Raw genomic sequence first — 72,089 nt, forward strand, 5'->3', positions numbered from 1 at the left:
CATTAAGAAATAAGGTTTGCTAAAGATACAATTTATGTCTAGCTATAAGACTGTATTAGGCTTGTCATGGGCTTATCACTATCATGAAGAAACTGTTGTCATAGGTCCAGTAGACCACATTCATTTGTAAGAGATATGTCCCCAAGACTTTCCTAATCCCTAATTTGTGTGAATACCAGAAAAGTTCATCAATAGGATCCTGCTTTCCTATTTCTATATATTAATTTATACTATTAATAATAGTTAAAAGAAAGATGAGATAGTCTAACATATGGATTGGAACTGAGATTTTTAAGGGCAACAGAAGAGAGGAAAGCTGGAAGTATATATTCATGCATATTTAGCACAGAGAACCTGACAGAATTCCAAAGTAAATCACAGCTATAAGAATCATTCACATGGTCTCAGATGGAAAGTGAGAATGTTGTTGTCAACGATAGCACAAGCAAAGGAACAAACATTAGCTACTTCATTGCCCTTGTTTGTAGATCATCTACTAAATGGAAAATTCATTTTTTTTTTTACTTGAAGATTCAGTTTACTTTTCTATAAGAAATGTTTGCAAAAACATTTTAAAAAACAGACAGTACAAATGGTCTTATAGAAATCACATTTGGCTCCATTTTTTTCCACTCCCCAGATGGGCTCAGAGAGCCAACCCCTTTCAATTCTTTTATCTACTATTTCCATGTCTTAAAACTAATGCAATTCAGTTATTCAATACATTGTTAATGGTTCTAATTTTCCAGGCTCTGTTTTAGGCACTTGGGACAAATCAGCAAACAAAGAAGACATCTGCTCTCATGAAGCTTGTAATTTAAAGGGGAGGCGCATAAAGAATAGATCTGATAAATTAGTAGGTTATAGTCAGTAATGCATATAGTTCAATAGAAAATAATTGCTATGGGAAAAGAAAAAGAATAGGGCAAGATGGGTAGAGAGTACTGGAGGAAAAAGTAGTGTGCAATTTTGAATAAAGTGATTTGGGTAACCTTTCAAAGAATATGACATTTGATCAAAGACTTGATGGTGAGGGAGTTGCCACATGGATATTTCCTTAGAGTTTCTATACTCTATGCCACTTTTATTCTCTGTTTTTCCTGTTTTATATTTTCCTGAAATATCTGTTCATCCTTGAAGATTTATTCATATTTAATAGCAAGGGACTTAAAGCATTTTATATGTTCTGTGTCGCATGGGTAGAGCTTGCTGATTGGTAGAATTCATTTTAGGGTGATCAAATAGCAAATGATCATTTCTATTGAAAAGCCCCAAATATTAGTATCTTACTTATTTTCTGTAGGGTGGGTCAGATTCTCTAGAGAAAAAATATATCTAAATGCATAGTTTCTGGCCTTGGAGCATAAGTATGGCTGTTGGCCTTCAAATGGATGAGGGAATAGAGCTGAGGGTCTTACTAGTCAATTACAGAATCTTTATCCTTCAATATCCCTGGTGTTTTGCATTCAGGAACTTTCTCAATAATTTATCCATGAGAGAAGGAGACAACCTACCAGCTCTTGTAGATCTGGGCCAAGATAGTCACTGGCTACCTGGGAGGGGACTGTATATCCTAAGAGTCTAAGTGTACCTTCAATAGGTCTGTCTACTAGTTCTCTTATTTTCAAGCCCATTCTTTACTCTCACCTTCCAGGTTCCCTGGTCCTTAAATTCCTAAATCTTTCTGGGAATCTGCTGGAAAATCACCTTGTTTCTCATCTTTACCCTTTCTTTCTGCACATTTTGCCTTTTTCTGTTTCACCAATTCAGTTATATTTCAGACTAAGTTCCATCTTCCAAAACTGTGTTTATATCTTGTTCAGTTGCAATTTCATTTTCAATTCTGTCATTATAGATATTTACATTTTAATTATTTTTAAAAAATAATATAGGTAGAGTTCCCTGAGGGAACAGCAACTTACATGAAGTCGATAGACCATGTTTAACCAGAAGTCAGTACAATTTAATTAAATATTTATCTGGACTCTATTTAGGGAGATGTGCTGTGCAAGGTGTTACTGGGAATATACCAATTTTTAAAATAAGATTTCTAGGGCTACAAAGTTCCAAATGTTTCTGTAGGGGAAAGGTATAATTTCATGCAACTCTAACTCAAACCATATTAATGAATATCATGTGCTGAATTGAACAGTGTCTTCCAGAATGCATGTCCACCAAGATCTCCAGAACATAGCCTTATTTGGAAATAGGTCTTTGCAATTGTAATTAAGTTAAGATGAGGGTATTGTGGATTAGGATCCAATGACTGGTGTCTATAAAGAGAAAGGGGAGGGACGTTTGGATATAGAGACACAGAGGAGATATGGGGGGGTGGGTTGGAGAGGCTGTGTGTGATAAAGTCAGAGACTGAAGAGGGGCAGCTGCAAAATAAGGAACTCCAGGGGCCACCACTACAAGCTGGAAGAAGCAAGGAGTGAGTCTTCTCTAGAGGAGACAAGGCCCTACTGAGACCCTGATTTCATATTTTTAGCTTTCAGAATTTGAGAGAATACATTTCCATTGTTTTAAGCCACCCAGTTTGTGGTATTTCGTTATGGCAATTTTAGGAAACTGAAACACGTCATAACACCAGTACAAAGTGTAATAGGAGAATATAAACAGAGCCCAGGCTCACCACACGTAACACAGGGCAGACAAATACTGAATTTACCTTTGGTCAAGTAGAAATTCTAAAAGTGAAAATGAGTTTGACATTATTAAATTATATGGCAGCAGCTCTTGATTATTTAAGGACTGATTTTTCAGTGATAATTGCTAAAATGAAAAATCTACCACATGTACTCATTTGCATTTTAAAATCACATCTTTTCTCAAAAATAGTCACTAATATCTTCTGAATGTATTTGAGAAAATAAAAGCACACACATTTAACATCATGTAACCATTACTTCTGAAAGAAAGTTGAATGCAATTAAAAGGCATTCTTGGCTTATGAATTTCTTTTCTATCAATCACCATGCCCTCATTATATTTAGGATGGCTTTCTAACTTCATTAACATTGAAAGTAACTTTTAAATAAATATTCTATTTCATTATTAGAATTCAAATTGTTTCTGATATCATTTCCGCTGAAGCAAGAGTAATAGTTTTTGGCGTATATATTTGAATGTTTTGGAAGTGGAGATGAATGTTTAAAAATTGAAGTCTAGAAAGAGACAAATCTTGTTTGACAAATTCTAAAGACATGCGCAAAAAATGAGACGTGTTAGTGATGTAAATTTCAAGTTGCTCACATTTGTTCAGCGATTGCATATAATTAACCAACCCATTATTACAGAATTGATGCTTCTGAGACATTTCCAGTAAGCTGTGCAATCTAATTTTTAAAAGTTGACCAAAACCTTTAGAGAAGCTAAACTGGAGAAACCAGCTATGGTTGCAAGCACATGGCAATTATCTGAAAATTGTTTGGATAGAGAGGAAAAAGACTTCACTCATCATTTGTAAGATCAAACATTTCCACTTGAGTAACTGACAATATATAATAAAAGAGTTTGGTTCAATTTCTCTTTTGAAGGCCAAACACGCACTGGCGATGCTTTTTTTTTTTTCCCCCCAAGCTTAGAAAGTGAAGAGTCTTTATTTTCTTCTAAAATCCTACAGTCTCATCCAAAACTAAATTGTAGCTTGCCTCTAGGCCTATACCTCCTCCTGTATTCCCTTTATTGATAAACTGAAGCATGCAATTGCCAAGATAGAAAACTGAGTCTTCCTAAGCTATTATTCAGCCCTAACATCCAATCAGTTGCTGAATTTTTAAACCACTAATCTCATGCCTTTGACTTTTCTCTTTCTTTCCACTGCTGCTCTAGGTAGGATCCCATTACTTCTTGAGTAAATTACCCAGTGGTGTCCTGGGTGGTTTCTCCTAGACAATTCTCTACACCATTGCAAGAGTGGTCATTCTGAATTTACAGATCTGGTCAAGTTAAGCCTTGCTTAAAATCCGTCCATGCTCCCTGCAACTTTCAGAATAAAATTCACATTCCTTAGCTTAGCACAGAAAGCCCTTTATAATCTACCATGTTAATAGTTCAGCATCACTTCCCAAGACATCACCACACTGTGTGCTCTGGTTGCACTAAACCATCAGATCAAAACCTTGGGGCACATTCTGTTCATCTTCACCATGGCTTTGCCCCTATTCTTTTCTTAAAGTGTGACTACCCCTCTCCATTATTTACCATAAACTAATAACACATTATATTAGTAGCTCAGACAGTAAAGCATTGCCTGCAATGCAGGAGACCTGGGTTCAATCCCTGGGTGAGGAAGATCTCCTGGAGAAGGAAATGGTAACCCACTCCAATATTCTTGCCTGGAGAATCCCGCGGACAGAGGAGCCTGGCGGGTCACAGTTCATGGGGTTTCAAAGAGTCAGAAACAACTGAGTTACAAAACACACATGCACACACCCCTCTCCATTATTTACTGTAAACTAAGATAATCATGATGGTGTGATCACTCACCTAGAGCCAGATATCCTGGAATGTGAAGTCAAGTGGGCCTTAGGAAGCATCACTACAAACAAAGCTAGTAGAGGTGATGGAATTCCACTTAAGCTATTTCAAATCCTAAAAGATGACGCTGTGAAAGTGCTGCTCTCAATGTGTCAGCAAATATGGAAAACTCAGCAGTGGCCACAGGACTGGAAAAGCTCAGTTTTCATTCCTACCCCAAAGAAAGGCAATGCCAAAGAATGCTCAAACTACTACACAATTGCACTCATCTCACACGCTAGTGAAGTAATGCTCAAAATTCTCCAAGCCAGGCTTCAGCAATACGTGAACTATGAACTTCCAGATGTTCAAGCTGGTTTTAGAAAACGCAGAGGAACCAGAGATCAAATTGCCAACATCCGCTGGATCATCAAAAAAGCACGAGTTCCAGAAAAACATCTATTTCTGCTTTATTGAAAATGCCAAAGCCTTTGACTGTGTGGATCACAATAAACTATGGAAAATTCTGAAAGAGATGGGCATACCAGACCTGCCTCTTGAGAAACCTGTATGCAGGTCAGGAAGCAAAAGTTAGAACTAGACATGGAACAACAGACTAGTTCCAAATAGGAAAAGGAGTATGTCAAGGCTGTATATTGTCACCCTGATTATTTAACTTATATGCAGAGTACATCATGAGAAATGCTGGGCTGGAGGAAGCAGAAACTGGAATCAAGATTGCCGGGAGAAATATCAATAACCTCAGATATGCAGATGACACCACCCTTATGGCAGAAAGTGAAGAGGAACTAAAAAGCCTCTTGATGAAAGTGAAAGAGGAGAGTGAAAAATTTGGCTTAAAGCTCAACATTCAGAAAAATAAGATCATGGCATCTGGTCCCATCACTTCAAGGCAAATAGATGGAGAGACAGTGGAAACAGTGTAGACTTTATTTTTGGGGGCTCCAAAATCACTGCAGACGGTGATTGCAGCCACGAAATTAAAAGACACTTACTCCTGAAAGTTATGACCAACCTAGATAGCATATTAAAAAGCAGAGACATTACTTTGCCAGCAGAGGTCCATCTCGTCAAGGCTATGGTTTTTCCAGTGGTCATGTATGGATGTGAGACTTGGACTGTGAAGAAAGCTGAGCACAGAAGAATTGATGCTTTTGAACTGTGGTGTTGAAGAAGACTCTTGACTCTTGCAGACCCTTGGACTGCAAGGAGATCCAACCAGTCCATCCTAAAGGAGATCAGTCCTTGGTGTTCATTGCAGGGACTGATGCTGAAACTGAAACTCCAGTACGTTGGCCACCTCATGGGAAGAGTTGACTCATTGGAAAAGACCCTGATGCTGGGAGGGATTGGGTGCAGGAGGAGAAGGGGACGACAGAGGATGAGATAGCTGGATGGCATCACCGACTCGATGGATATGAGTTTGAGTAAACTCTGGGAGTTGGTGATGGACAGGGAGGCCTGGCATGCTGCGGTTCATGGGGTCAGAAAGAGCTGGACACGACTAAGCAACCAAACTGAACTGAAGTGAATGACACCTTATCTTACAAAACCCCTTTCAAATGCCATCTCCTTGGTGGGTTTATCAACTATCACATTTTTGTATAGACAGGTAACCAGCTTAATATTTTAACTTTCAGCCAGGAAACATATAAAGAAACTAGGGAATTTATAAGCATGTCATAGATGTATGCTTGGTTGATCAGTCGTATCTGAGTCCTCGTGACCTCATGGATTGTAGCTCGCCAGGCTCCTCTGTCCATGAGATTTCCCAGGCAAGAATACTGGAATGGGTAAACATTTCCTTCTCCAGGGGACCTTCCCAACCCAGGAATCAAACTTGGGTATCCTACATAACAGACAGATTCTTTACCAACTGAACCACCAGGGAAACCCCACAAGTAAATTTGAAGTAAATTTTACTGTATATGATCTAATTTGTGTTAGACTATATTTAACACAATTCCTAATGCATAGTATTAATAACTAAGAATAAAGTTTAAGCGCATGGTCTCTGAAACACAGTCATCCTTTGTTCAAACACTGGTACTACCATTTTCTAGCTATGTGATTTTGGGCAAATACTCCTCTAAGTATCAAATTGTGACAAAGTACTACACTGACTGAAGGTGCTGTGATCTTATTTATTTTTAGAGCATTCACAATTTCATCATGCAATACTAGAAAAATATTTTAAAAGGAATAGATTTATATATACTTAAAATCGGTCTAGATCCTTAATGAAGTGAATTGTTGTACTATGTTAATACCTCTTACAGTAATCTTTGGATGGCCAAATATTAATACTAATAGGACTCAGCACCACCTGATGTTATGTTGCTTATTGAAGCACTATTTCTTGAGAATAAATCCCTGGAAAGAGAAGCAAGAAGTGGACTTTGTGGTGAGATTTTCCTTTTGTAGTTCAGCTCAGTTGCTCAGTAATGTCCAGCTGTTTGTGACCCCATGGTTTGCAGCATGCCAGTCTTTCCTGTCCATCACCAACTCCTGGAGGTTGCTCAAACTCATGTCCATCCAGTCAGTGATGCTATCCAACCATCTTATCCTCTGCCATCCCCTCCTCCTCCTGCTTTCAATCTTTCCCAGTATCAGGGTCTTTTCTAACGAATCAGTTCTTTGAATCAGGTGGCCAAATATCTTTTAGTAAATCCTCACCTGTTCTTACTAGGAATAGAGCCAATCCACTTGGGACTGGTATTTGCTAACTAGGGCTGTTATTTACTGCCTTAGCTTTATCAGCAGAAAGAATCCAAATAATGAAATGAGAGTAGTTATATCTTCTATTTAACTGTGCATGATTAAAATATATAATTAGAAGTTTATTTTTGTAGATTAAAGAGTTATTAAAATAGATATTTTGATACAATTTAAAACATAATTTATTCTACAGAAGAAATAATATTTTTGTGTTGAATTTTCATCACATGAATTTATCTCAACTGCAAAATTCTCAAACTGTGAAACATGCTGGGTTAATTAATATTAGAGAACAAAAATATCATTACATGTTATTTAAAGTAGAATCTTCAACTATTTTGGTGAGATTCATGTTCTAGCACATTTTCCAGAAATATTTAAGAGTGCTGCATGGTATAAGAGACATGAGTTAAGCTGAATCATGAAATAAGTCACTTATTTTAATTCTCGGCCTTTCTGAAACTGCTGAGAAAGAAAAGTCAAGAGAAAGAATGAGTAATTTATTTGAAAGTCTTTGTTTTTTTTTAATGAAACATATTATTTTCACATGAAGTTCTTGCTTTGGAAATGTAGCTTTAGGACAACCTGGTGTACTTGTGTCTGACCTGTAATTCTGTATCCCTGCTGTTTTTTTTTTTTTTTTTCCTGTTTCCTTCAACCTCCAACCCAACAGAAACACTTTATTTTCCTAATTGGCATAAATGAACTCTTAAAAATGTGCTTTAAATGAATCAAAAAAACTTATAGCAGAACATCAGCTTTCAAGAGAATGTCACAAATCAATATTAGGTGGTAGAAATAAAGCAAAAGCTATCCACCTGCTAGAATTATCTATTTTACCTTACCTCATAGGTACATCCATATCCTTGCCTCTAAAGTCTTACTTTCAGGTCTGACAAAGACTCTTTCTTCCTTGACCTAACTTTAATCTGCCTCTCCTGAGCCCCTAATTGGACAAGGTCTGACTTGAGCTTCCCCCTTTGTACCTAAAGAATTCAGTTTGCACAAGAATACTTGAGTCAGCTTAGTGAACATTTCCTACCCTTAGCATTTGCCCATTTTAGGTATCTATTAATAATTTGAATTCCTTACCCCCTCACTCTCAAAGTCTATCACCCTAGCCTGCCTTCAGCAACAAATCTAATGAGCATACAGAGCAAGAATCTCCCTTACCTTGATATTTCCTCTTAGTAATTTTCCATCCTCTGACCTCCACCTGTTCCTTAATTATAAATCCCTACTTGTCTTTATTGGGATTGGAGTTTTGTCCCCTTTCTTCCCCCTAGTACAAACTCCATTGTAGTAGCTCCCTTGAATAAAGTCACTGTCTTTAACAAGAATCATGAAAACTTTTTCTCTTCAACAAGTCCTCAGACCAAGTATTTCCTCTTTCCTGGTCTCACAGAACCAGGACACATTGCTCTGAGGCTACAGAATTACAGAAAACTCTCTCTTAGCACATCAAAGAGGGCCTCTGAAAGAATACTGTTGCACCGCAGAGTAGAATCTTTGATACTTTATACAGTCTATGCTGTCTCATAAATTTTTTACATAGAATCTTTGAAGACAAAACATCGCACGGATTTATTCAGTTCAACTACTCTCTCCTCTGTACGGCTGTTATCTTACAGTCGATCAAAAATATTGATCGAATGGATTTCAGTAGTTTATTTGTAAAAAGTAGAAAATTCCAACTTATTCTTTTCCTCCATCTTGGAATAGAAGTTTCTATTCCGAATTCAGCTCAATTTGAATATAGAATAATTTAAATAGGTTACTGTCTTCTGAGGTGGATCATGGGTTTCCCCCTTAGAATGGTGTGAAGATTTTTTTTTTTTGTCCCCCACCTAGGATTTAGAATCATGTTATAGGAGTTGGATGCTTATCTGAAAACTTTCTCTACTACCCCAACATTCTGTAAATTGGTTGGGGAAATAAAATATTATCCTTAGAAGAAACACTCATTCAGGATTCCCTGTGAGTCTCATTTATTCCAAACTGGATATGCCAAGGCAGCAACCTCATATAGGTGGTTGCTGTTTTAGTTCTGCGGATGTTTGTGCAGTGGTGCTTAAAGAAAGAGGGGGAGGACAGAAAGCATTTGTGGATTTAATGACCAAGCAGGGTGGGGCATGCCATAGAGAGGGCAGCTTGCAGAATAGCCTGCCTGCACACAGACTCAAGGTGCGGTTCTGAGTTCTTATCTCGTTTCCACACCTGTCCTATCACTGAGTCCTACACTATCAGCATGAGGCCTTGTCTGCTGCTTCTCTCCTTGCTTTTTTTTTTTTTTTTAAATTTTTTTATTAGTTGGAGGCTAATTACTTCACAACATTTCAGTGGGTTTTGTCATACATTGATATGAATCAGCCATAGATTTACACGTATTCCCCATCCCGATCCGCCCTCCCACCTCCCTCCCCACCCGATTCCTCTGGGTCTTCCCAGTGTACCCGGCCCGAGCACTTGTCTCAATGCATCCCACCTGGGCTGGTGATCTGTTTCACCATAGATAGTATACATGCTGTTCTTTTGAAACATCCCACCCCTCCACCTTCTCCCACAGAGTTCAAAAGTCTGTTCTGTAATTTCTGTGTCTCTTTTTCTGTTTTGCATATAGGGTTATCGTTACCATCTTTCTAAATTCCATATATATGTGTTAGTATGCTGTAATGTTCTTTATCTTTCTGGCTTACTTCACTCTGTATAATGGGCTCCAGTTTCATCCATCTCATTAGGACTGATTCAAATGAATTCTTTTTAATGGCTGAGTAATATTCCATGGTGTATATGTACCACAGCTTCCTTATCCATTCATCTGCTGATGGGCATCTAGGTTGCTTCCATGTCCTGGCTATTATAAACAGTGCTGCGATGAACATTGGGGTGCAGTGTCTCTTTCAGATCTGGTTTCCTCAGTGTGTATGCCCAGAAGTGGTATTGCTGGGTCATATGGCACGGCAGCCACTTGTAAAAGAATGAAACTAGAACACTTTCTAACACCATACACAAAAATAAACTCAAAATGGATTAAAGATCTAAATGTCAGACCAGAAACTATAAAACTCCTAGAGGAGAACATAGGCAAACACTCTCCGACATAAATCACAGCAAGATCCTCTATGACCCACCTCCCAGAATATTGGAAATAAAAGCAAAAATAAACAAATGGGACCTAATGAAACTTAAAAGCTTTTGCACTACAAAGGAAACTATAAGTAAGGTGAAAAGACAGCCCTCAGATTGGGAGAAAATAATAGCAAATGAAGAAACAGACAAAGGATTAATCTCAAAAATATACAAGCAACTCCTGCAGCTCAATTCCAGAAAAATAAATGACCCAATCAAAAAATGGGCCAGAGAACTAAACAGACATTTCTCCAAAGAAGACATACAGATGGCTAACAAACACATGAAAAGATGCTCAACATCACTCATTATTAGAGAAATGCAAATCAAAACCACAATGAGGTACCATTACACGCCAGTCAGGATGGCTGCTATCCAAAAGTCTACAAGCAATAAATGCTGGAGAGGGTGTGGAGAAAAGGGAACCCTCTTACACTGTTGGTGGGAATGCAAACTAGTACAGCCGCTATGGAAAACAGTGTGGAGATTCCTTAAAAAACTGGAAATAGAACTTCTCCTTGCTTCTTAACCTTCCTCCTATCACTGGCCTATATTATCTGCAAGTGAAATGTGCTGAAGCTAACTGATACTCTGTGGGCCAACTTCCTCTAAAAGAAATCAGCATACCTGATTTGACAGCCATGTTTTTAGCAAAAAAGGCAGACAAAAAATGTTCTAATTTGTAGTCTATTTAATGAAAAGTTATTGCATGCCTACTATGTATTAAAACACTTTCACATACGGTATCATTTTTAACATTGAGTGGTAGATCCATGTTTGGTATGTAAATGTATATGCTTTTGATTATTATTTACTCCAAAGGAGGAAATAATTAGTAACCACGGTAAACAAACATTACTACCAGGATTCAAACTCTTGTCTATTTGAGTCAAAGTTTGCACAGGGTACAATAAGAAAAGACAGATGTCAGTATGTAACTACTAGTATTTATGGCATAGGTTAGTTGTTTTCATTAAAGTGTTCAAAAAAGTACTATGAAGTAGATACTTTCATTTCCAGTCCCAAAGAGAAACTAAAGGTTCACATAGACTAAATAACTTGTGTGAAGTCACAAAGCCAGAAGGTGGTTGAACAGGCACTTAATTCACATCAAATGCTTAATAGGCATGCTATGTTGCTATGTAACAGGAGATGTTTAGAACTTCAGGAGAGGTCTGAATATTATGTACAGCTATCATCAAACTAAAATAAACACTGCTAAGAGTTAAACTGGACAAGGTCACCAAAAAACTTCAGACATAAGGCAATTGCTCAGTGTCTTCCTATTTACTAGTTTGGGTAACTCTCTAATCCTGAATTACATTAACAAAATACTCCCCAAAACCTTTTTTACAGAGAAAATAAATAAAGGTTATTATCATTTTACCTAAGAAGAAAAAAGCTCCTTTCTTGCATGTTATTTTCTAAACTTAACCCCATAATTAGCTGTGAAAATGAGATTAGAAACTCCTATCTCTGACAACCAAATCATTTCTTAATCTAAGGTGAAATCAGTATAGAAATTTAAGGCTTGGAGATCCACCATTGTTTTAAATAGAATAAAGGAATCAAAAATCTCATTATCCATTTGAAAAATCACTGAAACCAATTGACCTGTACTTTGCAAGCAATTGTGTTCATTGCCCGTATCCTTGGTAGGTAAAAATAGAATATGTAAAGCAATTATTTAAACTATAATCTGTAAACAATAATCCTAACCTTGTACATTAACCTTGTATCCCAGTATCAATAAGCTTAAGAGGAATTATGAATTGCAGACAAATGTAGTCAAATATATTGCAATTTTAATTTGCTAGCCCTGTCTATTCTCAACAAAGGAAGTATACATGTGATACCCTGAAAATGTGTTTCCTAATTAAACATTTATTATGTTTAAATAGTACCTTATGTCACAAACATTACATTTGACTCCTTTTGAATTAAAAGATTCCATTTATCCTTAAAAAAGCTGAATAAAATATGAAGGACCAGCTTTACTACACCCATTTAAAAATTGTAGAAACTGAGGGTAAGAGAGTTTTTTTTCTGTATAAATAATCAAGCAAGAATGTTAGAGCATTTCAGGTCGCAACTCAAGTCTAATTCCCAAACCATGGTCTATCAATGTGAATTAGATCAACAAAATTCCAAATTAGAGAGCATTTTAGAAGTTGCTTAGTCAACACAGATGTTGGTTTCTACACTGTAAATGTGAAAATAAAAAAGAAAGAAGGTCCTTTCAATGTATGGAAGTGTATATAGAAATCTCAGTTTGAGTACTTGGGGGTGAGGGTGGAGCAAATTTAGAAGAAAATTCTTCCAGGAGGTTATACAATTGATTGAACCTGTAAAACAGGTCTTGTACTTGGAAAGAAAGCATTAGTATAAGGAGCAGGTGCAGAACAGGAAATCTGATCTCTGATTTTTCCCTATGAAAGGAGGAGAGACTCTGCAGGAAATGTCTGCAGTCTAGCCTTCTAGCTGCTTCTGCTGTAAGTTGTATTGGAGAGAATCTTACATCTAGCTACTTAATGTATAATGCAGTCTTCTCGTTTCTCTTAAGGGTAGTGATGGTAAGTACTTATGGGGTGTACCAATCACAAAATGAATGTTTTGCTAGGCCTAGGATGCATTTAGACTACTTATCTCTGAAAGGTCCTTCAATAAAAATCCACTCAAACAGGTGGGTCAATGCATGGGGAAGAATAACAATGGACCTTCAGTTGTTTGCTGCTCTGTGTTCTGCTAAGTCACTGCGGTCGTGTCTGACTCTGTGACCCCATGGACTGTAGCCCGCCAGGCTGCTCTGTTCATGGAATTCTCCAGGCAAGAATACTGGAGTGGTTCGCCATTTCCTCCTAGACTACTTATCTCTGAAAGGTCCTTCAATAAAAATCCACTCAAACTGGTGGGCCAATGCATGGAGAAGAGTAACAATGGACCTTCAGTTGTTTAGTAACTTCAAATGGTGTTTATGACAGCTTTTGAACGATTATCCCTTCAATCCAAAATTTGTTAAGATTTTATTTTATGTGTTGAATTTTTTTTATGTGTGCAGGTACCCCAAAACATGCATGTGTAAACAGGGCACCTCTCAGGGTCTCTCCATAGATGTTTTCTACATAGTATATTCAGATGTTCAAGCTCTAGACATCTTTTAAAGAAGTTATTTTACTCTATGAAATAAGAGGAAACCAGTTTATTTCTGAATAATATTTCCTAGCTATTGTCATTGCTAGCTTAATTTTCACCATTATATGTTTGTTTGAAGATAGGGAAGATATTGGCATGTGCATTATTAAGATAGTCTGAATATGGTAATTTTCATAATGAGATTTATTGTATACATCTTCTGGAATAAAAAGACTGCTCTATTTTAAAGCATTGAAATGACTATAGGATAGTTAGAATATTCCATTATTTTTAATGGGATAAAATTTGTATTCTGTTCATTTGAATGCTAAATGAGTTAAAGAAACAGGTTCTGTTCTTACATCACTCATGTAATGAGGTAGTATATAAAAAATTCAGTTTTGTGGTGTCAAACACATGACTGGAATTTAAATATAAATTAATAGCAAATATCCCATCAAAGAAGGCAGGTGGTTCTTTTTTTTTTCTTTCTGTTTTTGGTAGTTCATGATTTCATGGCACACATCCCAGCTCAACAAAATTTTATCAAGTGAATGTAAAACTGCAACTAACATTGGAGCAATTTAAAAGGCTTCTTATTTTTCCCTCACTTCTCTCATGCCCTGTGAGGTGCTTTGTTGGTGGGAGAAAAATAATGAACGCCTGTTCAATTAGCCCAAAATAATTTAAGATGCAATGGGATCGAGTTATCATGTGACTGAACAATTTGTCTATAAACTCTTAACCAGTGTCAAATGAATGGATTGCATTTTCATTCTCTAATTTACCAAACTGAATCTAAAATATCTCTAGGGCAATTTACTGTGTTTTATTTATTTATTTTTAAGTATGTTTGAAATAACTGATGACATACAGTAATCACAAAGGACCATGGCAATCTTCCATTTTGTTTCTTTAGTTCTCTAGACACCAATAGTATTTATTATGGTAATTTAGTTTGTCAGTTTCAGCTTCCTGATCTTTCCTTTTTGCTCATTCCAGCTCCATGTAAAATCTTACCACTAAATATTTGTAATACAATCCAGAGAGATCTATTTATCTTTACTTGTAAATTATAGAAAAACCAGATAAATTTGACTTTTAGAAAGCTGTTGATCTTAAACAAGTTACCCTACAGTAATTTTTTTTTTCCTTTGTATTGCTTTTTGGTAGTAAATGACATAGGAGCTGAACTTCACCAAGCTTGCCTAATTATTAAGATAAGGCTCCTAAAACTTCTTATACCTTTACCCACAGAATTTTCTACTTGAGATAAACACTTAAATTAGAATAGGAACTACAATTTATTGAATCTGTTGAATGTGACTATATCACAGTGGTTACACATATATTTCACAATATCTCTGTGAGGTAAAAATGACTATTCTATAAATTTAAACTATGTTAAATACTTATCTAGAATCACTAAATTATAAAGCAAAAAATAGAAATGGAATTTTAGGAGCTTTCTTACTCAGTTCAAAAGTCTGTATTCTTTCTACCACACATGCGTCCTAAGTTGCTTCAGTCATGTCCGACTCTGTGAGCCTGTGGACCCTAGCCCATCAGGCTCCTCTGACCTTGAGACTCTCCTCCAGACATGAATACAGGAGTGGGTTGCCATGCCCTCCTCTAGGGGATCCTCCCCACCCGGAGATCGAACCTGTATCTCTTACTTTTCCTGCATTGGCAGGTGGCTTACTAGTGCTACCTGGGAGGCCCTCTTTCTATAACACCAGATAATAACTTGAAATACACTTTTGAAGAAAGGTTGAATGGAAACCTAGTCTGGTGAAACCCATTCTTTTGTCAGTATACTTACAATTCTCCAAACATATTGATTTTAACTAATAAGTAATACTAGATGTATATTTCTCTTCCACTTTTTTGTAGTCATAAACATATTTATTACTGTAGAATGTTGCTTCCTAGTCCTTAACTGTCTAAAAGACAAGAGAAAGAAAAGAAACTCAAAGGGCAACCTGAACCTGGGGTGGAATCCTTATGTTATAAATAACATGAATGTTCTTTAAGATAATTTTCTCATTATATTAATAGTCACCCTTTGCTTGCCACATGTGAGGTACTCAAAGTCATAGAGTCAAAACACACAAACAGAACTTAAGATGCTGAGAGCCTTTTTTGTGTGAATTTCTTCAATAAAAATTCTAATTAATTAACATTTATGTATATGTGCCCATGTGAACCTTATGGATATTCTCATAAACAAAATAAGCTTATCAGCATACAGTTTATACAACAAAACTTGATATTTGATGCACACCCCTAAGTCCATAAGCATCCTGAAAAAACTTTACATGTTCATAGTTAGGATATGTTTACTTAGAAATAGACATCATATTATAATGAAGCACATTTTTGTATGAAATTTCAGTCTATGAGATTCTGACATGAATAAATTTGGCTCTTACACTTTCTCTCTCCCTCTCTCTTCCTCTCTCTCTCTATGCCTCCTTCTCTTTCTCTCTCTCTGTCTCTGACACTCACGGTTTTCACCCTAGTATAACATCTGACAAGCAAACAGTTCCCCAAATTGACTGGATTCCAGGTTAGGAATCTTTGAAACTCCACTATTAGAAAAATCTTTTTAAACATATGTATAACTCCTGAAATAAAATTATCTTCAAGTTAAAATCAAGACTTTGATTAACATGATTAATAGATAAGTTAAACAAGATACTTCTTGACTCAAGTGAAAAACTGAGTTCATTATTAGCCAATTATTAATAACTCTTTGTAACAGGTACATGCAAGATTAGTTTTTACCCTTTCATGAATCACCCAATGTGGTTTTGTAGGGGAAGAATGTGTTAACAGTAAAATAATAATCAACTATCCCAGATATTACCAAAGAGAAAAACAGAATGGAACTAAGTGAGCAAAGCTGGATGCCTTGTTTCTACATAAAATTACATTAAACAAAATCAATTATAGATACATTTACCAATTACAGTCACTTTTTGTTCAGTGATTTCCCCAGAACTCTCAGGGAACATGCAACAATCCTTTTATGAGTCTCCAGTGAGTGACCTCTATGATTCTACAGATATTCCTATTTTTACTGAGCATATTGAAGTCATCAAAAATAAACTCTCTGCCTCTTAAATTATCAACCCATTGACATCTGAATTTGCCTTAATCTCTTCCTTTAAAATGTTGACAAAATATCACCCTTCTCTCTTTTAACACCAATCTCTGTACTGCTCTTGGTTCCTTATCATTCAAATATACCTATCAATATTTCTGTGTCTCTTTTTCTGTTTTGCATATAGGGTTATCGTTACCTTCTTTCTAAATTCCATATATATGTGTTAATATGCTGTAATGTTCTTTATCTTTCTGGCTTACTACTCTGTGGGAGAATGTGAGGGTGGGATATTTCAAAAGAACAGCATGTATACTATTTATGGTGAAACAGATCACCAGCCCAGGTGGGATGCATGAGACAAATGCTTGGGCCTGGTGCACTGGGAAGACCCAGAGGAATCGGGTGGAGAGGGAGGTGGGAGGGGGGATCGGGATGGGGAATACGTGTAAATCTATGGCTGATTCATATCAATGTATGACAAAAAAATAAATAAATAAAAATTAAAACAAAATAAAACAAAACAAATATACCTATCTAGAACCTGGGTCCAAAGTTTATTTCCTGATTTAAATATCTTCCTCTTTATAGTCTACTTCTTTCTTTAGTATCTAAAATTTCTCACTCCTCCAAAAGTGGTAGTATGTAAGTTTCTGTGCTCTGCTCACACTATTGACTTTCAAAGGACAGGACCATTCATGCCCATGTTTTGCCCTATACCTTAACTTCCTACCCAGGAACTTGAGATAAAGCCCTCTTTGTCAATTACCTCCTGAATATCTCCTTTCTCTTAGAAGATTCACAGACATGTCAAACTCAATACACAATGGATTGCTCTTCCCTAAGACTCAGTTTTTGCTTCTGAATTTTCTATGCTAGTTAATGCAGTCCCCTAAGCTTTAGGCAAAGAGGTAATTCTCCATGCGTCTTGTCTTGTCTTTTCTTTTTTTTTTAAACCTTCTTCCCATAATTAGGAATGAAGTTCTGTCCATCCCATACCCTACACTTCACATCTATTTTCTCCTCATAACCCACAGCTATCTCCTTTATCATCTTCACTAATCAGTCTTCTAATTGGTTTCTCTACATTTAATCTTGACTCCTGAGAGTTTATGCTCCACAGTTCTGCTAATATTGTATTTGGAAAAATTGCAATTCTGATTGCTTTTTTAAATTTTTAAACCTTCAGATACCTCCTTATTTTCTATAAGACAAATTATAGACATTCATCTGATGGACAAGACTCTATATAATCTGACCTCTGCCTCAGTCTCCAGCATATTGTTCAAGAATCACTTGTAGAAGAACCCCAAGAACCAAGATATTTCATATCTTCTGCCTATTTTTCCAGCAATTCTAGGCAAAAAAAACCACACATTCAACCAACATTCAAAAAGTCAAACATTATACTGAACAAAATGTGGCAGAAACAGCAATTGGCTACCAAATATGTGCTTTCACATCCCTATCATACAGTCATCGCTTGAAGATTATCTTGCATTTATTTTCATCATGCCATAGGTCTTACTAATGGACTGGAAGTGAAATTGGTCTGTGTCACTTTTGATTCAAGTTATTCAAGGATCATAGTGCCTTATTTATACTCTTTCTTTTCCCCTTTCTGTTGGCCAGATACAGAGGATAATGAATTATTAGGGAAAGGCATAGACATAAGATGAAAGAAGTCTGAATTCCTGATATACTGCATGAAGAAAAGCTGCCTGGAATCATCTACATTGCACTGTTAATTGAGGGAGATACAATCCTCTCTTGTGGTAGACCACTAACATTGCAGCAGGTTATATTTTTACAACAGCTAGAGTAACCTATATAATAGAAGAGAAAAAATGAGTCAAATAAAATGGAATCTCTGTTATTTAGAAGCCTTCAGTTTAGTTGTATTTTTCTGCAATGTCAGTCAGGATAATTTTAATAGCTGTATAATATTATATTCAAAGAACAAAGCACCATTTGCTCATTTTCTTATTATCTGACATTTCATTTCTAACTATTCACAGTGACAGAAAACCATGATTAATAGCTGAGGGAATGTGATTTGTTTCTTTTTCTATGTTATTACCATAGTCTCCCTTGAATAAGGTTGCTGATCTTAATTGCTGATTAAAAGATTTAGATGGATCCTGATACTATGGTTTGATCCACTATAGAAGCCTGATAAGAAGCATCTCTGAACTGGAAGGTTGACTGATTCTAGAAGGTTGTTTTTCAAAGTTTATGACATTGATACACAACATCATACAAACATTTATATTTAATTATGTGAAGGAACTTCATGGCATCTTTATTTTTTCTAAAATATACCTTGCATTTACTGAAACAAACTCTAGTCATTTTCATAGCAATCATCTTTCAGGCAAGAAAACATTATTTAGCTCACTAATCTTGATCAATTGCATGTTATATCTGAGGTGATCTAAAGTTACGGTTTAAAAAAAAGTGATTTTTCATTAATACTTGTTAGAAGAGGTTTGCAACAAAGTATACAAATAGGAAGCAGTTTTCCAATGTGCCATTTAGAGGCTAGGGAGTAGTAGACGTCCTTGAAATACTGAGTTTAACATGATATTCACTAAACTCAGATAAAGCTGAGAAGTGAAATTCTAAAATCCTAAGAAATAATCATAGTTTAGTGAAGTAACATCATTTTGTATCTTCTCATTTCCAAGCACTAATTTGTGCAAAGAGATCGAGATCAAAGCATTACAGAAATGTAATAATACTATCATACAAATATTTCAGATCTGTCTTGAAAAACACTGCATTTTGACTTTTATGTTTTTTGTTGGCAGACAAATATTAAGGACATGAAGTAGAATCATCTTTCCCTTTATAAACAGAGACTTAAAGATTTAATAAAAATACTTTGATCTCTGGTTATAGTCCACTGTTTTAAGGCAACATCGATAGTATTAAAATAACTTTACTTTTAATCTCATCTACTTTTTTATCATAATATAAAATCATGAACAACAGGTAGGTATGAGTAGAGGTTCCTGATCGAGGTCCTCGTTGACTTTCAAATGTGATGATAATTAAAGTGGTTAAACTCTCAGCTCTTCATCCCACCTGCAGGTTCTTGGATTCATGTGTTGATTTCTGCCACCTCAATCTTCTGACTTTTCATCAAGATGTTCAATACAGGGTGCTTTCATTATAAGCTATAGTTTTCTCTATCATTAGAAGAAACACAAGTTAAGTAAGCTAAGCTTTCCTCAAACAGCAGTGATTGCTTTCAAGTTCCTGAACATGCTGTTGGAAGCTTGACGAGAGTGATTGATTTATCACTTTTTAAATAGATCTTTAATCTGCAAATCAATAAAAATGTTTCACTTCAGCAGTGGCACAGGGTGAATGACTCACCCTTGAAAGCAAAGTGAACTAATGCTGCCTTTTTTCCTTTCTTTAATACACCCAGATTGCATTGTGCTGCTTCTTTGCTTGGATTACTTTCTAAAATCCAGTGCTTGGGAGTGCATAAGGTTTCAGCTTGGTTTCTCCATAAATCAAGTCAGGGATTAAATGTTAATCAGCTATGACTGTTATTTCAACACTGTTGTTCTCTTTGTTGTGTAATAAAAAGGTTAAAACTGAAACATTCTTTAGCTGTTCAAAACAAAATACAAGTTGAAAACACGAACGATATGGCCATCACCTAAAGATGTGGAAAATATTGTGCCAAAGTGACATGCAGTGTTTGCTGGGTTCAGAAATTGCAGAAATCATGGAAATTTAAATAACAGGAGGTTAACCAAATTAAGTCTACCAAGGAATAAAATTGAAACACATAAAGCATCCTATTAATTTCAGGTGTACATTATGATGGTTCAGTATTTATATGTATTTTGAAATGGTCAACATAAAAAGTTATTACAATGTTACTATGTTCCCTGTATGTATCCTCATGGCTGACTTATTTTATAACTTCAAGTTTGTATCACATAAATTCACTTCACCTATTTCACCCATCCCCAATGCCCTTTCCTTATAGCAAGCACTAGTTTGTTTTCTGTATGTATGAGTCTATTGCTGTTTTATTTTATTTTCTAGATTTCACATGTAAATGAAATCACATGTTTTTCTCTGACTTATTTCAGGTAGCCTCATAGACACTGGGTCTAATCATGTTGCAAATGGCAAGTTTTCACTTTTTTTTAATGGCTGAACAATATCCTATTATACATACATAATATATATATATAAATATACATACACCACATTTTCTTTATCAATTCATCTATCAATGTTGCTTTCATATCTTGGCTACTGTAAATAACACTGCAATGAACAAACAGGTGCATATATCTTTTAGAGTTAGTGTTTTCATTTTCTTAGGATAAATACTCAGAAGTAAAACTGCTGCATCGTATGGTACTTATAATTTTTAATAACCTCCATACTGTTTTCCATATGGGCTATACCAATTTACTTTTTTTGAAGCATCTCCATACTGTTCTCCATAGTTGCTGTACTAACTTACATTTCTACCAACAGTGTATGAGGCTTCCCTTTTCTCCACACCCTTGGCAACATTTATGATTTCACATCTTTCGGATAACAGTCATTCTAACAGGTGTGAGGTTATATCCCACTGTGGTTTTTATTTGGATTCCCTGAGGATTTTTTTCTATAAAGAGAGATGAGCACCAAAGAATTGATGCTTTTGAACTGTGGTATTGGAGAAGACTCTTGAGAGTCCCTTGGACTGCAAGGAGATCCAACCAGTCAATACTAAAGGAAATCAATCCTGAATATTTATTGGAAGGACTGATGTTGAAGCTGAAACTCCAATACTTTGGCTACCTGCAAAGAACTGACTCATTAGAAAAGACACTGATGCTGGGAAAGATTGAAGGTAGGAGGAGAAGAAGACGACAGAAGATGAGATGGTTGGATGGCATCACTGACTCGATGGACGTGAGTTTGAGCAAACTCCAGGAGATGGTAATGGATAGGGAAGCCTGGTGTGCTGCAGTCCATGGGGTCACAAAGTGTTGGACATGACTGAGAGACTGAACTGAACTGAGGATTTGGGATGTTGAGCATCTTTGTATATATCTGTTAGTCATCCGTACATCTTTAGAAACATGTCTTTTCAGATCCTCTCTACATTTTTTAATTGGGTTGTGTGTTTTCTGATGATAAGTTGTATAAGTCCTTTATATATTTTGGATATTGATCTTTTATCAGATATATCATTTGCCTATATCTGATATGCAGAATCACATGCCGCCAAGTTCAAGTTCACCCTTGTGCTAGCAGGTTACGTGGGTGCCTGCCAGTGCCTGCATCTCCAGGGCGCATGTCTATTGCCTCATGCCCTTCCAGCCAAGGCTTTTAGATTTATAAACATCACTCCTTCACAACTCTTCAAACTCTTGTTGATTTCACTGGATCTCAGGGTGAGTTGAGTGAGACGATACAGGGGTCCTTTCAAAAGGGAGACTCAGTTTTAACCTTCAGTCCCATTATTTTCTAAGACCAACACTTATGGGGCTTGTTTCTAAGGTGTAGGTCCCAGGGTCAGAAGCCTGAGTAGGGGTACCTATTCCATGCTCTTCTGGAAGAGTCTCATTATGCACCACCGATGGAGGTGGGGTCTTGGAGAGATCATTTCTCTGCCTCTCCTGCCATCTTGATGTGCTCCTTTTAATCCTTTGTTGTGGAACAAGTGTTCAGCTGGTTCTCAGGTTTTTTTCAGAGGGAATTAATCCAAATGTAGTTTTATATCTGTTGTGTCCATGGGACATAAGTTTAGGCTATTTCCATGTTGCCTTCTTTAACCATCCCTTAACTACTTCTTACGAGAAACATTTACTTGGTTCAGAAACTGTCATAAATATTTGAAAATTCCAAAGAACGCACATCAGCCTTATAATTGCCAAATGTTTCTTTAAAAATTTCAAGCATTACTGATAATTAAGAGAAGAAAACTCAAAGAACCCATTATAACTTTTAGGTGTGATAAAGAGATAGGAATACCAGATCACCTTACCTGCCTCCTGAGAAACCTGTATGCATGTCAAGAAGCAACATTTAAAACCGGACATGGAAAAACAGACTGGTTCAAAATTGGAAAGGGGTACATCAAGGCTGTATATTGTCACCCTGCTTATTTAACTTATATGCCGACTACATTATGAGAAAGACGAGGCTGAATGAAGCACAAGTTGAAATCAAGATTGCCTGGAGAAATATCAATAACCTCAGATATGAAGATGACACCACCCTTATGGCAGAAAGTGAAGAGGAACTAAAGAGCCTCTTGATGAAGGTGAAAGAGGAGAGTGAAAAAGCTGGCTTAAAACTCAATACTCAAAAAACGAGGATCATGGCATCTGATTCCCATCACTTCATGGCAAATAGATGGGGAAACGATGGGTAGTGACAGACTTTATTTTCTTGAGCTCCAAAATCACTGCAGTTGGTGACTGCAGCCATGAAATTAAAAGATGCTTGCTTCTTGGAAGAAAAGCTATGACCAACCGAGACAGAGTATTAAAAAGCAGAGACATTATTTTGTAGACAAACGTCCATATAGTCAAAGCTATGGTTTTTCCAGTAGTCATGTATGGCTGTGAGAGTTAGACCGTAAAGAATGTTGCACCAAAGAACTGATGCTTTTGAACTGTGGTGTTGGAGAAGACTCTTGAAAGTCCTTTGGACAGCAAGAAGATCAAACCAGTCAATCCTAAAGGAAGTTAATCCTGTATATTCATTGGAAGGACTGATGTTGAAGCTGAAGCTATAATATTTTGGACACCTGATACAAAGAGCCAACTCATTGGAAAAGACCCTGACACTGGAAAAGATTGAAAGCAGGAAGAAAAGGAGATGACAGAAGACAAGATGGTTTGATGGCATCACCGGCTCAATGCACATGAGTGTGAGCAAGCTCTGGGAGATGGTGAAGGACAGGGAAGCCTGGCATGTTGCAGTCCCTGGGGTCACAAAGCGTTAGACATAACTGACTGACTGAACAACAACAATAAACATTTTGTAATAGTTTACATTTAATTTGACAAATTCTCAGTAAAATATTTTTTTAAACACTTTGAAGAAAGTGTATGCTTTTGCAAAGTCCTTAAAATTTTGTAGTGGCATTTTCACTTCAATTATATCACTGATACTAAAGAGAAAACCACCTAAAATATATTAGATAAGAAGTCTAGCTTTAACTTTTGGAAACTTTTGAGAAATAACCTTATTATTTTGTCCAAACAATAGTTTTATTTGAAAGAGAACAGAAGTTGACTCAAATTAATAAGATTTCTTTTTTTTTTTTAATTTTAAAACATTTTATTTACGCTGGATTTAAAGAAACCATATTTTCTCCTTTAATTCTTCTATTTTCATTTTTTCCCAGTCAGAATAATAAACCAAGTTCTTGTTTACCTACTTTTGTTCACCTACATGTCAGCATCCAGAGACAATGTGAGAAAGTAAGTGAAACTGAATATTGTGTTTTTATTAAAAAGCTATACTTGCTGAGAGCCCAGTCCCATGAGGATAGAACTTATATTTACAGAGCTATATCTATTTATAAGTATCCCCATTAAAATATGTCATCCATCTTGTTATTAAAATAAGGAGGAAATCAGGACAGAAAATCAAACACATTGTTATGAGTGTTTAGTCTTCCTAGCCCCTGGCTATTATTTGAGTGACATTTCAAATACACACTGGCCATTGATATTGACATTCTGAGGGAAGCCACTGTTATCACCCTTCATGAATGACTTTCCTGGTTTTATTACACGACATGGATTGGGTAGACCTTCTGGTAGCCAGCGAGCAAGTTTATTTCAAGACCATACAAGACCACTGTATATTCATGCTGCAGTAGAATGGTAGATATGTAGTGGTTATTAAGAAAAAAATTTTTTAAGTAAACTCATAGTGCAAAAATTTTATTGACCTGATTTTCAAAGTGAACGAGAGGAAATGTTCATATATATTCAAGCAATTCATAATCTTGAAGGTATTCCACAAAGAGTTTACTTTAAGGCCTTTGAAGGAAGAGTTTATGTCATACGTAGGGTGACTGTAACAAAAACAGCCAAAGCATAGAGACTTAAACTTCTTATACTTTATTATTAATCTTCTAGTCCAATAAGTATCTCAGTAAACATTTTACATGAGAGACTACATCATTTACTTCTAAGATTATCTACTCTTATGTTACCTTCACATCACATTAAATGGGGAGGCATTGAGAAGGCTCCTATTTCTACTCAACTACCCATTTTATAATTAGACTGAGCAGTTCTATTTTGTTCAAAAGCAATATTCTAAATGAGACTTTGGTTCCATCTAAATTACCTAAACAGACGTTACCTTTAATCAAGAAAGTGAAGAGACACTGCCTAACTTCAATACCTGTTAGTAAACAATATGAGTGACCGATAGTCAAGAAATTCAAGCCAATGATTATAGTGTCAGTGAAAAGCACACAATGGGAATTCCTAAAAGACCAACATTAAGTTACAAGTTGGCTTCATTTCATGCATTAGCTATCTTTTGTAAAAGGTAAACCACACAATTGCACTCATCTCACATGCTAGTAAAGTAATGCTTAAAATTCTCCAAACCAGGCTTCAGCAATACGTGAACCATGAACTTCCAGATGCTCAAGCTGGTTTTAGAAAAGGCAGAGGAACTAGAGATCAAATTGCCAACATCCACTGGATCATCGAAAAAGCAAAAGAGTTCCAGAAAAACATCTATTTCTGCTCTATTGACTATGCCAAAGCCTTTGACTGTGTAGATCACAATGAACTATGGAAAATTCTTCAGGAGATGGGAATACCAGACCACCTGACCTGCCTCTTGAGAAACCTTTATGCAGGTCAGGAAGCAAAAGTTTGAACTGGACATGGAACAACAAACTGCTTCCAAATTGGGAAAGGAGTATGTCAAGGCTGTATATTGTCACCCTGCTTATTTAACTTCACGCAGAGAACATCATGAGAAACTCTGGGCTGGAGGAAGCACAAGCTGGAATCAAGATTGCCAGGAGAAATATCAATAACCTCAGATTTGCAGATAACACCACCCTTATGGCAGAAAGTGAAGAGGAACTAAAAAGCCTCTTGATGAAAGTGAAAGTGGAGAGTGAAAAACTTGGCTTAAAGCTCAACATTCAGAAAACTAAGATCATGGCATCTGGTCCCATCACTTCATGGCAAATAGATAGGGAAACAGTGGAAACAGTGTCAGAGTTTATATTTTTGGGCTCCAAAATCACTGCAGATGGTGATTGCAGCCATGAAATTAAAAGACACTTACTCCTTGGAAGGAAAGTTATGACCAACCTAGACAGCATATTAAAAAGCAGAGACATTACTTTGCCAACAGAGGTCCATCTAGTCAAGGCTATGGCTTTTCCAGTAGTCATGTATGGATGTGAGAGCTGGACTATGAAGAAAGCTGAGTGCCGAAAAATTGATGCTTTTGAACTATGGTGTTGGAGAAGACTCTTGAGAGTCCCTTGGATTGCAAGGAGATCCAACCAGTCCATCCTAAAGGAGATCAGTCCTGGGTGTTCATTGGAAGGACTGATGCTGAAGCTGAAATTCCAATACTTTGGCCACCTGATGCGAAGAGTTGACTCATTGGAAAAGACCTTGATGCTGGGAGGGATTGGGGGCAGGAGGAGAAGGGGACGACAGAGGATGAGATGGCTGGATGGCATCAGAGACTTGATGGACATGAGTTTGAGTAAACTCCGGGAGTTGGTGATGGACAGGGAGGCCTGGTGTGCTGCTCTTAATGGGGCTGCAAAAAGTTGGACACGACTGAGTGACTGAACTGTATAGCGCAGAGGACTATACTCAATAACCCATAATAACCTAATGGGAAAAGAATCTAAAAAAGAATGGGTATATATTCATTGTTTATATATATATATATACATATATATATATATATATATATGCCCAATCCACTTAGCTGTGCACCTGAAACAGAAAATTGTAACCAACTCTACTCTAATAAAATTTATTTTAAAAGTACAGTTTATGAGTATTTTACTCTTCCATAAAATCAGAAATAAACTACAATGGTTAAAATCTTTAATTTGAGAGACCAGTCACTTGCATTTACATTCTAATTTTCCTATATTAGTAGCTACTTGGTGGCTCAGTGGTAGAGAATTCGCCTGCAATGCAGAAGATGCAGGTTTGCTCCCTGGGTCAGGAAGATCCCCTGGAGATGGAAATGGCAACTCACTCCAGTATACTTACCTGGTAAATCCTATGGACAGAGGTGCTTGGTAGGCTACAGGCCATGGGGTAATAAAAGAGTCAGAAATAACTTAGCAACTAACCAACAATAACAGCAGCACATGATATTAGCAAAATAATTTATTTTCTCTCATTCTAAGCTATGCATTTGTATAATAAGAATAATAGTATTGTCTATCTCATACAGTTGTTGAGAGGATTAAATGAGATAATTCATGTGTTTTGCACACAACAAATGTGTATTTTACTAACTTTATGGTAATAGCTCATAAACTGGACTTTGATTGAGGTACTTATTTGCTCTCATTAAAATATACATTAACCTATCATTTAATATTTATTGGAAGGCACACAGGTAAGAATTACAGTCTTAAAAGTATTTGCTATAAATAATTACCAAATCATTGGAAATTCTGATTTCTCAAGGTCTGAATAGTTAAGCAGTTATTCAAATTATGCAAAGCTCCAAGTGTACAGGCAAACTCATGACCTGGAAAATGGACATGCTTTTGTTGACAGTCAACAAAATGGTATGGAAGATACTACGGCTTAAAGATCTTTAAAAGATTTCATACCAGTAAAGAGTCCTATGACTTTCATCAGTGAAATACATTGCCTTCATATTCTGTACTTTGAAATAATAAAAGCTACCAGCCATTAAGTGTTTGCTTTTGGGCCAGGGATTATATTTTGTTTTATGTACCTGGCTGCATTTAATTCCGGAGAAGGCAATGGCACCCCACTCCAGTACTCTTGCCTGGAAAATCCCATGGATGGAGGAGCCTGGTAGGCTGCAGTCCATGGGGTCACTAAGAGTCAAACACGACTGAGCGACTTCCCTTTCACTTTTCACTTTCATGCATTGGAGAAGGAAATGGCAACCCACTCCAGTGTTCTTGCCTGTAGAATCCCAGGGATGGGGGAGCTTGGTGGGCTGCCATCTATGGGGTCGCACATAGTCGGACACAACTGAAGTGACTTAGCAGCAGCAGCATTTAATTCACAATTGTCCTATAAGAAGAGTATACTAGTCATTTTATAATTAAGAAAGCAAAAGACCAGGGAATTTAAACAATTCGTTTTGAAGTTACACAACTGGCAGCAAAAGCTGGAATTTGATCGGAGTATACATTAGACACGTCACTATACCATGCTACCCCACAAATACCTATTCCTTCTCTAAGAGGTCATTTTGGTGTCATGTTTCACAACTGGGGTATGTATATAGCAGCAAAGGTCGCCGAGTAACACAAGTGGGTGGCAGGACATCAGTCATGTGACCTGGATTACTGCATTGTGGATCACTGCATTGTTTTATTAATGAGTAATCAGTGCAGCACTAAATGAACACTATACATCTCTGGTGTTAGAGAATTTGGCACGTGCAGTTTTAACTTTTTGTAGAGGGTTCAAGAGTCTATGGAGTCTACAAAATGGGTTAAAGACCTAAATATAAGACCAGAAACTATAAAACTCCTAGAGGAAAACAGGCAAAACACTCTCTGACATAAATCACAGCAAGATCCTCTATGACCCACCTCCCAGACTAATGGAAATAAAAGCAAAAATAAACAAATGGGACCCAATTAAACTTAAAAGCTTTTGCACAATGAAGGAAACTATAAGCAAGACAGCCTTCAGAATGGGAGAAAATAATAGCAAATGAAGCAACTGATAAAGAATTAATCTCAAAAATGTACAAGCAGCCCATGCAGCTCAATACCAGAAAAATAAATGACCAAATAAAAAAATTGGCCAAAGAACTAAACAGACATTTCTCCAAAGAAGACATACAGATGGCTAATAAACACATGAAAAGATGCTCAACATCCCTCATTATCAGAGAAATGCAAATCAAAACCACAATGAGGTACCATCTCATGCAGGTCAGAATGACTGCTATCAAAAAGCCTACACATAATAAATGCTGGAGAGGGTGTGGAGAAAAGGGAACCCTCTTACACTGTTGGTGGGAATGTAAACTAGTACAACCACTATGGAGAACAGTGTGGAGATTTCTTAAAAAACTGGACATAAAACTGCCATATGACCCACCAATCCCACTGCTGGGCATACATGTCAAGGAAATCAGAATTGAAAGAGACACGTGTACCCCAATGTTCATTGCAGCACTGTTTACAATAGCTAGGACATGGAAGCAACCTAGATGTCCATCAGCAGACAAATGGATAAGAAAGTTGTGGTAATACATGATGGAATATTCAGTTCAGTTGCTCAGTCATGTCCGACTCTTTGTGACCCCATGGACTGCAAGCATGTCAGGCCTCCTCCATCACCAACTCCTGGTGTTTATTCATACTCATGTCCATTGAGTCAGTGATGACATCCAACCATCTCACCCTCTGTTGTCCCCTTCTCTCCAATCTTCAATCTTTCCCAGCATCAGGGTCTTTTCAACTGAGTCAGCTCTTTGCATCAGGTGGCCAAAGTATTGGAGTTTCAGCTTTAACATCAGTCCTTCCAATGAACACCCAGGACTGATCTCCTATAGGATGGACTGGTTGTATCTCTTTGCAGTCCAAGGGACTCTCAAGAGTCTTCTCCAACACTACAGTCCCAAAGCATCGATTCTTTGGCACTCAGTTTTCTTTACAGTCCAACTCTCACATCCATACATGACTACAGGAAAAACCTGCCAGTCAAGCCTTGACTAAATGGGCCTTTTGTTGGCAAAGTAATGTCTCTGCTTTTTATTTTATTTTTTTCATTTATTTTTATTAGTTGGAGGCTAAGTTTTTATTACTTTAAAGTTTTATTACTTTACAATATTGTAGTGGTTTTTGCCATACATTGACAGGAATCATTCATGGATTTACATGTGTTCCCCATCCTGATCCCCCCTCCCACCTCCCTCTCCATCCCATCCCTCTGGGTCTTCCCAGTGCACCAGCCCCGAGCACTTGTCTCATGCATCCAACCTGGGCTGGCGATCTGTTTCACACTTGATAGTATAGTTGTTTCAATGCAATCCTCTCAGAACATCCCACCCTTGCCTTCTCCCACAGAGTCCAAAAGTCTGTTTTATACATCTGTATCTCTTTTTCTGTTTTGCATATAGGGTTGTCGTTACCATTGTCTCTGCTTTTTAATATGCTGTCTAGGTTGGTCATAACATTTCTTCCAAGAAGCAAGCATCTTTTAATTTCATGGCTGCAGTCACCATCTGCAGTGATTTTGGAGCCCAGAAAAAAAAAAGTCTGCCACTGTTTCCGCTGTTTCCCCATCTATTTCCCATGAAGTGATGGGACCGGATGCCATGATCTTAGTTTTCTGAATGTTGAGCTTTAAGCCAACTTTTTCACTCTCTTTCACTTTCATCAAGAGGCTTTTTAGTTCTTCGTCACTCTCCACCATAAGGGTGGTGTCATCTGCATATCTGAGGTAATTGATATTTCTCCTGGCAATCTTGATTCCAGCTTGTGCTTCCTCCAGCCCAGCATTTCTCATGATGTCCTCTGCATATAAGTTAAATAATCAGGGTGACAATATACAGCCTTCATGTACTCCTTTTCGTATTTGGAACCAGTCTGTTGTTCCATGTCCAGTTCGAAATATTGCTTCCTGACCTGCATATAGGTTTCTCAAGAGGCAGGTCAGGTGGTGGTACTCCCATCTCTCAGAGTTTTCCACAGTTTATTGTGATCCACACAGTCAAAGGCTTTGGCATTTTCAATAAAGCAGAAATAGATGTTTTTCTGGAACTCTTGTGCTTTTTCAATGATCCAGAAGATGTTGGCAATTTGATCTCTGGTTCCTCTGCCTTTTCTAAAACCAGCTTGAACATCTGGACATTCACAGTTCATGTATTGTTGAAGCCTGGCTTGGAGAATTTTGAACATTACTTTACTAGTGTGTGAGATGAGTACAATTGTGTGGTAGTTTGAGCATTCTTTGGTATTGCCTTTCTTAGGGATTGGAAAGAAAACGGACCTTTTCCAGTCCTGCGGCCACTGCTGAGTTTTCCTAATTTGCTGGCATATTGAGTGCAGCACTTTCACAGCATCATCTTTTAGGATTTGAAATAGCTCAACTAGAATTCCATCACCTCCACTAGCTTTGTTCATAGTGATGCTTCCTAAGGCCCTCTTGACTTCACATTCCAGGATGTCTGGCTCTCGGTGAGTGATCACACCATCGTTACTGTCTGGGTTCGGAAGATCTTTTTTGTACAATGGAATATTACTCAGCTATTAAAAAGAACAGATTTGTTTTGGGATGTTCTGAGAGAACAGCATTGAAACAAGTATACTATTGAGGGGGAAACAGATCACCAGCCCAGGTTGGATGCATGAGACAAGTGCTCGGGGCTGGTGCACTGGGAAGACCTAGAGGGATGGGATGGGGAGGGAGGCGGGAGGGGGGAATCAGGATGGGGAACACATGTAAATCCATGAATGATTCATGTCAATGTATGGCAAAAACCACTTCAATATTATAAAGTAATTAGCCTCCAACTAATAAAAATAAATGGAAAGAAAAAAAAAACAGATTTGAATCAGTTCTAATGAGATGGATGAAACTGGAGCCTATTATATGGAATGAAGTAAGTCAGAAAGAAAAACACTAATATAGTATATTAACACATATATATGGAATTTAGAAAGATGTTAATGATGACCCTATATGTGAGACAGCAAAAGAGACACAGATATAAAGAACAGACTTTTGGTCTCTGTGGGAGAAGGCGAGTGTGGGATGATTTGAGAGATAACATTGAAACATGTATATTGCCATATGTGAAATAGATGACCAGTTCAAGTTCAATGCATGAATCTGGGCCCTCCAAGCTGGTGCACTGGGACAACTCAGACAGATGGGATGTGGAGGGAGGTGGGAGGGGGTTTCAGGATGGGGGACACATATACACCCATGGCTGATTCATGTCAATGTATGGTAAAAACCACCACAATATTGTAAAGTAATTAGTCTCTAATCAAAATAAATAAATTTATTTAAAAAAGAAATCTTTGGAGTCTAATAACTTGTATTTTGTTGAGGCAGAAATTTAAATATGTACTGCCACTCTGGTAGGTATTGTGAGTCAAAGTATAGAGATAGAGCTAAAACAACATCGGCATGTTGACATACTATTCTACAGTATATCTGTGCAGTTACTTGGATCAAGTGATTATTTTAGCTATTTCTATTATGCTATTTTTTCACAGAAAAATTACTCTTCCAAGAAAATTCACTAGAGCTGGTCTGAAACAATTGGTGATTTTTTCAATTACTCTTTCCTGTATTTCAAAAAATAATTAAGATATTTTGAAAATATAAGGATGGATCATTCTTGAGAAATTCTTGTTATACTGTAGATCAAGATTTGAATATGATTTTCTTAATTGTACCATTTAAGTTGTTACTCTGTGCATTAACAAATTGAAAAAAAAATCATTTTATGAAAAAAAGAGGAAGAGGAACCCTTACATGGTGAGTTAAATCAATAATAAAATAATGCTTACAAATTATACTGAGACAATTTACCCAGATATCTTTCCTTTATCACTTATTTACATTCTTGAAACAATTATGGCAGGTAGGTAGTGTTATAAATTTTCTAACTTTAAAGGTGGAACAATTGAGACTCAGTGGAGTTAAGCAACATGCCCAAATATATTAAATCTGATTCAGATAGGTCATCTAACCCCAATTTCTGTGCTCCGTTTTATCAATCTACCCTACTAAAAATCATTTAAAAATGCTTAACCAGTTTTCATACATAAAATCAATTAAAAAAAAACAATTGTACAACTCTTATTCCCCAGATCCACTTCTCTAGTACCAATTATGTCACTAATGGTGACCATGGAGGCATCTGCTTTCTCTTTGCCAATTTCACAAATACTTTGTTAAGTTAACCCATAATAATTAATGTTACTATTAGGGCTGAGAAAATTAAGCACAGAGAGTGTGTCCTCATGAAGGGAAAGAGAGGAGCCTATTCAGGGAAATTTACCTTTTAGCTTTAGATAATGTGATCTTTCTACATAAGGCATCTCTATGGACAACGGTAATATCTAATAATTCTTAAGGATAACAGAGTGGGCAAGGTCATATATTACCAAAATTATTTATGCACTGACAGAACATGTTTCTGAGATGGTATTGAATTTTTAAAATAGAACAAAATCTTTAAAATAATATAATTTGTCATGCATATAGCTCTATGTTTATGCTCATTTTATCAATTAAGAAGCTGAGATTCAGGGAGGTTGAGTGATTTTCCTAAGATTGCAGAGCTAATAAGTAGGGAAAATTCAAGAGTAGAAACCAGATATTTGGACCTTTTATCTTTTAAGTATAAATTCAATAAAAACAATGAAAAATACATATATTATTGTAGAAATAAATTTTGAATAAAAAGGAAAACTATGAAAGAATTAAAAGTATTAAAAATGAGAAAATAAGGTAAAGACAAAATCAACTCTAAAACAAAGTGAATAGGAAAATAAATGTCAGGGGAATAAAGTAGGAGAACTTAAAAGAGAAATATACAAATATCCCAAAAGGTATGAGAAAGAACAAAATTACTTTTTCATAAATGACTTACTCAAAATTTCATGATAAAAAAAAAAAAAACATAAAGGTATTCAGCCTTTGGTTTAGGAGTTAGTACCCATGAGCAGTGGCCCACCCGTCTTGTCTAAGAAGGTCTTTACTTTTGCATCAAGTCTCATCACTAAGTATCAGTGGCTTAGAATTTAAAAAATGAAGCTGTTCTACAGTTTACCAAGAAGTCTTACACAGATTCCTTGGCAGAAAATACCATCATTTACTAAAATTCATTGTAAATTTTTAAACACTTGCACATTTATATTGTGCTATTTATATTGAATATACATAAAAAGACTAAAAAAATTCACACATACAAATGACAAGAATGTCAATAAATCTGCCTCTAGCTGAGCCTTCAATGCAGCTGCTTCTTTTGGAATATTTCCTCTTCTGGTCAATTTTCTTGATAAGCAATCAAAGTATTAAACATGCTTGCCATAGAATCTAAAGTTATCAAAACAGAAACAGTTATTTGACTTTTGCTTCAGTAATTTTCTTCCATCTTGTTTTTCTCATTAAAAACGTTACAGTTGTAGTGACAACTCAAGATAATATATGGTAAGCCTATGAATATTTTCACAGAAATTTGGGAGAATTATATGAAAATACATGTAACGAAGCTCAGACTATGAAAGAAAACACTTTCAAGTAGCCATATTACCACAATATATGGTAAGTCTATGAATATTTTCACAGAAATATGGGAGAATTATATGAAAATATATGTAACAAAGACAGAATATGAAAGAAAACACTTTCAAGTAGCCATATGAAAACACTTTCAAGTAACACTATAACTTACAGTTATAGTACTTTGTATTTATTCTAATTTAGTTTCCACTCCAAGAGTCCTACCTTAAAACAAGGCAGAAAATGAGAAACTTGGGTGGTACTAATAATAAAAAATAGACATTTATGTGGCTTGGTAGTTCAAGAATGTAGTTCAAGAGTACTCATATTTTCAACCCAGATAATATATTTCAGTCAAATCTATGTGCAGCATAGAATTTAGGTTAGTATGCACATGGTGTTTGTAGTTTATGTTGAATCAAATAATGCTATTTATGGTGATCCCATTTAATGTCACTCAAAAGTGTGTGAATTTAGACTTAGTGAATGTGATTCCAACATTAAAATGAAGAAATTAGAAAAAAGTAGCTGAGTTTTTAAAACTTTATTTTTTATATTGTTTACTAAAGCTAATTATAAACAGGTTGAATGATAATATTTTGAAAAAGGAAGGATGTTATCAAAGGACAGGATATAGGATCATACATGAGAAGTTTTCTTTATGAAGAGAGGGAACAGGAAAATATTCTACTTACATGATTCATTCTTAAATGTATCGTGTGACTGCTGCTCTTCATCAGGCTCTTTAAGGTAAATATCAGTTTAGGGTATATATTCATATTAAAATATCAGGGAAATTGTGGACAAAACTTGTTCAAATTTTCTTTTCTATCACTTTGGTTAAAGTGATGAGAGTGGGGATTGAAAGTATGGTAAATGTTGACACTATGAGTAGACACTTTTATTTTTTCCTCTTTTTGTTTTTTGATACTATCCCTCAGGTGATAATTGCAGCTCGGGAAACACCAATTATTGTCTTCTCAAACTCTCCCTGAGTTGTGTAAGAAAAATCTCTCAATAAACCTGGTAACAACAGGAAAACTTCTCCCTGTAAGAAGCATGGAGGCCGGATGATAGAGTTGGCTACTTACTGTTTATAAGTTCATGCCAAAAAAATATGTGAACAATTTTTATTTCCCAAAGGAAAACCTCATTCATTGATGGCAGTCTATATTTTCTCATTTCATCTTTTCACAAACATGAGCTGTTTTTGTTTGTTTTGTTTTTTACTTTACTGTTAGAAGAATATAGATCCTATATCCTAACAGTAGACTGTATTAATAGATTTTTAACTTACAAAACACTTTGGATGATGACACTGAATTTTATATAGGTTTAATACAGTTGCATTTGTTGCTATTCTTGGACTGGATATATACAAGCCAACAAACAGGGATAATTAAAGGCAACATCCCCTAGCCCCACTCCACAGCCTGTTATCAAACTTTGAAAAGAATGCTTCTATTTTTCTATTTTGTTAGAACTGGATCAAGAATCGAGTTAGAGGGAGTGTTGCAGAATGATACTATCTTAATAAACTAGGTAAATGTTCAGTATCCCACTATGGTTTAGAGACTCAGTGCTTGGTAGCTGTTAATTTCATTTTCAGAAATGACTTTTTATTTAAGGTGAAAGCTGTATTGACAGAAATGGGTTAACCGCTAATTTTTCTTTGGCCTCTGAGACTCAGACACCACTTTTGAACCTATTAATTCATGTTCCATATAATTCCGTCACTGAGAATCCCTAGGCTTACATTTCCAAGTCAGTTCTAGCTACTAATTCTTGTTGTGGGTAATGGAAAGACGGTTTTTCCTTTATTTTTTGCTATCAGTTCTCATAAAGAGCTCTGATGTACTAAGTGGATTTTACTGAAAGTTTAGGACAATGGAGTGGGTCTATACCACAGAAGCAAATAACCTACAAATGAACATGAGATTTCCTTGTCACTAAAACCCTTTAGCCATTATGCTACTGGGATTACCCAATGACCATCTTTTGCCTCAAGCTCCATATTCGGCCATGTTGCCTGACTTATTTCTTTACTTCCTTTTCTTCCTTTCTTTCTTGAACACCTCACATTCAAAATATACATTCAATATGTAGATAAGTTATCTTACTGTTTCCTTCCAAATCATTTGCTCAGGTCTATTTTCTATTCTCGAAATATTTTCCTTAAAAAAATAAAAGAGTTCTAAGAGGAACAGTTGATAGTACCTATTTAAAAAGAAATACACACATACACACACATAACAACAACAACAACAACCAACAACCATTGTTTACACAACACAAGGGTCTGTTCTGATCCTGAGGTAGTGACTCCATTGTGGGCAGCCCTTAGTGACAGTGTTGAAAGTGTCAGTTGCTCAGTCGTGTCCGATTCTTTGCGGACCCATGGTCTGTCCATGGAATTCTCCAGGCAAGAATACTAACTAGAGCGGGTTGTCATTCCCCTCTCCAGGGGACCTTCCTGACCCAGGGATCATACCTGGGTCTCCTGCACTGCAGGCAGATTCTTTACCATCTGAGCTAGCAGGGAAGCCTGGTAGCTTTATATATATATAAAATGTATCTTTTCACCCACTGCAGAGATTTTTTTAAAAGTTTTTCTTCAATGAAATCAAGTATAGTAACCTGCTGTGGTTTCTATTCTATATATATCATTGGAATTATGACTTTTCAACAAGCAATTTTAATGTATGGTCATATTAAGGAGAAAACATGTATTCAATATGAGAACTAATAGTCAAATAATAAGTAGAATATAATGTTATTAAAAATCTGGTCAGTACATCTTTACTCTTTAATTGCATAAATGTGTGATGTATATATATTAATAATATATATTGATCCAATTTTATTAAATTTTGACAAGGAATTAATTTTGTCCTAGTATAAATCAATACCCTTAAATGGAACCAAACTCTTATATGGTATTGATTTCTGGGGAGGGAAATGTCATTAAGTTTTTGCTTAGGGGAAAAGTATAATTGTCCATAACATGAATTTTGAAAATACTAATTCACACTTTTCTAGAAAGAAGGAGACATGGCAATTTCTAGTAATACTCATATATAGAAAATCTCATATAGGAACATTTTTGGAGGTGAGCACTTTAAAAAAACCTTTGATTTCTTTGTAGCAAGTAGAAAAAGCTTTGCCCATACCAGGTGCTAAATAAGTGCTAATTAATGGAATATCCTGGGTCATTTGGTTGCATGGGATAGATTACCTGGCCAATCTAACAGTCCAAGAAAGCATGAAGACCAGCAGTTAGTCTGCAATACTATCATGCATGAGGCAGATCCAGGGACAAACCACTCTATTCATCTCTTCCGTAGGCCATACATTTCTTCCCATGAATTATGTTCATGTCTCTCCAAAATTAGCTTCCATAGAGTTGCTACTCCCTTATGTAGTCTGCACATGGCTTAGATTTACTACTTCCCTTGGACTCTGTATCTTATAGCAATCTTGTTGTATCCTGACCTCTTCTCCTGTTTTCAACTAAGTTTTCTATTTTCTAATTAAAATCTTCCTAAATAGTAATTTTATTGCCTGCTTTTTTTTCCCTCAGGTGGTTCATCATTGGCAGAACTATGTACAGATTGATTTCCTTGGATTAGATGCTCATCTAACCTATCAGTTGAGACTACAGGAGTAGGGCACAGGTTTTGTTAGATTTCCACTCAAAGGGGGTGTTGTCAGAAGGCACAGTGTGACATCTCTCAGGGAGCAAGTAACTATGGATTGATCTCTGATCAATAAAAAGGGTAGGCTTTACAAATCATAATCCAGATGACACTGCCTTGTTCAGATTCTTAAACCGAAGCAAACACCCATGACCATCAAACAGACACTAACATCCACTAAATAAAATTCTCTTCTTGTTCCTTACCTCCCACCTTTCACACTTCCTGTCAGCCACTGAATCAAATTGTCTCAAATAAGAAGGCGCAGTGACACAGTAGAAGAGGGGCAAACACAACAGGTGCTGTGCTGGGGTTTGGGAAATCTCCCAGCAGGTTGGACATGCATAGTAATTAGTTCATTTTGATATGCCCAGCATCATAGCAAATTCTCCTGGGGAAATCAGAGGGAGACTTCAGGGAAAATTAATATGACCTTTAGTTGTTGCTTAGAGAATACCTCCCCCCTCCCCTTTTTTTTTCTGTCAGTGGAGGGGATAAAAGGCTATGCTAATTACATATTTGTTCCCTCTCTAAGGAGTCTGCCTGACAGCTAGTCTGTTCACATGTAGCGATCAGGAGCTCTATTAAGGAAAATGACAGAGAGCAAGATGCAAAGGATAAATTCCTGCTAAAAACACCAAATGGTATCTCACATAAATGTTTATCCATCATTTGTTTGATTTTCTCTCTCTGAGATGGTGAAAGTCTATGGGGCAAGTGGGAGACGGTCAGAGTGTAATTGACAGAAAGGGCAGGCAAAACATGTGTGTTTGTTTTTCACATTTACACACATACACTCACAATGCAGATGGCTTGAGGAAGTATTTATTCCTTAGACAAACAGGTGGATCTATATGCCACAGAGTGTGTGTCCTTTTATCTAGTTGCTATCACATCATATATTCAAATGAGTGTGCAAAACAGATACCTATTATCACTCTATATCAAATATAGAAAATAGAAGCTATAGTAGAAGAAAAAAAGTGTGTCTCATTTGTGCTTGATATGGAAACAAAATGTGAAATAAGAAAAAAATTTCTTTGTACTGAGCCTGGGAGTCTCTCCCCAGGATGATGCTCAACATTTTCTAGCGAAGCTAAGGATAGAAACAACCAGCTCTTGAACTTTGAAGTAATTGGTTCACAGCTGTGCTTATACTGAGATGGAAATATGGAAATACATTTTGTACAGAAGAAGGATTCTTTTTTTTTTTGGTAGTTGTAATGAGAGAGTTGTCAAATTAAACCCAAACTGCTGTAAGTAAAATAAATTACATGTGGAAATTCAATTCCTGATACTTTCTTTGGGTGGGTGCATGTGCTATGATATCTAAAAAGAACTCTTAATGTTATTCAAAAGTTTAGTGTTAAGGAAGCAAAAGTGACCTAAAGTAAATTTTAGACATTTTTGCATCAAAAGCATGAGTGGGACACTCATCAGTACAACATAGTGACCCTCAAGCATTCACTAAATGTGTGAGTGCTTGAAGCAGGACACGAGAGAAATAAAGATCACATTTCTGCCTCCAAAGATACTTGAAATATAGTTGGGAAGGCAAGATTAGCACATCTGAAAAGGGAATTATATTTAAAACACGGATACTCAAAAGAGAAAGATCACTAGAGGCTTGAATAATAAGAAAAGGCTTTGTACTCAAGGGCCTTAAGTAGTGAATATAAAGTAACACAAAGGCAGGCATTTTAGGGGGCATATGAACAATCAACTGTGGAAAATTCTGAAAGAGATGGGAATACCAGACCACCTGACCTGCCTCTTGAGAAACCTGTATACAGGTCAGGAAGCAACAGTTAGAACTGGATGTGGAACAACAGACTGGTTCCCAATAGGAAAAGGAGTACGTCAAGGCTATATATTGTCACCCTGCTTATTTAACTTACATGCAGAGTACATCATGAGAAATGCTGGGCTGGAAGAAGCACAAGCTGGAATCAAGATTGCTGGGAGAAATATCAATAACCTCAGATATGCAGATGACACCTCCCTTATGGCAGAAAGTGAAGAAGAACTAAAGAGCCTCTTGATGAAAGTGAAAGGGGAGAGTGAAAACATTGGCTTAAAACTCATCATTTAGAAAACTAAGATCATGGCATCCGGTCCCATCACTTCATGGGAAATAGATGGGGAAACAGTGGCTGACTTTATTTCTTGGACTCCAAAATCACTGCAGATGGTGACTGCAGCCATGAGATTAAAAGACGCTTACTCCTTGGAAGGAAAGTTATGACCAACCTAGACAGCATATTAAAAAGCAGAGACATTACTTTGTCAACAAAGGTCCATCTAGTCAAGGCTATGGTTTTTCCAGTGGTCATGTATGGATGTGAGAGTTGGACTGTAAAGAAAGCTGAGCGCTGAAGAATTGATGCTTTTGAACTGTGTGTTGGAGAAGACTCTTGAGAGTCCCTTGGACTGCAAGGAGATCCAACCAGTGATTCCTAAAGAAAATCAGTCCTGGGTATTCATTGGAAGGACTGATGTTGAAGCTGAAACTCTCAATACTTTGGCCACCTGATGCGAAGAGTTGCCTCATTGGAAAAGACCCTGATGTTGGGAAAGATTGAAGGCAGGAGGGGAAGGGGACAATGGAGGATGGGATGGTTGGATGGCATCACCTACTCAATGGACATGAGTTTGGGTAGGCTCTGGGAGTTGGTGATGAACAGGGAGGCCTGGTGTGCTGTGGTTCATGGGGTCACAAAGAGTCAGACATGACTGAGCGACTGAACTGACTGAACAGGGATGTGGCAAGTGGAGAGAAATGGAGCACAGCCCAGTAACACATGGTCACTTAGGTGCATGTAAGTCTAATCTTCCAGAAAATGCAGTATTCCTTCGCATTGTGTTTGGAGAAAGCTACAAAGAGAGCTTTGGTTCTATATGGTCTACTTGGAAACCAGGAAATATGTATTAATCTTCTGCAATGCAATCATAGGTGGTGGGGAGAGAACTGGATTTGGCACACAATAAAAACCTCTAGAAATATGAAGAAGACTTGGCACTTGATTTCAGCTATCTGATTGACATATATAATATTGAACATGTCACTAGGTAGTTTTTTTTTTTTTTTTTTTCGGTTGTGCCACACAACTTGTGGGACCTTAGTTCCCTTACCAGGGATCAAACCTGGACAATGGCATTGAAAGCTTTGAATTCTAACCACTGGACAGACAGGGAATTCCTGTTACTTAGCTTATACACAGTTCATGGAAACTTCCCACTCTAATAGTTACAACTCTTTTATTATATGTTCACCTGATGTCACAAACAATAAAGTAATTTTTAAATATTTATATACTTAAGAAAAACTAATTTTTATATGGTTAGAAAATAATTACAATAAATAAGATAACTAGGAATTTGTAATGCATTTGCTCACTGAATTTTTTAAGAGAAATGGTACATAGTTAAGAAATTTGGCATTTACTGATGAAGGGGAGGAAGCACTGATGAATTAGAATATTTCAAAATCCTTCAATTCTCCAAGCTGTTCTTTCTACCAGAACCTCCGTAAAAGGGAGGAACCGGGACTAATGTAATCTAGTCTCCTCATAGTACCTGGTGCATAGAAAGTGCTTAACTTGGTTAAGTGCTGAAATAATATGATTGAATGTCTATGCCCATAATGTATACTTTAATTTAGGTTTGATAAAATTTTTTTCTCTTAATTTATTTTTAAATGCTCACTTCAAGATGATAATTCAATAAAAGTTAAAAATAAAACAGATATAATCTCAGTTGTACCTATACTTCAGAAACCTGCAATTAAGATAGCTCATATACAACTAGTGGCTCAGTGTTAAAGAATCCACCTACTAATGCAGGAGATACAAGAGACTTGGGTTTGATCCCTGGGTAGAGAAGATTCCCTGGAGTAAGAAATGGCCTGGAAAATTTCATAGACAGAGAAGCCTGGTGGGCTGCAGTCTGTGGGGTCACAAAGAGTCAGAAGCAACTGAGCAACCAAAATTTTGAAAATAAATAATAATAACAAATATATAAATTAACCAAGAAACAAAAAGAACACTGATGCAACCAATGAAATAAGTGTCTGTTAGGTGAAAGTGATAATCCAGCACTCAGCCCTTGGGGGTTGGGGTGGGAGGTGGATATAGCTGCGCTGAGTACTTACATGCCTGTTAGCTGTACTGGCTTTCAGAACAATATATTTTGGGGGTTCATCCTGTGTTTTGGAATCTAAAAATTTGGAGTGATAAATACCTACATTTAACAAGCATCCATATCCTTTCTTCCTTTGGGAGGTGATGGGAGTTGGGAATACACTTCCAATGGTTTGGCAGAGCCAATGGTAGGGTTTATGGCTTGCCAGGAGAAATATCAGCAACCTCAGATTTGCAGATGATACCACTCTAATGGCAGAAAGTGAAGAGGAATTAAAAAGCTTCTTGACAAGGGTGAAGGAGGAGAGTGAAAAAGCTGGCTTAAAATTCAGCATTCAAAAAACTAAGATTATGGCATCTGGTCTCATCACTTCATGGCAAATAGAAGAGAAATACAGTGGAAACTGACCGATTTTATTTTCTTTGGTTCCAAAATCATTGCAGACAGTGACTGCAGCCATAAAATTAAAAGATACAGGACTTCCCTGGCAGCCCAGTGGTTAAGACTTTGCTTTCCAATGTAGGGTATGCAAGTTCAATCCCTGGTGGGGGGAGCTAAGATCCCACATGCCTAGCAGATAAAAAAAAAAAAAAAAGAAAGAAATCAAACATAAAACAGAGCAATATTATAACACATTCAATAAAGACTTTAAAAATGGCCCACATCAAAAAAATCTTAAAAGGAAAAAGAAGCTTGCTTCTTGGAAGGAAAGCTATGAAAAACCTATAGCATAATAAAAAGCAGAGACACCACTTTGCCAACAAAGTTGTGTATAGTAAAAGCTATGATTTTTCCAGTAGTCATGTATAGATATGAGGGACCATAAAGAAGGTTGAGCACCACAGAATTGATACTTTCAAACAGTGGTGTTGGAAAGTCCCTTGGAGAACAAGGAGATTAAACCAGTCGATCCTAAAGGAAATCAACCCTGAATATTCATTGAAAGGACTGATTTCGAGAAACCGAATCTCCAATACTTCGGCCACCTGTAGAGTCAACTCATTGGAAAAGACCCTGAAACTGGGAAAGACTGAGGGCAAGAGGAAAAGGGGTGAGAGAGAATAAGGTTGGAGGGCATTGTTGACTCAATAGACATGAGTTTGAGCAAACTCTGGGAGACAGTGAAGGAGAGGGAAGCCTGGCATGCTGCAGTTGATGGGGCACAGAGTTGGACATGACTAAGTGACTCAATAACAATAACAACAACATGGCAAGATTTTGTTTTTAACTTTCCTACCCCTTTTGATGTAGGTGTTTTTTCATTCACCTGATGAGGAGTAGCTCAGCTAGTTTCCAGATTTCTTTCAGAGGGAATTTCTCTGTGTGCAGCTGTACATTCAATGTGTCTGTGTGAGGAGGGGGGTCCAGGAGCCCCCTATGTCGCCATCTTGGTTGACCTAACCTACTGGATATGTTTATCTCTCAATACCTCTATTTGCTCAGTCTGCAATCCTAGTACCTTCTTTATGGGTAAATGTCAGAGATAAAATATGCAAACCTCTGAGAACTCTGTATGGCACACAGAAAGCATTCAAAACATAATAGATTTTATCATCATTGCTGTCATCATCCTCATCACTGTCATCATTATCCCAACCACATTGCTTTTTTCAGAACCAGAGAGAAAAATACAGATTCTCTGAGGTGTCTTTAGGATCAGTAAATGATACTAAGTGATAAATCAGTATTAAATGCATACTGGTGTAGGCATATGAGTCAAAAGATAATAATAATAATTAGAAAAAACTCTTGTAAAGGCAGAGTAATTGGAGGTGTGATCTTATGTTTCAGCTGACATATGAGTAAAAGGCATTGGTTTCAAATACAGTGACTCTACTAGTCTATATGCTTTTCATATATACTCATCTTGCAGTCAACTGCAATTTCTAGGCTAATATTAATAGTCCCCAAATGACAAAATTTCATCTACTGAAAATTTGGTTTCTGCCTGGTATTCTATATTAACTTTGCTATTTTAGACTCAAATAAGTAGTTTGAAAAAAAGCCTTAAAAAGTCATTGTCATTCCTGATCACAGTTCATTTTACATTACCTGTAGAATTTCATCCCTAGTTGAATTGCTCATCACCAATTTGATCATCTTTCCATAATTAGACTCTTTTGGTAAAGGATAAACTCTGAATATTAATACCAGAAAATTAGATTTAGAACAAAGAGCAGGGTGGAAGGCAAATTTGGAACTCATCATTAGGGTTTTCAGCATTATAGTCATAGAAATTATCCCTCACTATGTATTTTTCATGGGCAAACAATCTATAATAGATATAAACAAACCCATCTTTTCATTTATTATATTCAGTTAAGACATTTTTCTCCAGTCTTCTTGAATTAGTTTCCTGAATATACTCATGAATGTGGCATTTATTTTAAATTAAATTGTCAATAAAGATACCCTAGGAATTTAAATTAAAATAAACAATAATTTTGAGCAAATGTTATACTTTGCAATCATGTATTCAGTGTTTTTGCTTGTGTGTTTGTTTTACTTTCTTAGTCCTTCCTGGTTCATTTTTAGCACAAGAAACATAGATATGACTTGGACTGTGGAGACAACTTAATTCAATCCTCTCTTCTCACAAACAAGGCCCCAGACACATAAATAATACCCTTAAATGTGAAAGCTTGGACATTTGTTACAAAAGCTACACCTCAGCATCCAAAAAAACCTAGTATGTCTGAATCCATATTGAAAAGAGCATGATAACGTAATATTTGATTACAATACTAGGGGAGTCTATAAACTTAGGCAAAATTCTTTTCATAAAAAAGAATGAGAAATCAAAGAATTTTGAAATTTGGTGGAAAAGTGCACAAACTCAAAAATTTGTGTTAAAGAGAAGATGCACAAAAACATAACTCTATAAGGCTAATTGGAATCCAGATAGAAATTTCAAAGTCTAAAGTGAATTCCAGAAAAGGTATAGATGCCATAGTAATTTTATCTTCTAAATTTTTAGTGTCAAAATGGCTATCGTCAAAAAGTACACAAAAAACAAATGGTGAGGATGTGAAGAAAAGGTTTCTAAAAAACTAAAAAATAGAACTAATGACTCAGCAATTCCATTCCTGGGTGTATAGCTGAAAAAATATAAAAACTTATTTGAAAAATACATGTACCCCAAAGTCTACAGCATGTTATGTACAGTTACCAAGATACGTAAACAACCTAAGTGTCCATCAATGGATGAATGGATAAAGAAAAGGTAATATATATATATATATATATATATATACATACACACACGATGGAATATTACTCAGCCATGAAAAAATTTAAATTTTGCCTTTTGCAGCAACATGGATGGACCAGGAGGATATTATGCTAAGTGAAATAAGGTAGACAAAGAAAGACAAATACTGCATGATAGCACTTCTATATGGAATCTAAAAACATATACAAAACAAGTGAATATAAAAAAAAAAGAAAAAGGCTCACAGATACGGAGAACAAACCAGTGGTTACTAGTGGGGATGGGGAGACGGAAAACACAGGAGTTCAGGATTAAGAGATACCAATTATTATGTATTAAACAAAAAAGCGACAAGGATATATTATACAACACAGGAAATATAGCCAACATTTTAAAATAAATATACAAGGAATGTAACCTTTAAAAATTGTAAATCACTATATCATACACCTATAACTTACATAAGATTGCATATCAATACTTCAATAATAGATTTTTAGTAAGAGAATGCATATATAAAAACATGAATAAGCACTAACACACATATATATCTTCTGAAAAATTAAACTGTCCTCATTTTAGGAAAAACTAAGTCAGAATTTTGATACATCTTTCTAAAACCACTTCCTCTAGGGAGACAGACAAATATTTGTCTTTGATGCTTTTTTGGAAAGAATGTGAGGATGTTGACTATATGGATATGAAAATAACATACATATATTTATTTTCAAGGGTAGGATCCTTTATGCATGTGCTCTTGTATTCAGAGAAGGATATTACTCTACAAATGTTTGAACTCTAACACAAAACTTTGAATCACAGAATTTTCATGAAAATATGGTCTGAGTTGTTGCACACTAGCCTTGGTGTCCAACCAGATGACGACGGTGGATAGGCTGCCAGCATAGCTTTTACTTCAGCACCAATTTCTATGTTTTTCCTGTAGTTCTACAGAATAAAGATCACAACTTTGGCCTATATTAAACAACCTATACTTTACAGTCTCAGGCAGTTAACACCTGCTAGTGGATAATCCTGGAGAAGGAAATGGCAACCCACTCCAGTGTTCTTGCCTGGAGAACCCCAGGGACAGGGGAGCCTGGTGGGCTGCCGTCTATGGGGTCGCACAGAGTCGGACACGACTGAAGTGACTTAGCAGTAGCAGCAGTGAATAAATCATGCTGCATACACAGAAAACATATCTGATTCAGATAGAATTATAACAACATTTTATAAATAATAAATGCCTACGCATGCTATCCATACAAAGTTGCTTCAGTCGTGTCTGACTCTTTGTGTCCCCATGGACTGTAGCCTGCCAGGCTCCTCTATCCACGGGGATTCTCCAGGAAAGAATATTGGAGTGGGTTGTCATGCCCTCCTCCAGGGATCTTCCGGACCCAGGGACTGAAGTCACATTTCTTATGTCTCCTGCATTGGCAGGTATGTACTTTACTACTAGCTCCACCTGGGAAGCCCAAATACCTATAAGATATCTTATAATATAATAATTGCTTTACTTTATATATGCCTGCTAACTTCAAAAATAAACTCTTTTTCAAAGTGCCCCTGAAATGTACATTTGAATAATTGGTATGTCATAAATTATGATTATATTACTTAAGTATGAGCCTCATTTTATGATTGCTTATTTTAGTGAAACATTTTTCAGTAACAGCTCCCTACTGTTGACTACTATAGCTATTGTTATATTTTGTTGATATTTAGAATACATTATAAGAGCTACACTTCAAAAATTTTTGAAATATATTTACATAAACTAATAGCTCTTTGATGGCAAGATCTATCTATGAGTCATTTTAGTATAGTTTTAACAAAATACATTGGCAAAAATATCTGTTAAATGGAATATAGTAGGCAGTCCTGAGGGTCACGAGTGTTTACCCTTGCCTTTTCCCCAGGGAAACAGGGAAAGGGAAATGCTTTGTGAAAATGAAACTATGAAATAAATAAGTAAGAGACTGGGACAGAAATATGTGATACCACCATTGAGAACAATGGCATTATTCCCAACCAACATACTCAGATAAACACTGTGTCTATCAAAGTTTAGTCAGCAGTGCAAGCAGAGAAAAGAGTCTGAGGCAGGTGGTGATAATGTGTTTTCTCCTCCTGAAGGTAGATGGCACTGTGCCCCAGGCCTGTCTTCAGAAAGAGGTGTTACAGACCAATAACAGGAGCCATCAGAAAATCTAATTCATATGTGCACAAAAAATCTCACACTATATTTTTCTTATCAGATAGCTAGGGATGGTTTACTTATAGTTATGTCTCTAATTTTAAATTAATAAAATATTAGTTTTAGATACCAGTCTGTGACTTTGCTTAATAGGAACCTGCCCATAACTGATGAACAACCTGACAAATAAATATCCGAACCTGAAAATTTGAGGGCCAGGACTTGCCCTAGGGTGACTTTGTCAAAAAGTAAAGCTAAATAATGGCATTTTATGAGAAACTTTCTTGGCAGACAACTGGTTTTTAGGACAAGCCAACTCCCTGCATGATGTTCCTTTCCATTCAAATTGTTTCATATAAGCCACCGTCTTATACTGTAAGCTTTTGCATCAGAGACAGAGACTGCCTCATAATTTGTGTCTCTGCCTCTAACAAGCACTGAGTGGAGAGCTAGAAATTGTTTTGATGTAATAAAATGTAACCATAAGAAATTCTAAAAATGCAGGATTTTTCTTTCTTCATGTTATTTTCCTTGCCACAGAAATGGATGCATTAAGAGCAAACAACTTTGATCAAAACAACGTCCTGTGGATTTATTCAGAAGACTTGCTTCACACAAATTGTTCTTTCAAGTAAAAAGGTACATAGATATAATACCCTTCTGTAATGACAAAGACTCATTAAATAAGGGAGGCTAATTTCCTGTTTATTTAGTATTTATCAAAACTTCTGGAGTAATGCTCAGAATTAGTATAATGAATTATATTTCTTGTTGCATCATATTCAGAAGACAAAGTTCAATAGCATATGTAGTCTTCATTGTATTACTCTTTGTTAAGAATTCCATTCTTTTTTTTTCTTCATTGTTCTTTAAAGAATTCCATGCTAAAGGATAGTTGTCTCTCTAGCACTATGTTCTAACTCATTTTGTAGAAGATGTATTTTTAAAATAGACACTGATTAAATTTGCATATTAATGCCCAAATATTAATTTGAAACTATTTTAGGATTTTAAGAAAATACTTCATTTTTTTCACACAATTTTGCAAGATATTTTATTTTCCTTTTGACAGAAACTTTATAGAACATATAGGAAAAGTGAAATTATCCAAAGATTCCCAGCAAAACTTGGTATAAAGTTAAATTTCCAAGTTTTATGAAATTTCCTCATTATTTGAATACTTGTTTTCAAAACTTCCTATTCAAAGGTGCTCTGTTAAAGATCTTAAATTTGAAAAAAATGTTTTTATTCCTGCTACTTCATATGTGGACTCCCAAAAAACAAATGATCAAATTTAAAAAAATAGAAACACTCAAAGACACAGAGAATAAACTAGTGGTTACCATGGGGGAGACAGATGAAGGGGATGGGCAAAATGCATGAAGTGAATTAAGAGGCACAAGCTACCAGTTATAAAATAAGTTATAAGGATGGAATGTATGACACAGGAAATATAGTTAATATTTTATAATGACTTCATATGGAACATAATCTATAAATATATTGAATTACAAAGTCATAAACTTGAAACGAATAACATTTTAAGTCAACTATACTTTTAAAAAATGGGCTTCCTGGTGGCTCAGATGGAAAAGAATCTGTCTGTAATGCAGGACACCCTGGTTCAATCCCTGGGTTGGGAAGATCCCTTGGAAAGGGAAATGGCAACCCACTCCAGTATTCTTACCTGGAGAATTCCATGGACAGAGGAGCCTGGCAGGCTGCCTTTCATGGGGTCACAAAGAGTCTGACACGACTGAGTGACTAACAATTTCAGTTTCATAATTCCAAAAAATAAAAAAAATGAGATACAAATTGTGATGAAAAAGTTAACTACAGGTGATCACCTCTTCTTTTGAGATATGTACACTGATATCGATATCTAGCTCTTGACATGTTGCCTGCATTAGTAAAACACCTACTTTTTATTTTATTTTCAGCTGCAGGTTTTCATGTGCTTCTGCCTATGGAAAAGTACCTATGGCACTAGTGAACTGGCAGAACTAAAGTGTATTTTTCATGTATAGCTAGGAAAAGAAGTAATCATTTATCCACCACCACCACCAAATTCTCCTCCACATTCTTCTTTTGAACACATGCTTTTCCTTTACTTAAGCTGGAATTAACTTTAGGAATAGCACTGTGTCTTACACATTTCTACATCCTACAGTAAATGCCCAGTATAGTCCTGGCACACAGTTATTGCTTAATGCCTGTCTATTGAATATATAATATGTATCAAAGAGTCTAGCAGTTTTACTGAATTCTTTTTATCAACTGGATTTGTAGGAAGTACTTCAGAAAATTAATATTTGCTTATTTTAGTAATTACATGGTGGTTCCCTCAAATCTTAAGATCATTGCTTGTCACCCCAGTTAATTATTTCAGAATGAAAAATGCTAACCCTTTGAGGCGCTATCAATGGAATATCTTCATGGAAGCTTTCAGTATCAAAATGAAGTATAAAGAAAATACAGCATCATTTGTTTCAGGTCAGTATATATCTATATATATATATTTCATAAGCATGAACATTTAAAAAATTGCTAATCTATTTTGAAAGCACTTTATCATTTACCACCTAACATACATTAATTGAGTGGACTATGCAAATTTATTTCAAAATGAATGTATCTGTGAGAAGTCATTAATAATACAAAGACTCAGTAAGAAAGATAGATAAACAGCACTTAGGGAGGAGGAAAGAGCAACAGATTTCATCTGAGCTAAAACACTGAAAAATCACTAGAGATAGTAAAGTGATACTGACCAAATGGGATGATTGATCAAGATGAAGAAAAATTAACAGCCAATAATCAATAATCAACAGCCTCCCATTCAAGAGAGGAAAATATATGCTAGAGCAGAGAGCCTATGATACAATACTTAACTAAGATACAGAATGGAAAATCAAAAAACATAAGAAGAAACTATTTTATCAGAATATTGAGGATTGCTGTGGGTGTGATATTAGTTTATGACTGTATAAATCTCTTTTAACCTTTCAATTATACTCATTATGCTTCACAGACAAATGGTTCAAATGCAGGAATGCCACGCGATGCTGCAAGTAGTAGTTAACCTGAAATACATCATTCAAAGTTGTTCAGTTAATAGGATCTATCCTCTTGTAATCTATTAATTACTGTTAGAAACTTGGTGGGTGTCTGATCACACTGTAAGTGAATATATAGTATAGAATTCAAAACCTGTTAGGACAAAGAGCTGTGAATTAAGGCAGGTTGATCTCAGCTGGAAAGCTGCTAGACGAATCATGGGAAAACAATTATATTTCCTTACTAACAGGAATTAATACCAGCAGAATTCAAGTAGAAAGGAAATAATAAATATAAATATCAATTTCTTTTTTTTTTCACCTTCCATGAGCATTTTATTTATTTATTTATTTATTTTCATTTATTTTTATTAGTTGGAGGCTAATTACTTTACAATATTGTAGTGGTTTTTGTCATACATTGATATGAATCAGCCATGGATTTACATGTATTCCCCATCCCGATCCCCCCTCCCACCTCTCTCTAGAAAAATCATTTACTAAAGAAATTGATAGTAAATGATTTTTCTTGAGCTAGTAGATTTCTGGGCAAAAATAAAAAGCAGTGCCCTTAACTAGTTAATCATAAGAGTAAACCCTAGTGATACAAATGGTGATATTAGGAGCAAATTTTGAGGCTAAATGCATTCAACTCTTCTAGAAACATATAGTTTAGAAGTTTCAATAAAAAATATGGCACATATATGAAATATTTTCCTATTGATAGAACTATATGAACATGCTTTTAAAATAAAAATGTTTTGTTTCTTATTTTTTAAATGAAGAAAGGGACAATACAATTATAGTAAATAAATCTATCATAAAACATATATTACAGTTGTAGGCTGGAGCCATTTCAGGAAATGATGGTGTTTCTGGCTTTCTTCCTGGCCCCACAGATATTTCACCCTTGCAACTGTTCCATTTAACCTCCTCTGGGTGTTTGGCTTGACCCAAGGACCTGAGATGAGTGTTGCTTTAGGCAGATGAGCTCTGAAAGAAGTCATTTGTCAGAAACCCTTGACTCAGTTGCCGCTCCACTGTGACCTCAGTCTCTCTCCAGGGCCCAGGCATCAACTAGTATCCCATCTCCCTTGTGAAATCCAATTCCCACTGACTGCATTTCCATTCAATGTCTATGCTTCAGAACAGCCACTAGCAGACTGCTTTTCTGGTACCTGGTCTGCTGATGTCAGATGGGCATTTGTCAATTTCAGAGGTTTACTGCTCTGCTGACCCACTTGAATTGACATTCTGGTTTTACACTTTGAGTTCAAACCTTGGATAATAGTGCTTGTGCCCAACGTGACTTTGGGCTGAACTGACTTCACAATTGATTTTTAGAATGATCATTAGCTCTACCCCATTCTGGATTAAGGGACAGCTTCTTGCTTTTATAAAATAATAATAATAATAGCAATTTATTATTATTATTATACTCAGAATTCTCAAGGAAACATTAAAACATTTAAGAAAGGCAGTCTTTATATTCTGGTTAATAATGAAACAACTGAAGGATATCATGGTCAAGAGGTAGTCAAGGAGTACCACATTGCCTTTTAGAACTCAGACACTTGGTTTATTGTAATCTACTTCTAAGTATATTATGCCATTTTACTTGAAATTTAGAAAGATAGGAGGAAGATAGTGAAAAGAAGTCTGCATACTTTTTAAAAAAGATGACTAAATTGGTTGAAAGCAAAAGCAGGGAGAAAAATACAAACAAGAGCAATATCAATAAATAAATTCCATCCCAGAGGAGTTTGATGCATAGTTTGGCTCTGTGCTTTCTAATTTGGTCAAATAAATGAAAGTTGTATTATTCATTACATGTATCCAGAAGGAAATATTAAATGTGTCGGTCAAGGCAGAGGCACAGCTTTTAGGAAAAAACCGAGTCCTATGGAAAACACTTCAGGAATCTTGATGTAGTATATATAGAGAGAGAGATGGAGAGAATGAGAACGAGTGCATTGTGATGCTTATGTTCCACTTGGATTCATCCCTATACCTAAGATTCACAAAAGCAGAATGAAGAAGATATCTGATGGTCTACATACAAAGTTTTTACATCCTGAAAACCAGCTTGACTGTTAAAAAATGAAGTTAAACATTTCATATGGTAGACACAATGCAAAATAGGGCTACTGATCTGAACATATCCAATATTTTCTAAACTGATAAAATTTTACCTTTTATTCAAGAAGTAGAACATTCTTTAACAAAAAATTTAAAACACCCCCTAACTAGCAAAAAATAAGGTGCACATATTATTATTTATAAGGGATAATGAATATATTTGTTAATTTTATCAATGAGAAAAGAAAGCCAGTGGGTACCCTGTAAAAGCCACTTTATTACTAACAACAGTACTTGGGGTACTGATAGGGAATACATGATAAGGGACATAATTATATTCTAGGACTCACATATTTGAAGTTGGTAAATTGAGCAGCCACCCACTAGGAATTACAAGTATCTACTGATTTCCCAGAGAGGAAAGTGGTTCATCAAGAAAGTCTCCAGAGACTTTGACTTACAAAGTGGAATTTTACAACAGCTAATTTCAGGTAAATTGTGTGGCCTAACAAATGGATTTTTTTTCAGCAATGATAAGAGCTTGCCTTTAGAGATACATTTTTTTCTTAAACATTTAAATACTGAATTTAGTTATTTCAGTAAGAATATATCATCCTAGGGCTTTCTAGTGGCTCAGAGAATAAAGAATCCACCTGCAATGTGGGAGATCTGGGTTGGATCCCTGGGTTGGGAAGATCCCCTAGAGAAGGAAATGACTACCCACTCCAGAATTCTGGCCTGGAGAATTCCATGGACAGAGGAGCCTGATGGGCTACAGTCCACGGGGTCGCAGAGTCAGACACCACTGAACGACTTTCACTTTCACATATCATCTAAACCAAAGCAACCTCCCTGAGTTCAGTCTCCCTCTTTAGGTCATATCCCCTCAGTAAGGGTTGTTCTAGTTCTTTGTGAAGCTGAGCAGTATGAGTCTGGGCAGAATGGCATGGAGGCAGATGCTTAAGTTTAAGTCATGGCCAGGAGGTCATTCACCAGCATTGTACCATGTACTGCAATGCTGACTTCCAAATTTCCTCACTAAATTTAATTTAAATATGCTCATTATATGATTTTTAAAAATGTTTCATTTAGAAGCTGCAACTCTACTTTGGAATTTGCACTGTTACTTATCATCCCCAGGTTATTCCATCCTAGATTAGTACTGAGGCTAAAATAATTATAGATTCTGGAGGCACATTATCTTGATGCAAATCCCAATCCTGATGTCGGGTTGGCCAAAAATGTAACTTATGGAAAATCTGAATGTATGTTTTGGCCAACCCAATACTTCTCAGTTGAAGGATCTTGGTAGGTTACTTAAACACTCTCTCCCTTCTGTTTTCTAACATGGTAACAGTAATCATACTAACCTCTGAAAGTTCTTGTAGGGTTTAGGTTTAGTTAACAAATATAAAGTATCTGGTATATAAAACATTACATAAGTATTTTCTACTATTTTTCTAAATAGAGGCTTTATAATATTTCAGTGTATTTCTTTATTCATTAATCCATCCATAATATTACCCGGGAACACTTTCTTGAAGTATTGTTATAATTTTAGGTGAAAGTTTCAGCATGCAAAGAAAGTTCTGGTCTTGAAAAGGCTAGAATAGGGACTATGTTCTGGAAGTTACCTTGTGTATTGACATGGGATACTCTAACTGCCCACAGTAAAGGTAGAAAATAAATTTCTTAAAAATGAATCTGAAATATAGACTCTATCTTATTAGCTATAATCGCCTGAGATGACTAAAGGCATTCAATGTTCTACTAACCAAGATGACTATGCTTTTTTAAAAAATTGAAGTATAGTTGATTTATAATGTTGTTAGTGTCAGGTGTATAGTAAAGTGACTCAGATATATATATTTATATACACACACACACACACATGACATTTTTAATGAAAGAAAATATTCCTTCACATATTCAAGAAAGGGTATTACACAGTAGACATAAGCTTATAATAAAATAGCAATATAGGAGAGTCAATAATCACATGACTCATATATAATAAAGTTCGATCTTGAGAAGTAATTTAAAGAAAAGGAACTGAAAGTTAATTAGAAAAAGGTATAAAAACCACACAAAGTCACTACCTTAATAATTACAAAAAATAATTACTAACACCATTGAAAAAGTCTATAATATAAGTATTACTATATAGTGATGCTTATTTCTAAAATTTGAAAAGATGGAAGACTCTTTAAAGTCAGTTAAAATGCACAGTTTAAGGGTGTAATCCTCTAGCTGTTAAAAATATATGTACACAAAGAATTCTATGCTTTCTGTGTCTCCTTATGTTCTTTATTTATATTCTAAGATTTGTGTTAACACCCTTTAATCTTAACATGAGTATCCTTCATGATGGGTCAAAACATGGTTGTGATTTTATTTTACAAATGAACTCTCGTAACATAGATTATGCATCTATCTGCCTCTCTGTAAACTTTACACTTTATATACTTCAGAGGAATTTAATCTCTCTTCATATATATGTGTTTTACATATATTCATGTTTACATGGATGTGTATTTGTCTTAGATGGCATTCTCATAACACAGGCTTCAAAATGGAGAATAACTGTTTCTGCTGCTTCAACGTTATATTAAATGATGTTTTTATTTTCTTTTTTACCCCTCAGGGTAAAAACATTTGTCAAGTGACCCTTATTGTTTATACTGATGCAGGGGTTTTGTTTTTTTCATTTATTTGTCTGGCCATGCTTCATGACTTGGAAGATCTTAGTTCCCCCATTAAGGGTCAAACCTGGACCCTTGGCAGTGAAGGCACCAAGTCCTAGCCACTGAACCACCAGGGAATTCCCAGAAGGGTGTGTTTCTGTTAAGGCCATTTAAGCTATAAATTTTCATTTTTCTTTAGCTATAACAGAGAAAGAAAACAAAACAAGCAGGCACTATCTATTGAGTTACTTTATATCACTAGACTATAACAAAAAAGTTAAATATATAGCATAAGGTATCAGGGAAGAGGGTGAGGATGTGATTCATGGTATATCTAAATTCCATTAATAACTGGGCAGGTTACAGTGGTATTCTTTTGGATTTTAATACTGAGTTCAATGTGAGCAGCACTTGTTGAAATTTATTATCATCCTCTGACTCTATGAAGGTACTCCATAGTGACTTGAATCAAAATCATCATTACCTTGGATCCCAGTTCATTAGCACTGCTGCTCAAATCCCCCTAAATTATTGCTTATGTGCCTTTCAAACATCATAAGGATATCAGTAGCTATTCCTGCCTAAAAAGTGGCAAAACATTTTTCAATAATGCATCTCAAAATTTTATACTTCTGTTTCAGCATGCATATTCAAATCTACTTGGTTTTAACAAGCAAAATCCAAGTCTGTACAATCAAGCTGGAGAGCTGATTGAATGTATTGTTAATGCACTCTTGCAATGTTCCCCAAACAAATAGCATATTTGAATTTGATTTGGTATCCATAGAAAAGAAACTAGAATGTTACCTGTTATACAGGTGAGAACAAATTAGGTATTCTGTTGCTCTCTTTGCGTGATCTCAATTTACTTAAAAAATCATTTGGCAAGATAGCTATAATGTTTCTGGTATTGAAAGTTGTGACTAGAAAATAGTTTTCTACTTTAAACCTAAATGTCTTGGCTTCATTCCAAAATTTATTTTCAATAAATGTCTGAGCATTTATCTTGCAGCAGGAGACCATTATCCAGTCACAACATTCAATTCCTTTGACATTATCTCTTAAGTAAAACAGTAACGTCAAGAATAAAGGACTCACTTATTCAAAGAGTATGTTAGTATGCTGGGTGGGTGAACAAATACTGTGGGTGAAAATCACCCCTTTAATAGTCATTTGAAGTAGAAAAAGCATGAATTCCTTCTCTTCAGATACACTTTTTTGAGTCTTGTGGTAAAGATCTTGACCAAGGGAGCCTACAAAATGAACATTCCAATATTTTCTAAATGACATCTCTCATATAGTTGATTTCACTTTCATGCATTGGAGAAGGAAATGGCCACCCACTCCAGTGTTCTTGCCTGGGGAATCCCAGGGACGGGAGCCTGGTGGGCTGCCGTCTATGGGATGGCACAGAGTCGGACGCGACGGAAGCCTTAGCGGCAGCAATAGCCGCATATAATTGAATCTCTGATATGACTGGTTTACATGGTCTCTCTTGAACATTTGTGTGTAGTGGAGGTTCACATGGGTTGTACCAGCTCTGAAGATTCAGGCTTAGCCCACTTAAGGTCTGGTTTTTGTGAAGGTCCCTCTATAAGATGGCAAGCCTGTGTGCAGTTTCTCTTCTTCCAATTGTCAGTGGAGACTTTGGTTTCTCAGAATTTTAATCAATTCAGGAGGCTACACAGATTTTGGTAGGAAGCAGTTTTTGAGGTGACCAGTGTCTAAATTCACTATCAGATTTATTGCCTGTATTTCATAACCATTCACCACTATTACAGTGCGAGTGTGCATGGCGGTGTTGGGGTGGGGGTGGGCGGTGCTTCACAGTACCCTAGAGAGTGATTCTAATCTTACAAATCAATACATCAGTGGGTACATTTAGGGAAAAAAATGCTGGATACAGATCTGATAATATCACTCCTCTGTTTAAATGTTTTACTTTAATGAACACTCTGTCATTTGGAAATAGCTTCTTAAGTCTTGAATAAAGAATGGCAGGGGGCTTAACATAGAATAAGAAGTGTCAAGGACTTGCTTAAATTTACCAGTGTACTCCTTTGGCCAAGTATCATCAGATTATCAGTCCCTACATTCTCACCCCTCATCTTGGACACAGACCATAGGCTGATGATTTTTCTGTCTAACATAGTTAACATTGTAAATAAGCTTTAAGACAAGGCCCCTTGCCTTCCCATATGACTGCAGCCATTGTTAGAGCGGCGTAGAAGTATCACCTATCTTACTTATATTTCTGACTTTGAAAACTCATTCTAGTAAGCCTGACTTTCTGTGAGAAGAAAATTGAAATTGGATTTTTCTTTTTTCCATTTCCATAGTTGATTTTTTTTTTTTTTTGCATACTAAAGTTTGAATAACTGCTCATGGCTCTGTTAAATTCTTTTTCCTTCATGGAGCCAAAACGTCAATCTCAGTCGCATTGATCTTTCCCTTCCCAATGTCTACATCAATTTGTTTATACCACTAAAGTGACACCTATCCCATCCTTCTCTGTGCTTCAAGTATTTGCAAACTTGTCTGATCACCTTTGGAGATGGGTTCTGTATCTCTCAGTATTACCATCTCTTCAGTACTCAGCCTGGAGCTTGGCACATTGTAGAAAGGCATCTCATAATCACAGAAAAATAACATGTTAGCACTCGCTATATTCACCATTCAAACTATAAGGATATCCCGAGATCAAAGCTATGTAGCATCAGTGTAGGTGTCACCTTAGTCTTTGCAATTCCTTTTTCAGCAGACTCCTTTCAGCCATACAAATGCATAAGAAGATAGGGATAAAAAGGGGACCAGGAGTTATGCTGCAGAGTAGATATGAATACTGTGTTGATCAAACAAAATCCATATTCATCCTTGCAGTCACAACTGTAGTACTCAGGCTTCCATATTTCTAGGACAGGTCATTACAGAAATACTTTGAGAAACGAAGTGAGAAGCAAACCAAAGTTGTGTGTCCTCAGGCGTAATCTAAGACCCCTGATTTTGTAGACAGTTCAATGTAGGGAATTAGGAAACCAAGGTTGGGCATACAAATGGCAAATATTCTTTTATTTGAAAACTCTTGGTGGTACAAGAATACATGAAGCCATGTTATTATGAAAGTTATCATAGCCATCATTATAAAAGCAAGAATACTGTGCCCCAAAATATAGACTTATATTGAAATGTAAGATTTAGCCATGAAACTTTAGGTATGCTTAAGGGTTTCTTATGAGAACCATTGGGAAATATCATTTTTGGTCAAAGCATAATGAAAGATGTGCTTTTCCTAAATAAGTAAATAAGTAGTTATTTTTAAATGAAAAGAATAAATCTCAGCCTGATATCTAAGATATTCTGATGTTTCTTTGGACAATTAGAAGGTTCAGAAGCAAAGGAACAAGCTAACTCTAAAAAGTGCTGAGGTATAGTAAATGGGATTTCTATATACTACTTTTATTTCTGACTTTATTTTTGTACTTTACGGCCTTATACTCTGACTTGTTCAGTAGCTTTATAATTCTTTTTTACTATATGAATTATTTTGCATAATCACCTGGAATTCAAATAAACAAGATAATCCCAAATTCTTTACTTCTTCCTTCATGTCAAGTCTAATTTCTTCTGCAAGTTATCAGGGTCCCATTCTTCTATTTTAATTCCAATATAAATTGATCATAAATGTCTTGTGGTTAAAAAAGACTCTCATATTTTTCTAAAATACATTTCCCCAGAGAAGGACCAGAAATGCATCTGCACTGTGCTTCACTCTATTACTCTTTTACTTGGAAAATATGACATTTAAAAAGAAACATGAAACATTATCGTATCATCTAAATTCAGAAGAAATCATCAACCTCACAATAATAAATGTTATGTTAAAAAAGCAAAAGCAACTTATCCTTCAGAAGATCAGATTAGCTAATTTCAATCTTTTAAAATCCCCTTTCCTAACCCAGAGTGCCCAGCTGTCATCAAAAATGAACGATGATGATCTTTCAATTTCAGTGCTCTGTACTTTTTTTTTTTTTTATTGCAAAGTTATTTCTGTGAAAGCTCACAGGACAACTGGCACCCTGAAGTCAATTCTCAATTACCTTGGGCATGAGAGATAAGATTATATGGACATTTGTTGACAACATCCAAACCTCCCTCAATCACAGTTCTCTTAGCTTTTCTGAGAAGGTCCACAAAGATGAAGCAAAATGTACAGATTTGAGTTGTACCTTGTTTCACCTTTGCAAGCTTATAGAGGAAATAAATTTCTAAAGATGACTTGTAGAAAACAGAATATGAAGAGAGGAAATAAAGGTAAAGCAGACAGTGAATAACTGTCTCTTGAATTTCTGAGTATAGCTTGCACTGGGACATGCACTAGAAATATCCAAATTGATTAATAAACATTTGTTGAGCTTGCCTCAAAAGAAAGGAGGAAGAGAAAATAGCATTTAGCAAAGAGAACAGTGACAGTGACTTCTATGTAGATTACATCTTTAAACCCCAAAGGACTCACTATCTGAACCTTTCAGGTGTTCAGGTGAACCTCACTAGAGGAGAAACATTATCAATCAGCAAGACAAAATATATTGCCTAGGAGCACTGGAACAGAAAATATTAGCAGAGCAAACCAACCCCCTTTAGAAAGACATATGTTAGCTGGAGATTAAAGAGCACTGAAGAGTTTGTCCTATTTTCTCTTTTCAAGTTAAAGATGATCTGTGGGCTGCTAATATCTCAAAAAGATGTTCTAATGCCTGTATGTGCAATAGGTTGTAATGAATAAAGGTATAAGTGATGGAGTAGGTCCCATAGCCCTATGAGGTTATGTGAAGATTAAATGAGTTAGCCTGGCATATAATAAGAGTTCAGTTAATGAGTGCCACATCATTTATATCACAATACTCTACTAATGCTAATATACAAATAAGGAAATCCTAGAAAAAATCTATTAGCAAGATAATCCTAGATAATAACTAAAAACACAACTAAAACAATCAAACACTAAAAAAACCTCTAATATATATACAGCATAAAATTGCAAGCCAATATTGTTAAATGAATAGGGAAAGTGAAATACATCTTTTTATCTTTTACCACTTTAGTCAAGAGTTTCTTACAAGGTAGTTCAGAAAAAAATATATAAATAGCTGTTACACATCTTTTAAACTATTTATACAAAAGTGATCATACTCCCCATTATACACATTTTTCTGCACTTTGTCTTTTTTTTGTCCCCCACATAGTAATATGTATTAGAACTTCCCCTATCAGCACACACAGCACATTCTCACTTTTTATCAGTTGCATAGTATTCCATATTATAGATGTAAAATAATTTAACCAACACTATTTTTGGAAATTTAGGTTATTTTGGTACCTAATTAAAAACTAATAATATTGCAAAAATATCTATAGTATATATTCACAAAATACTTAGAGTGTTTCTTTGAAAAAAAAATCATTAGGCATACTCCTAGAAATAGAATTACCAGATCAAGAATATGAACTTAAAATCTGACATCTTGAAAATGCGCTCCAAAGAGTTAATATAAATTAATTCCTCAGCTTCTCTGTCAACAGCATCTGTGCAGTCTTGCCCTGGAAATTGTCTAAACTTTAAATTTTGCCAATCTTGGTATGTTAGTGTTGAATAAAGGATGATGAACATTCTAACTTGATTTTTTTCTATGCTAGTTAAGAGAAAACAATGTGTTGATTATAAAACATTCTGTGTTATTGTCATTTTTATAAAAAAATACAAGCATAGTAAAACTAGTAGTTACTACTACACCAGGTGTTTTTGTTTTTAAATACTATTCTTCTATGAAATTTTTATGAACAAGAATTGTTAGCATCCTGAATGCAAAAACATCTCTCTTTCTCTCATTTTCAAAGTATTTCTTTCTTTACAGGGTTATCATACACACAGAGATACACAATCACACAATACACACACATAGAGAGCCCGGAAGCTCTGTGCTATCAAGAAACAACACAGCTACTTCAGGGCGTATTACCACTAGAGTTATTGTTGAAAACAGACCTCACAGATTAAGGATTTAGTAAAGTTAAATCACAAATTTGTCATTCAGCCATTACACATGTAAGATATATGCCATTACGTGTACAAATGAAATTTTATGTGTCTCTTTCAATGGATGAAATAGATTTCTCAAATTTGAGGTTATCCATTAAATTTCCCCAGGAATCTATGTTTAATACAACCAAGACAAATCTACTAAATTTTTTCTCTTAGAAATTAAAAAAGGAAATAATTTGTTTTCATGAAATTCTGTGCTCATTCAGTCTCTGAAATCAGTCAGGAATCAAACTCTTCACTCTGTTGCCTTCATACAAAATAGCTGGTTAGTTTTTATTTGTAAATCTCAGTGGGCTTCTAATATGTTCAGAGCAAAAAATATAGCCAACGTGGGATAATTTACCAAGTGTAAATGTAGGGATTTTCTTATGAGCATGACAGATTAATGACTACTATGGATCATGCCTATATATTTCATATTAAAGCACCATATTCTATAGAATATCTTGACTTTCTTTCATGTTTTAATAACTGTAAATGTCTAGGAGAAGAATCTCCCTTTAAATTTGTAGGGAAGAGACTGAACATAAATCATATATGCCAAGGGTAGAAGTGATTCTCAGTTGCATTATGATTTGAGTCTTTACTCAATGATTTTATACAAAATAATTTTCTACAAAATAAGAAATCATTATAATGTATTCACAAAAAGAAAATTCTACTTGTTATTTTTATTGCTTGGTGATACATTACTGTATTCTCAGTATTCTAATATATGATTATAAAATTTAAATAATTCTTCAACATTTTAATCCAAGGATAATCATGTGGGGGCCCTCTGGTGGCCAAAACAATGCTATTATATTTTCACTAGAGAAGTTCAGGGTTGGTGAGTAAAACATTTTCCTGGAAATTCTAAAACTTTATTTTGAATCTACTTCATATTGAATATATGTAAATATATTCATATTTATACTATATTGACTCAATTTATAGGTTAAAAATTGCTAGCATATTTTAATACCTTTACCCAACTTCATAAAGTAATATTTCATGTACAGATTCAATATTTAAGTTGTATGGAAAAATATAATATTTCTATTTGAATAAAGAGAATCGTAGATTATCTTAGACTCACAGAATTATGAGTCATCAAATTTTGTAGTAGGAATGGAATAAATTTGAGAGTTAATTTAGTGAAATTCCCTCATCTAATGAATAAGGAAAATAAGGTCAACGTAGGTTAAATGCCTTGCATATATGGTTATGGAGTAATTACTGGGAGTTCTGGAGTTAACCTTTCTGGAATTAGCCATTTCTATATGTTGTAACATCAAGTGCTTTGGGAAAATGTGGTCATTTAACTTTCTTTCAAACTGTTTCTACTCTTTACATGGGATTTTTACTTATGGTTATTTTAATCTTGTTTATTTCAAAAACAGTTCTTTCTTGGGAAAATTTTTCCAGGTTAAGACATAAGCATCAAGTGATTTGCAATTTAAAAGTAAAGCAGGGAAATAAAAAGCAGAAACAAAACAAGAAATACATCAGTTTTCTAGTGCTGTGCAATATAATACCATTAATTCAGCAGCTTAAACCATTATGCATTATTGGTTTAATAATAATGTTAAGCTCACATTCTACATGTCGGAAGCTCAGGAACAGACTTGGTCAGGTTCTCTACTCAGGATATCTCAGGACTGAAATAAAGGTGTTGGTTGGGCTTTGGTCTTATGGAGGCTGTGGGCAAGAATCTCCTTTTAAGCTCATCCAGCTTGTTCAAAAAGATTAATTCTCATGATTGTAGGACCAAAGTCATTCTTGTTTGCTAATTTTGGCCAATGGGTTGCTCTCAGCTCCTAGAGGCTATTCTTCATTCCCTCTCTTTTTACAAAGCCAGCAATAGAGAATCCCCTTTTGCTGAATCCTTCTCACATTTCAACTCTCATTTTTAGGAGGTACCTGGTTCCTTTTAAGAAACTTGTGTATGTTCATGGGACTATTTATATGTCAGTATTACTATTTTTCCTTCTTAAAGTCAGTTTTGTAACAAATCTAATCATGGTAGTAATTACCCCATCATATTCACACGTCCTGGGACTGAATAGAACAGGTAGGGGTGCATGGATCTTGGGGGTCATCTTAGAATTCTGCCTTTCATGGCAAAATAAAGCTTTCATACTCAGACATGCCTCATATAAGAGAATATTTTACTTTTGCAGTGGTCATGATTCTTCCACTATCTCAATGTATAATTCCAACAGAGGTTATACGCTAACAAAGTCCTATAATATTAAGATATACTCTTTATTTTAATATTATAGGACTTTATTAAATTTTAGAAATTTATTAAATTTTCCAATGAATTTTAAAATATATACATTTGTCATGGTATTCTCTCTTGAAGCTTGGTGTTCATCCATGAATAAAGCAAAGATTTCTACCCCTGTGGAACATATATTCTAGTGAGAAGAAACAGACAATAAATAGTATGTATAATCAGTAAGTAAATCATCTAATATAGGTGAAACTGCTATAGAGAAAAAGCAAAAGTGATCAGGGTAAGAAGGATTTGGAGAATGAAGGAGGAAATAGGTAAGTAGAGTTTCAAGAATAATCTTTATCAAGAAGGTGAAGGAAGTGAAGGAATTATATGAAGGTATGTGGGTGAGAAATAATGAAGGCAGAGGGGACAGCAAGTGCAATGGCCCTAAGGCAAGATCATGCCTACCTGTTTCAATACAGCAGGGAGGAACGTGAGACCACTGAGGAAAAAAAAGAAAACAGGAGGCAAGAGGTGAGGAAGAATATGTGGTACCATCGTAGACTCTGAGTGAAATGGAGCACCACTGCAGGAAGAGTCCCATATATGAAGTTTTATAAGGGCCAATCTGGCTGTTTATTAAAAGTAGATTATAAAGGAGCAGGAATTAAAGTAGGGAGGCTAATTAAGAGGCTATTATTTAAATTCAGGCTAGAGATACAATGGTCTGGACCAGAGATTTAGGAATAGAGGTGATAGGAATTGGATTATGAATATCTCATGGAAGTACAGCTAATAGTATTTTTAAGATTTTTTTCAGTCTGAGTGACTGATGAGATGGAATTGTTATCATTTGAATAAGATGATGGAGTAGTTGAGAAATGTCAGGAACTACCTTTTTATTTTTTTTTATTTTTTTATTTTTTATTTTTTAGGAACTACCTTTTTAGACATCTTACATTTGAGATATTCAAGCTGATATCCTAGTGGATAAGTAGGCAGCTGGATACATAACTCTGGAGTTCATGAGAGAGATCTAGCTTGAAGATACAAATTCAGAAGTCATTTAGAAGACTCCCAAAGAATGTATTTTATTTTATTTATTTATTTTTTCATTTATTTTTATTAGTTGGAGGATAATTACTTTACAATATTGTAGTGGTTTTTGCCATACATTGACATGACTTAGCCATGGATTTACATGTGTTCCCCATCCCGATCCCCACTCCCACCTCCCTCCCCACCTCATCCCTCTGGGTCTTCCCAGTGCACCAGCCCTGAGCACTTGTCTCATGCATCCAACCTGGGCTGGTGATCTGTTTCACCCTTGATAGTATACTTGTTTCAATGCTGTTCTCTCAGAACATCCCACCCTCGCCTTCTCCCACAGAGTCCAAAAGTCTGTTCTGTACATCTGTGTCTCTTTTTCTGTTTTGCATATAGGGTTATGGTTACCATCTTTTTAAATTCCATATATATGCATTAGTATACTGTCAAAGAATGTATTTTAAAGCCAAGAGACAGGGTAAAAACACAAGGGGATGAGTCAAGGCAGACAATAAAAAAAAAAACTAATGACTAAGCCCTGGAGTACATCAACATTAAGAGGTCAGAAGGTGAAAAACAAGTAAAGGAGATGACAAAAGAGAAACCAGAAAAAAGGAAGGAAAGCCAAAGCATGTAGTATCAAACAAGTCAAGAAAAAGTGAATCAAGGAACAGTGATCAACTGCATCAGATGCCACCAATAAAGTTAAATGAAGTGGGCTCTGAGATTGGATAACTGGATTTAGCAATCTGGAGAACATTGGTGACACTGCAAGTTTTGATAGAGTGATGCAGTAAAAAACTTACTGGGGCAGTTTGAAGAGAGAATGGAAGAAGAGGGTTTCAGAAAATGAACATAGCAATGCAAAAAGGAGACAAGACAGGAAAGTGTATTTGGCAGAGCAAATGAATCAGTGGAAAGTTTGGATTTCTTTTTTAAAATCTTGGTTACTTTGGTAACTTGGTTACTTTGGTTACTTGTCTACCAAAATCATCATAGCCTAAGCCATAATAAATGAATTTAAATATGAGCACATTTAAAATCCTCAGAGTATTTTTATTATGAATCATATGGGTGATGATCACACTTAGCACATAGTTTTTACTAAACACTGCTGATTCAAGATACAATTTTCTTTGTTTCAATCACATTTAAAGAAATTGAGTTATGTTGAAAGGAGTAGAGAGGGGGGAAGGAAGTGTGAATATTAGTAGAACTAATCAGGTTAATCAGTGCATGCATATCAAAGCAGCACAGTTTATGAGTCAGAAGACTCAGTTTTGGGCCCCAAGTAACACTGACCAGCTCAATTACATCTGCAAAGACAATCTCCCTGTAGATTTACATTTCATTATTTTAAAAATAAATACATTGTGCTGGATGATCTCTTAGGTCCATTCTAATAAATCTAATACAAAAACATTTCCTGAATTTCTATTATGCACACAAGTTAAGATATAATGCTGGTTCTTTACCCTGAGTGATGAAGATGGAGTTACAGTGAACTAACAGAAAGCAAGAGGCAAATAAATCTATAAAATAAAGCCAAGTAACCGGTATAAGACATCCCAAGGGAATCTGGCTCTTAAATGCAATAAACACTCATATGAACTCTCTCATTTCTCTTCCTCATTTGCTAACTCATCAGTAGACTCAATTCTCTTGTGTCTGGATTCCTTTCTGATTATATATCTGTGAGTTTTGGAATTAGGAAGTCTTTTACTTTAACAGTTTTCTGACAAATGGCTGATTTAGACACAAGCCAAATCTGGTTCCATAAATGCTGTGAAAATATATGAGTAACTGGAATAGAAGCTGATGTGGATTAAATGTTTTCTTTTTGTGGGAATTTATGTGATGTTAGATATTAATCTACATTGAAATTTAAGTTCTTGCAGATCTGAATTTAGACCAGATAAAATGCATTTCAGTTTACCCATATATTTTTTTTCCTACAAGTTTGTGAACTTCCATCAAACTTATGTTACAGAGAGAAAAAAATACACATGCTATCATTAGATTTAAAATGAAGCAAGATTTAGGGCCTGGTGAATGCTTCAAATAGTTTAAGGTCTCATGCCTGGGGATCATATATGGGTCTCTTTGCAGTTTCCAGAAGATATAAAATGCAGCCAATTATCTTTAAAGAAGAATCATAGAATAGTTTTAAGTAGCAAATGAATAAAGGGAAGAAAAAAGGTAGTTTAATATAGTTCTTCTGGCCAAAGATACTTGCAGTATCACTATTAAATCAGATGGCATGCTGCTCAATAGCTTTAAAAAAAGAAAAATCTTTGCACACTTAAGGGGGCAAGAGTGCAGCCTATTTTAAGAAGATCCTGTCTCAAGCAATATGTATTTGACATTACAAAGGTATTATAAATATATTTATTGATGATTGAACTTCAAATTTATGTCTTTCTCATTTTTTTTCAGATGACATCTTTACCTACCACGACTATTTGTCTCTTCTCTTTACTGCTAAATTTCTATTCTGTGATTCTCTGAAATTTTCACTTTATTCCTAATATGTAAACTACTGCTTCAGTGTTCAGCTGAACTGACTTCTCCCTTCATTTGTGAACAGACTAGACAGAGAATAATAAGATTTTATATAAGGATATATATCTGCCATCTTGTAAATAAGGCAGTAAACATATTTAATTAAATTGCATCTACTAGAATATCTGTTTTTCAAAGAATTTTCTGAAAGAGTATGTGCTACTATTCTTTGCACTGTCATTCTAACGCATTTGTTAACATTTTGAAAAATACATTAAGTAGGCATGTTTACTTTTTTTTACATTTAGTTTTGAACTGGTTATATTCAGTTTGTCTATTGAGAAATAAAGACAGATTGAAATCACCTGTATTTTACCATGTGCTTATTACTTTTCTTGGTATTAAAATAATTTTATTTCAAATAGTATGTGTTATTTTTGATGGTTAAAATATATTTGTTTGATATAATGAAATCATAGCAGTGTATACAGACTTGCTTACATGTGCATGTATATGTGTGTGTGCGTGTGTGCTAAATCCCTTCAGTCATGTCTGACTCTTTGCAACCCTATGGACTGTAGCCTGCCAGGCTCCTCTGTCCATGGAATTCTCCAGGCAAGAATACTGGAGTGGGTTGCCATGCCCTCCTCCAGGGGATCTTCCCGACCCAGGGATCGAATCTGCATCTCCTGCAACTCCTGTGTTGCAGGCTGATTCTTTACCTCTGAGTGACCGGGGAAGTGCATGTATATGTGTATCTCTAATATTTTAATAAATATTGCTGAAAACAGTTTAGCTTCAGTTCATCCAGAAAGAATTTGGAAAGACGGCTTCTAAGGAGTTCAGAACTAAAATAAATGCCAGCGTTTTTGCCTGCACAGTAAACCCATCCAGTTATATCCTGAGTATACACTTTTAAGCATGCCAATGGTCACAAAAGAACTGATTGGCTCCTATGCTTCAGAAAACAATTTGCCCACAAGCTCAGTCATTCTCTAACTCGGGAGTCACTGCAAAGACCTAGTGAGACTCGAAGAAATAAAAAGTGCATATTGAGAAGGGCCTGTGCCTGAATCAGATTCAGACTTCTGATTAATCCAACACCTATATGTTCTGAGTGCTAATCGTTAACGTCATTAAGCTGCTTGTTTCTTAATTGCATTCTAGTGTAAGATTCAAGGCAAAAATGAACCAGCTCTGAGAAGCCCACAATCAAAGTTGATTGCATCCAACCTTACTGTTGCACCTCTATTAACCTACAAGCAGTGTGGGCAGGACTTACAAAAAGCACTTTGGGAGAAAAACTGTCTCCTTCAGATTTTGCTACACTTGCATTTATTATGAATTTTCTGGAAATTATGAGATAGAATTGCTAATGACCCCTGTCAGAGACAGTCATTATCTCAAACTGTGAATACTGGTTGTCATTTTCAGAGTCAACAGATGTTGACCTTAGGGTGGCAACTTTTCCTTCATTCCATGAACTCAATCAACATTACATCCTTCAGTTTTCTATAAAATGCACTATCCAATTAGAAAGTAAGCTTTTTAAAAAGAAAGGTCTAGGGTTAAAATCTCATTTAAGCTGCATTAGGCTAAATGTGGCTTTGGGCTATTTGTATTAGCAGAAGCTATTTATGATTTCTCTAAAGGAGAGGAAAGGACACGTTGGGGAATACAAAGAAATTGATTTAATGGTATGCATGACTTCACATTCAATTTCTATAAAAATGGCCCTTCATAAGAGGTTGTGAATATTTTTAACAATATCTCCCCTTTTCATTTTCATTCTGATCTTCATAAAAACACTGTTTGTAAATATGTAGTTAAATTGGCAAAGACATAGCTAGAGAACAGTTGTGCAGTAGAGATGGATGCAGCAATTATTACTTCTGCAAATTAAATTGAACTTGAAATCCACTAAACCTAGTCACTATTGAGGTGGAAATGTGCTATGAATTCCTGAGCCCACTCAGCTTTTTGGGGGAATTATATCCTATCTTCATACTTGCTTCTAAGCTCATTTTCTTTGTATGACTCTCCTAATCAGACTCCATTTGATGCTGATAATGGCTTAAATGGCATTTGACTCAGTTTAATTTTCACATATCCATTCATTCATTTATTCAGTAAGTGTACTGAGCCTACAGTGCAGAAGCAGGAAGCTGGGCTCTGGTCAAACAGTGAAAAGAATCACAGACCCAAGTTTCACAGTTCTCACAGACTAGGGGAAATACAGACAAGAAATCCATTTCAACAAAATGTAAGCATAACTTTCAAAAAACATTTTTCCTACATTTGTAGAAAATCTCTAGCAAAGACACTTTAGTGATTCGGTTAAAGTACATTATATGAACTAAAAATTCTATGTTTTCCTTGTAGGAGTCCATTTTCATAACAAAAGTCATTATGTTTTCAAATTTAATATTTATGGTAGGTATACCATGTCTTAGCAGTATAGATCTTAAATTAGATCTTAAATTGCCCTTAAATGGAAGTGATTCTAAAAATCTGACAGTTTGATATTTTTCATTTTGGGCATTAGACAGTTGAAGAATATTTCCTGAAGAATGAAATGAATGTATGACTGGGTGGTAGGGAGGAGAGTTGATTTGCAAAGCCATAAGAAAAAAAGGTAAAAACAGGCGGTCTTTGTCTCCTTGTAACAAGTACAAATAAAAATACCTGACTCTATGAAAATTTTTTGCTTGGAATTACACAAACTAAGCAAACGAAATTTTACTTTCCAAAGGGAGGTTTTGGAAAACACATTAAACTTTTTTTTTTTTCTTAAAAAAGGACTATTTGAGGGACTAATCATTGATTTGACGAGGTTAAGATTGTGTTTGGGACAGTGGAGGATGGGGGGATAGATGAAAATTTGACCTGAAACAGGTCAATTTGAAAGTGACCTTGAAAGTAAAGTGAATAATGGGAAAAATGTTTTAAAATTTTCAATTTGAATATAAAGATGTGAAATAAACTTTTAGGGCAATGGAATAAACTTTTAGGACAGTACAAAAAAAATCTGGCTAACATAAAAAGGTAAATATTATTCAGCAATTACAGATCCTTTTTATTAGCCTGTACATTCTTTATAAATAATGATAAATTTCTGCTTGATCATGGATATATTTATAATTTTTAATAATAGATAGAATAATAGGGAAAGTCCTTAGTCATGTTATGTGAGAAAGTAGACTTGTTAAGCTATTACTCATTAATATCTTTTATGTGATTGCAGAAAAATACAAATTACTACAAAGTAGTGCTGAAGTTAGATGTATAAATTATTGCTAGAAATTACCTTAAATTCTACTAAAATGAAGTAACCATAAAGAATGACAGTATAAGATAAGGATGAGCTGCTTGCTATTATAATACATGACCAAATATTATTTCTAGTTCTGAGGTGCTCAATCTATTTTATAAAAAGTCATCATTTCCAGGGGGGAAAATAGCAGATTATGGTATGTTTACAAACATTTTATTCTCTTTCACTGGAAGGTCAGATCATTTGAGGGTCACAATGTGTGTCTAAGGTTTATAGCTAAATTTTGTTGGAAACTTAAATGCTTATAGCATCCTTTTTTCATATAATATTTATACTTGAAAATGTCCAGTTTTCCTTCCTTTCAATTTATCCTCCATATTATCACCAGAGATATTGTTGCAGGGAAGTACCAATTCTGACTACTTGCTGGAGGTGTCTCTTTGAATTGCTTTATGATTATAATCACACATAATGTCCTAACTCAAAGAATCTTCCCCTCTGCCTGACTAGTGCTTTTGTTCAAGGCACCTTTGTCCACCTGTAGATGGAATGAAGAAATTAACACATCCCCTGCCCAAGGCTTGCCATTCTAGAAGATATTTATAAGATTAACAGTATTTTCACTTTCTTTCTTTACCTCCCCCCCATCTCTGGTCTATAAAAGAACCTGGCATCCAGACCCAGAGAAGATGATTATTTTGAGATATTAATCTGCCATCTTCTCATTCAGCCAGTTTTCCAAGTAAAGTCACATTCCTTGCCTCAGCACCTATTCTATTGGATTTATTGGCCTGTCATATGGTGAGCAGAGCAAGCTTGCACTTAGCAACAATATCTTTCAAAAATATCCATTTGATCAAGTCATACTACTGCTGCTTATTCACATTCAGTGATTTGTTATCATAATATTTCGAGCCACTTATAATTTGATCCTGGACTAATACTCTTTTGGGCTTCCCTGGTGGCTTAGATGGTAAAGAATCCACCTACAATGTGGGAGACCTGGGTTCGATCCCTAGGTTGGGAAGATCCCCTGGAGAAGGGAATGGCTACACACTTCAGTATTCAGGCCTGGAGAATTCCATGGACAGAGGAGCCTGGTGGGCTACAGTCCATGGGATTGCAAAGAGTCAGACATGACTGAGCGATTTTCACTTTCACTTAATACTCTTTTACAGGCCCTATATTGTGCCCTTTCCAGTCATTTCTCAATTTGGTAACCAAGTGCTTTTTTTCATAGTATTTTCTAAAATGAACCTAATTTCTTCAATGTTATATTCAATCCCAATGTCAAATTATTAAGGTTGAGCTTAACTATGACCTTTTCCCATATCTGCATGGAAGATTCAATTTCTCCCTTGGTATTAATATTTTATTTACATAATAATGGCTTTGTCAACTATGTATGTTAACACACTAATTTATTGAGTGCCTACCATGTATGAGACTTTCTTCTAGAAACTGGTAGACAGGAATGACTGTGTCAAACCCTGTTCTCCTGCATTTTTTTCATGTATGTTGAATACCTATATGTTTACAATAACAATTCATAAACTCCTTTTAGAAGAGCCAATGTTATTCATTCTTGAGTCCAATCACAAAGAATTAAGCTGAATACACAGAATATGTTTAAAGGTTGGCTATATTTTTTAAAGACTGAGTGAAATTAAACATTTTTTAGAATCTCTTGGAAAATTGTTTTCCTTTTATATCTTGAAATTCACTTACCCCTAGAAGCAGTTTTTAGCTGACTCCCAGTGGGTCAGTATAGGCTCACAGCTTGTCAATATCATCTCCATTCATTATTTTGAAAATCTATGATACTTTTGAAATCTATAAATTAGGACTTTCTTGATAGGATAA

This window comes from Cervus canadensis, chromosome 14 (assembly GCF_019320065.1).
Source record: "Cervus canadensis isolate Bull #8, Minnesota chromosome 14, ASM1932006v1, whole genome shotgun sequence".
NCBI lineage: Eukaryota > Metazoa > Chordata > Mammalia > Artiodactyla > Cervidae > Cervus > Cervus canadensis.